Below are 72,089 nucleotides of genomic sequence, written 5' to 3'. Positions count from 1 at the left end.
CATAGGAGAAAGAGATATTCTTGAATAACTTTTTTTGTGAAGGTCGGAGAGACTTGCAAGTAGGCTCTACCCCCACTAAATGGGGTAGCGCGCATCGATCGGTACCATCCTTGAGCTTCTCCGACTTTCGGAAGGGTTAGGGTTAGGGTTAGGGATGAAAGCACATAGGAGAAAGAGATATTCTTGAATAACTTTTTTTGTGAAGGTCGGAGAGACTTGGAAAGTGGTTGCATCTGGACTAATTTGGGTCCTGCGGATCGATTGGTACCATCCCCGAGCTTGTACGACCTTCGGAAGAGGTCGACCGACGAAATTCCCCCAAATCTGAGGAGATATTCTTGAATAACTTTTTTTGTGAAGGTCGGAGAGACTTGCAAGTAGGCTCTACCCCCACTAAATGGGGTAGCGCGCATCGATCGGTACCATCCTTGAGCTTCTCCGACTTTCGGAAGGGTTAGGGTTAGGGTTAGGGATGAAAGCACATAGGAGAAAGAGATATTCTTGAATAACTTTTTTTGTGAAGGTCGGAGAGACTTGGAAAGTGGTTGCATCTGGACTAATTTGGGTCCTGCGGATCGATTGGTACCATCCCCGAGCTTGTACGACCTTCGGAAGAGGTCGACCGACAAAATTCCCCCAAATCTGAGGAGATATTCTTGAATAACTTTTTTTTGAAGGTCGGAGAGACTTGCAAGTAGGCTCTACCCCCACTAAATGGGGTAGCGCGCATCGATCGGTACCATCCTTGAGCTTCTCCGACTTTCGGAAGGGTTAGGGTTAGGGTTAGGGATGAAAGCACATAGGAGAAAGAGATATTCTTGAATAACTTTTTTTGTGAAGGTCGGAGAGACTTGCAAGTAGGCTCTACCCCCACTAAATGGGGTAGCGCGCATCGATTGGTACCATCCTTGAGCTTCTCCGACTTTCGGAAGGGTTAGGGTTAGTGTTAGGGATGAAAGCACATAGGAGAAAGAGATATTCTTGAATAACTTTTTTTGTGAAGGTCGGAGAGACTTGCAAGTAGGCTCTACCCCCACTAAATGGGGTAGCGCACATCGATCTGTACCATCCTTGAGCTTCTCCGACTTTCGGAAGGGTTAGGGTTAGGGTTAGGGATGAAAGCACATAGGAGAAAGAGATATTCTTGAATAACTTTTTTTGTGAAGGTCGGAGAGACTTGGAAAGTGGTTGCATCTGGACTAATTTGGGTCCTGCGGATCGATTGGTACCATCCCCGAGCTTGTACGACCTTCGGAAGAGGTCGACCGACGAAATTCCCCCAAATCTGAGGAGATATTCTTGAATAACTTTTTTTTTGAAGGTCGGAGAGACTTGCAAGTAGGCTCTACCCCCACTAAATGGGGTTGCGCGCATCGATCGGTACCATCCTTGAGCTTCTCCGACTTTCGGAAGGGTTAGGGTTAGGGTTAGGGATGAAAGCACATAGGAGAAAGAGATATTCTTGAATAACTTTTTTTGTGAAGGTCGGAGAGACTTGCAAGTAGGCTCTACCCCCACTAAATGGGGTAGCGCGCATCGATCGGTACCATCCTTGAGCTTCTCCGACTTTCTGAAGGGTTAGGGTTAGGGTTAGGGATGAAAGCACATAGGAGAAAGAGATATTCTTGAATAACTTTTTTTGTGAAGGTCGGAGAGACTTGGAAAGTGGTTGCATCTGGACTAATTTGGGTCCTGCGGATCGATTGGTACCATCCCCGAGCTTGTACGACCTTCGGAAGAGGTCGACCGACGAAATTCCCCCAAATCTGAGGAGATATTCTTGAATAACTTTTTTTGTGAAGGTCGGAGAGACTTGCAAGTAGGCTCTACCCCCACTAAATGGGGTAGCGCGCATCGATCGGTACCATCCTTGAGCTTCTCCGACTTTCGGAAGGGTTAGGGTTAGTGTTAGGGATGAAAGCACATAGGAGAAAGAGATATTCTTGAATAACTTTTTTTGTGAAGGTCGGAGAGACTTGCAAGTAGGCTCTACCCCCACTAAATGGGGTAGCGCACATCGATCGGTACCATCCTTGAGCTTCTCCGACTTTCGGAAGGGTTAGGGTTAGGGTTAGGGATGAAAGCACATAGGAGAAAGAGATATTCTTGAATAACTTTTTTTGTGAAGGTCGGAGAGACTTGGAAAGTGGTTGCATCTGGACTAATTTGGGTCCTGCGGATCGATTGGTACCATCCCCGAGCTTGTACGACCTTCGGAAGAGGTCGACCGACGAAATTCCCCCAAATCTGAGGAGATATTCTTGAATAACTTTTTTTTTGAAGGTCGGAGAGACTTGCAAGTAGGCTCTACCCCCACTAAATGGGGTTGCGCGCATCGATCGGTACCATCCTTGAGCTTCTCCGACTTTCGGAAGGGTTAGGGTTAGGGTTAGGGATGAAAGCACATAGGAGAAAGAGATATTCTTGAATAACTTTTTTTGTGAAGGTCGGAGAGACTTGCAAGTAGGCTCTACCCCCACTAAATGGGGTAGCGCGCATCGATCGGTACCATCCTTGAGCTTCTCCGACTTTCGGAAGGGTTAGGGTTAGGGTTAGGGATGAAAGCACATAGGAGAAAGAGATATTCTTGAATAACTTTTTTTGTGAAGGTCGGAGAGACTTGGAAAGTGGTTGCATCTGGACTAATTTGGGTCCTGCGGATCGATTGGTACCATCCCCGAGCTTGTATGACCTTCGGAAGAGGTCGACCGACGAAATTCCCCCAAATCTGAGGAGATATTCTTGAATAACTTTTTTTGTGAAGGTCGGAGAGACTTGCAAGTAGGCTCTACCCCCACTAAATGGGGTAGCGCGCATCGATCGGTACCATCCTTGAGCTTCTCCGACTTTCGGAAGGGTTAGGGTTAGGGTTAGGGATGAAAGCACATAGGAGAAAGAGATATTCTTGAATAACTTTTTTTGTGAAGGTCGGAGAGACTTGCAAGTAGGCTCTACCCCCACTAAATGGGGTAGCGCGCATCGATCAGTACCATCCTTGAGCTTCTCCGACTTTCGGAAGGGTTAGGGTTAGGGTTAGGGATGAAAGCACATAGGAGAAAGAGATATTCTTGAATAACTTTTTTTGTGAAGGTCGGAGAGACTTGGAAAGTGGTTGCATCTGGACTAATTTGGGTCCTGCGGATCGATTGGTACCATCCCCGAGCTTGTACGACCTTCGGAAGAGGTCAACCGACGAAATTCCCCCAAATCTGAGGAGATATTCTTGAATAACTTTTTTTTGAAGGTCGGAGAGACTTGCAAGTAGGCTCTACCCCCACTAAATGGGGTAGCGCGCATCGATCGGTACCATCCTTGAGCTTCTCCGACTTTCGGAAGGGTTAGGGTTAGGGTTAGGGATGAAAGCACATAGGAGAAAGAGATATTCTTGAATAACTTTTTTTGTGAAGGTCGGAGAGACTTGCAAGTAGGCTCTACCCCCACTAAATGGGGTAGCGCGCATCGATCAGTACCATCCTTGAGCTTCTCCGACTTTCGGAAGGGTTAGGGTTAGGGTTAGGGATGAAAGCACATAGGAGAAAGAGATATTCTTGAATAACTTTTTTTGTGAAGGTCGGAGAGACTTGCAAGTAGGCTCTACCCCCACTAAATGGGGTAGCGCACATCGATCGGTACCATCCTTGAGCTTCTCCGACTTTCGGAAGGGTTAGGGTTAGGGTTAGGGATGAAAGCACATAGGAGAAAGAGATATTCTTGAATAACTTTTTTTGTGAAGGTCGGAGAGACTTGGAAAGTGGTTGCATCTTGACTAATTTGGGTCCTGCGGATCGATTGGTACCATCCCCGAGCTTGTACGACCTTCGGAAGAGGTCGACCGACGAAATTCCCCCAAATCTGAGGAGATATTCTTGAATAACTTTTTTTGTGAAGGTCGGAGAGACTTGCAAGTAGGCTCTACCCCCACTAAACGGGGTAGCGCGCATCGATCGGTACCATCTTTGAGCTTCTCCGACTTTCGGAAGGGTTAGGGTTAGGGTTAGGGATGAAAGCACATAGGAGAAAGAGATATTCTTGAATAACTTTTTTTGTGAAGGTCGGAGAGACTTGGAAAGTGGTTGCATCTGGACTAATTTGGGTCCTGCGGATCGATTGGTACCATCCCCGAGCTTGTACGACCTTCGGAAGAGGTCAACCGACGAAATTCCCCCAAATCTGAGGAGATATTCTTGAATAACTTTTTTTTGAAGGTCGGAGAGACTTGCAAGTAGGCTCTACCCCCACTAAATGGGGTAGCGCGCATCGATCGGTACCATCCTTGAGCTTCTCCGACTTTCGGAAGGGTTAGGGTTAGGGTTAGGGATGAAAGCACATAGGAGAAAGAGATATTCTTGAATAACTTTTTTTGTGAAGGTCGGAGAGACTTGCAAGTAGGCTCTACCCCCACTAAATGGGGTAGCGCGCATCGATCAGTACCATCCTTGAGCTTCTCCGACTTTTGGAAGGGTTAGGGTTAGGGTTAGGGATGAAAGCACATAGGAGAAAGAGATATTCTTGAATAACTTTTTTTGTGAAGGTCGGAGAGACTTGCAAGTAGGCTCTACCCCCACTAAATGGGGTAGCGCACATCGATCGGTACCATCCTTGAGCTTCTCCGACTTTCGGAAGGGTTAGGGTTAGGGTTAGGGATGAAAGCACATAGGAGAAAGAGATATTCTTGAATAACTTTTTTTGTGAAGGTCGGAGAGACTTGGAAAGTGGTTGCATCTTGACTAATTTGGGTCCTGCGGATCGATTGGTACCATCCCCGAGCTTGTACGACCTTCGGAAGAGGTCGACCGACGAAATTCCCCCAAATCTGAGGAGATATTCTTGAATAACTTTTTTTTTGAAGGTCGGAGAGACTTGCAAGTAGGCTCTACCCCCACTAAATGGGGTTGCGCACATCGATCGGTACCATCCTTGAGCTTCTCCGACTTTCGGAAGGGTTAGGGTTAGGGTTAGGGCTGAAAGCACATAGGAGAAAGAGATATTCTTGAATAACTTTTTTTGTGAAGGTCGGAGAGACTTGCAAGTAGGCTCTACCCCCACTAAATGGGGTAGCGCGCATCGATCGGTACAATCCTTGAGCTTCTCCGACTTTTGGAAGGGTTAGGGTTAGGGTTAGGGATGAAAGCACATAGGAGAAAGAGATATTCTTGAATAACTTTTTTTGTGAAGGTCGGAGAGACTTGGAAAGTGGTTGCATCTGGACTAATTTGGGTCCTGCGGATCGATTGGTACCATCCCCGAGCTTGTACGACCTTCGGAAGAGGTCGACCGACGAAATTCCCCCAAATCTGAGGAGATATTCTTGAATAACTTTTTTTGTGAAGGTCGGAGAGACTTGCAAGTAGGCTCTACCCCCACTAAATGGGGTAGCGCGCATCGATCGGTACCATCTTTGAGCTTCTCCGACTTTCGGAAGGGTTAGGGTTAGGGTTAGGGATGAAAGCACATAGGAGAAAGAGATATTCTTGAATAACTTTTTTTGTGAAGGTCGGAGAGACTTGCAAGTAGGCTCTACCCCCACTAAATGGGGTAGCGCGCATCGATCAGTACCATCTTTGAGCTTCTCCGACTTTCGGAAGGGTTAGGGTTAGGGTTAGGGATGAAAGCACATAGGAGGAAGAGATATTCTTGAATAACTTTTTTTGTGAAGGTCGGAGAGACTTGGAAAGTGGTTGCATCTGGACTAATTTGGGTCCTGCGGATCGATTGGTACCATCCCCGAGCTTGTACGACCTTCGGAAGAGGTCGACCGACGAAATTCCCCCAAATCTGAGGAGATATTCTTGAATAACTTTTTTTTGAAGGTCGGAGAGACTTGCAAGTAGGCTCTACCCCCACTAAATGGGGTAGCGCGCATCGATCGGTACCATCCTTGAGCTTCTCCGACTTTCGGAAGGGTTAGGGTTAGGGTTAGGGATGAAAGCACATAGGAGAAAGAGATATTCTTGAATAACTTTTTTTGTGAAGGTCGGAGAGACTTGCAAGTAGGCTCTACCCCCACTAAATGGGGTAGCGCGCATCGATCGGTACCATCCTTGAGCTTCTCCGACTTTCGGAAGGGTTAGGGTTAGGGTTAGGGATGAAAGCACATAGGAGAAAGAGATATTCTTGAATAACTTTTTTTGTGAAGGTCGGAGAGACTTGCAAGTAGGCTCTACCCCCACTAAATGGGGTAGCGCGCATCGATCGGTACCATCCTTGAGCTTCTCCGACTTTCGGAAGGGTTAGGGTTAGGGATGAAAGCACATAGGAGAAAGAGATATTCTTGAATAACTTTTTTTGTGAAGGTCGGAGAGACTTGCAAGTAGGCTCTACCCCCACTAAATGGGGTAGCGCACATCGATCGGTACCATCCTTGAGCTTCTCCGACTTTCGGAAGGGTTAGGGTTAGGGTTAGGGTTAGGGATGAAAGCACATAGGAGAAAGAGATATTCTTGAATAACTTTTTTTGTGAAGGTCGGAGAGACTTGGAAAGTGGTTGCATCTTGACTAATTTGGGTCCTGCGGATCGATTGGTACCATCCCCGAGCTTGTACGACCTTCGGAAGAGGTCGACCGACGAAATTCCCCCAAATCTGAGGAGATATTCTTGAATAACTTTTTTTGTGAAGGTCGGAGAGACTTGCAAGTAGGCTCTACCCCCACTAAATGGGGTAGCGCGCATCGATCGGTACCATCTTTGAGCTTCTCCGACTTTCGGAAGGGTTAGGGTTAGGGTTAGGGATGAAAGCACATAGGAGAAAGAGATATTCTTGAATAACTTTTTTTGTGAAGGTCGGAGAGACTTGCAAGTAGGCTCTACCCCCACTAAATGGGGTAGCGCGCATCGATCAGTACCATCTTTGAGCTTCTCCGACTTTCGGAAGGGTTAGGGTTAGGGTTAGGGATGAAAGCACATAGGAGGAAGAGATATTCTTGAATAACTTTTTTTGTGAAGGTCGGAGAGACTTGGAAAGTGGTTGCATCTGGACTAATTTGGGTCCTGCGGATCGATTGGTACCATCCCCGAGCTTGTACGACCTTCGGAAGAGGTCGACCGACGAAATTCCCCCAAATCTGAGGAGATATTCTTGAATAACTTTTTTTTGAAGGTCGGAGAGACTTGCAAGTAGGCTCTACCCCCACTAAATGGGGTAGCGCGCATCGATCGGTACCATCCTTGAGCTTCTCCGACTTTCGGAAGGGTTAGGGTTAGGGTTAGGGATGAAAGCACATAGGAGAAAGAGATATTCTTGAATAACTTTTTTTGTGAAGGTCGGAGAGACTTGCAAGTAGGCTCTACCCCCACTAAATGGGGTAGCGCGCATCGATCGGTACCATCCTTGAGCTTCTCCGACTTTCGGAAGGGTTAGGGTTAGGGTTAGGGATGAAAGCACATAGGAGAAAGAGATATTCTTGAATAACTTTTTTTGTGAAGGTCGGAGAGACTTGCAAGTAGGCTCTACCCCCACTAAATGGGGTAGCGCGCATCGATCGGTACCATCCTTGAGCTTCTCCGACTTTCGGAAGGGTTAGGGTTAGGGTTAGGGATGAAAGCACATAGGAGAAAGAGATATTCTTGAATAACTTTTTTTGTGAAGGTCGGAGAGACTTGCAAGTAGGCTCTACCCCCACTAAATGGGGTAGCGCACATCGATCGGTACCATCCTTGAGCTTCTCCGACTTTCGGAAGGGTTAGGGTTAGGGTTAGGGTTAGGGATGAAAGCACATAGGAGAAAGAGATATTCTTGAATAACTTTTTTTGTGAAGGTCGGAGAGACTTGGAAAGTGGTTGCATCTTGACTAATTTGGGTCCTGCGGATCGATTGGTACCATCCCCGAGCTTGTACGACCTTCGGAAGAGGTCGACCGACGAAATTCCCCCAAATCTGAGGAGATATTCTTGAATAACTTTTTTTTTGAAGGTCGGAGAGACTTGCAAGTAGGCTCTACCCCCACTAAATGGGGTTGCGCGCATCGATCGGTACCATCCTTGAGCTTCTCCGACTTTCGGAAGGGTTAGGGTTAGGGTTAGGGCTGAAAGCACATAGGAGAAAGAGATATTCTTGAATAACATTTTTTGTGAAGGTCGGAGAGACTTGCAAGTAGGCTCTACCCCCACTAAATGGGGTAGCGCGCATCGATCGGTACCATCCTTGAGCTTCTCTGACTTTCGGAAGGGTTAGGGTTAGGGTTAGGGATGAAAGCACATAGGAGAAAGAGATATTCTTGAATAACTTTTTTTGTGAAGGTCGGAGAGACTTGCAAGTAGGCTCTACCCCCACTAAATGGGGTAGCGCGCATCGATCGGTACCATCCTTGAGCTTCTCCGACTTTTGGAAGGGTTAGGGTTAGGGTTAGGGATGAAAGCACATAGGAGAAAGAGATATTCTTGAATAACTTTTTTTGTGAAGGTCGGAGAGACTTGGAAAGTGGTTGCATCTGGACTAATTTGGGTCCTGCGGATCGATTGGTACCATCCCCGAGCTTGTACGACCTTCGGAAGAGGTCGACCGACGAAATTCCCCCAAATCTGAGGAGATATTCTTGAATAACTTTTTTTGTGAAGGTCGGAGAGACTTGCAAGTAGGCTCTACCCCCACTAAATGGGGTAGCGCGCATCGATCGGTACCATCTTTGAGCTTCTCCGACTTTCGGAAGGGTTAGGGTTAGGGTTAGGGATGAAAGCACATAGGAGAAAGAGATATTCTTGAATAACTTTTTTTGTGAAGGTCGGAGAGACTTGCAAGTAGGCTCTACCCCCACTAAATGGGGTAGCGCACATCGATCGGTACCATCCTTGAGCTTCTCCGACTTTCGGAAGGGTTAGGGTTAGGGTTAGGGTTAGGGATGAAAGCACATAGGAGAAAGAGATATTCTTGAATAACTTTTTTTGTGAAGGTCGGAGAGACTTGGAAAGTGGTTGCATCTTGACTAATTTGGGTCCTGCGGATCGATTGGTACCATCCCCGAGCTTGTACGACCTTCGGAAGAGGTCGACCGACGAAATTCCCCCAAATCTGAGGAGATATTCTTGAATAACTTTTTTTTTGAAGGTCGGAGAGACTTGCAAGTAGGCTCTACCCCCACTAAATGGGGTTGCGCGCATCGATCGGTACCATCCTTGAGCTTCTCCGACTTTCGGAAGGGTTAGGGTTAGGGTTAGGGCTGAAAGCACATAGGAGAAAGAGATATTCTTGAATAACATTTTTTGTGAAGGTCGGAGAGACTTGCAAGTAGGCTCTACCCCCACTAAATGGGGTAGCGCGCATCGATCGGTACCATCCTTGAGCTTCTCTGACTTTCGGAAGGGTTAGGGTTAGGGTTAGGGATGAAAGCACATAGGAGAAAGAGATATTCTTGAATAACTTTTTTTGTGAAGGTTGGAGAGACTTGCAAGTAGGCTCTACCCCCACTAAATGGGGTAGCGCGCATCGATCGGTACCATCCTTGAGCTTCTCCGACTTTTGGAAGGGTTAGGGTTAGGGTTAGGGATGAAAGCACATAGGAGAAAGAGATATTCTTGAATAACTTTTTTTGTGAAGGTCGGAGAGACTTGGAAAGTGGTTGCATCTGGACTAATTTGGGTCCTGCGGATCGATTGGTACCATCCCCGAGCTTGTACGACCTTCGGAAGAGGTCGACCGACGAAATTCCCCCAAATCTGAGGAGATATTCTTGAATAACTTTTTTTTTGAAGGTCGGAGAGACTTGCAAGTAGGCTCTACCCCCACTAAATGGGGTTGCGCGCATCGATCGGTACCATCCTTGAGCTTCTCCGACTTTCGGAAGGGTTAGGGTTAGGGTTAGGGCTGAAAGCACATAGGAGAAAGAGATATTCTTGAATAACATTTTTTGTGAAGGTCGGAGAGACTTGCAAGTAGGCTCTACCCCCACTAAATGGGGTAGCGCGCATCGATCGGTACCATCCTTGAGCTTCTCTGACTTTCGGAAGGGTTAGGGTTAGGGTTAGGGATGAAAGCACATAGGAGAAAGAGATATTCTTGAATAACTTTTTTTGTGAAGGTTGGAGAGACTTGCAAGTAGGCTCTACCCCCACTAAATGGGGTAGCGCGCATCGATCGGTACCATCCTTGAGCTTCTCCGACTTTTGGAAGGGTTAGGGTTAGGGTTAGGGATGAAAGCACATAGGAGAAAGAGATATTCTTGAATAACTTTTTTTGTGAAGGTCGGAGAGACTTGGAAAGTGGTTGCATCTGGACTAATTTGGGTCCTGCGGATCGATTGGTACCATCCCCGAGCTTGTACGACCTTCGGAAGAGGTCGACCGACGAAATTCCCCCAAATCTGAGGAGATATTCTTGAATAACTTTTTTTGTGAAGGTCGGAGAGACTTGCAAGTAGGCTCTACCCCCACTAAATGGGGTAGCGCGCATCGATCGGTACCATCTTTGAGCTTCTCCGACTTTCGGAAGGGTTAGGGTTAGGGTTAGGGATGAAAGCACATAGGAGAAAGAGATATTCTTGAATAACTTTTTTTGTGAAGGTCGGAGAGACTTGCAAGTAGGCTCTACCCCCACTAAATGGGGTAGCGCACATCGATCAGTACCATCCTTGAGCTTCTCCGACTTTCGGAAGGGTTAGGGTTAGGGTTAGGGATGAAAGCACATAGGAGAAAGAGATATTCTTGAATAACTTTTTTTGTGAAGGTCGGAGAGACTTGCAAGTAGGCTCTACCCCCACTAAATGGGGTAGCGCGCATCGATCGGTACCATCCTTGAGCTTCTCCGACTTTTGGAAGGGTTAGGGTTAGGGTTAGGGATGAAAGCACATAGGAGAAAGAGATATTCTTGAATAACTTTTTTTGTGAAGGTCGGAGAGACTTGGAAAGTGGTTGCATCCGGACTAATTTGGGTCCTGCGGATCGATTGGTACCATCCCTGAGCTTGTACGACCTTCGGAAGAGGTCGACCGACGAAATTCCCCCAAATCTGAGGAGATATTCTTGAATAACTTTTTTTGTGAAGGTCGGAGAGACTTGCAAGTAGGCTCTACCCCCACTAAATGGGGTAGCGCGCATCGATCGGTACCATCTTTGAGCTTCTCCGACTTTCGGACGGGTTAGGGTTAGGGTTAGGGATGAAAGCACATAGGAGAAAGAGATATTCTTGAATAACTTTTTTTGTGAAGGTCGGAGAGACTTGCAAGTAGGCTCTACCCCCACTAAATGGGGTAGCGCGCATCGATCGGTACCATCCTTGAGCTTCTCCGACTTTCGGAAGGGTTAGGGTTAGGGTTAGGGATGAAAGCACATAGGAGAAAGAGATATTCTTGAATAACTTTTTTTGTGAAGGTCGGAGAGACTTGCAAGTAGGCTCTACCCCCACTAAATGGGGTAGCGCGCATCGATCGGTACCATCCTTGAGCTTCTCCGACTTTCGGAAGGGTTAGGGTTAGGGTTAGGGATGAAAGCACATAGGAGAAAGAGATATTCTTGAATAACTTTTTTTGTGAAGGTCGGAGAGACTTGCAAGTAGGCTCTACCCCCACTAAATGGGGTAGCGCACATCGATCGGTACCATCCTTGAGCTTCTCCGACTTTCGGAAGGGTTAGGGTTAGGGTTAGGGTTAGGGATGAAAGCACATAGGAGAAAGAGATATTCTTGAATAACTTTTTTTGTGAAGGTCGGAGAGACTTGGAAAGTGGTTGCATCTTGACTAATTTGGGTCCTGCGGATCGATTGGTACCATCCCCGAGCTTGTACGACCTTCGGAAGAGGTCGACCGACGAAATTCCCCCAAATCTGAGGAGATATTCTTGAATAACTTTTTTTTTGAAGGTCGGAGAGACTTGCAAGTAGGCTCTACCCCCACTAAATGGGGTTGCGCGCATCGATCGGTACCATCCTTGAGCTTCTCCGACTTTCGGAAGGGTTAGGGTTAGGGTTAGGGCTGAAAGCACATAGGAGAAAGAGATATTCTTGAATAACATTTTTTGTGAAGGTCGGAGAGACTTGCAAGTAGGCTCTACCCCCACTAAATGGGGTAGCGCGCATCGATCGGTACCATCCTTGAGCTTCTCTGACTTTCGGAAGGGTTAGGGTTAGGGTTAGGGATGAAAGCACATAGGAGAAAGAGATATTCTTGAATAACTTTTTTTGTGAAGGTCGGAGAGACTTGCAAGTAGGCTCTACCCCCACTAAATGGGGTAGCGCGCATCGATCGGTACCATCCTTGAGCTTCTCCGACTTTTGGAAGGGTTAGGGTTAGGGATGAAAGCACATAGGAGAAAGAGATATTCTTGAATAACTTTTTTTGTGAAGGTCGGAGAGACTTGGAAAGTGGTTGCATCTGGACTAATTTGGGTCCTGCGGATCGATTGGTACCATCCCCGAGCTTGTACGACCTTCGGAAGAGGTCGACCGACGAAATTCCTACAAATCTGAGGAGATATTCTTGAATAACTTTTTTTGTGAAGGTCGGAGAGACTTGCAAGTAGGCTCTACCCCCACTAAATGGGGTAGCGCGCATCGATCGGTACCATCTTTGAGCTTCTCCGACTTTCGGAAGGGTTAGGGTTAGGGTTAGGGATGAAAGCACATAGGAGAAAGAGATATTCTTGAATAACTTTTTTTGTGAAGGTCGGAGAGACTTGCAAGTAGGCTCTACCCCCACTAAATGGGGTAGCGCACATCGATCGGTACCATCCTTGAGCTTCTCCGACTTTCGGAAGGGTTAGGGTTAGGGTTAGGGTTAGGGATGAAAGCACATAGGAGAAAGAGATATTCTTGAATAACTTTTTTTGTGAAGGTCGGAGAGACTTGGAAAGTGGTTGCATCTTGACTAATTTGGGTCCTGCGGATCGATTGGTACCATCCCCGAGCTTGTACGACCTTCGGAAGAGGTCGACCGACGAAATTCCCCCAAATCTGAGGAGATATTCTTGAATAACTTTTTTTTTGAAGGTCGGAGAGACTTGCAAGTAGGCTCTACCCCCACTAAATGGGGTTGCGCGCATCGATCGGTACCATCCTTGAGCTTCTCCGACTTTCGGAAGGGTTAGGGTTAGGGTTAGGGCTGAAAGCACATAGGAGAAAGAGATATTCTTGAATAACATTTTTTGTGAAGGTCGGAGAGACTTGCAAGTAGGCTCTACCCCCACTAAATGGGGTAGCGCGCATCGATCGGTACCATCCTTGAGCTTCTCTGACTTTCGGAAGGGTTAGGGTTAGGGTTAGGGATGAAAGCACATAGGAGAAAGAGATATTCTTGAATAACTTTTTTTGTGAAGGTTGGAGAGACTTGCAAGTAGGCTCTACCCCCACTAAATGGGGTAGCGCGCATCGATCGGTACCATCCTTGAGCTTCTCCGACTTTTGGAAGGGTTAGGGTTAGGGTTAGGGATGAAAGCACATAGGAGAAAGAGATATTCTTGAATAACTTTTTTTGTGAAGGTCGGAGAGACTTGGAAAGTGGTTGCATCTGGACTAATTTGGGTCCTGCGGATCGATTGGTACCATCCCCGAGCTTGTACGACCTTCGGAAGAGGTCGACCGACGAAATTCCCCCAAATCTGAGGAGATATTCTTGAATAACTTTTTTTGTGAAGGTCGGAGAGACTTGCAAGTAGGCTCTACCCCCACTAAATGGGGTAGCGCGCATCGATCGGTACCATCTTTGAGCTTCTCCGACTTTCGGAAGGGTTAGGGTTAGGGTTAGGGATGAAAGCACATAGGAGAAAGAGATATTCTTGAATAACTTTTTTTGTGAAGGTCGGAGAGACTTGCAAGTAGGCTCTACCCCCACTAAATGGGGTAGCGCGCATCGATCGGTACCATCCTTGAGCTTCTCCGACTTTCGGAAGGGTTAGGGTTAGGGTTAGGGATGAAAGCACATAGGAGAAAGAGATATTCTTGAATAACTTTTTTTGTGAAGGTCGGAGAGACTTGCAAGTAGGCTCTACCCCCACTAAATGGGGTAGCGCACATCGATCGGTACCATCCTTGAGCTTCTCCGACTTTCGGAAGGGTTAGGGTTAGGGTTAGGGATGAAAGCACATAGGAGAAAGAGATATTCTTGAATAACTTTTTTTGTGAAGGTCGGAGAGACTTGCAAGTAGGCTCTACCCCCACTAAATGGGGTAGCGCGCATCGATCGGTACCATCCTTGAGCTTCTCCGACTTTTGGAAGGGTTAGGGTTAGGGTTAGGGATGAAAGCACATAGGAGAAAGAGATATTCTTGAATAACTTTTTTTGTGAAGGTCGGAGAGACTTGGAAAGTGGTTGCATCCGGACTAATTTGGGTCCTGCGGATCGATTGGTACCATCCCTGAGCTTGTACGACCTTCGGAAGAGGTCGACCGACGAAATTCCCCCAAATCTGAGGAGATATTCTTGAATAACTTTTTTTGTGAAGGTCGGAGAGACTTGCAAGTAGGCTCTACCCCCACTAAATGGGGTAGCGCGCATCGATCGGTACCATCTTTGAGCTTCTCCGACTTTCGGACGGGTTAGGGTTAGGGTTAGGGATGAAAGCACATAGGAGAAAGAGATATTCTTGAATAACTTTTTTTGTGAAGGTCGGAGAGACTTGCAAGTAGGCTCTACCCCCACTAAATGGGGTAGCGCGCATCGATCGGTACCATCCTTGAGCTTCTCCGACTTTCGGAAGGGTTAGGGTTAGGGTTAGGGATGAAAGCACATAGGAGAAAGAGATATTCTTGAATAACTTTTTTTGTGAAGGTCGGAGAGACTTGCAAGTAGGCTCTACCCCCACTAAATGGGGTAGCGCACATCGATCGGTACCATCCTTGAGCTTCTCCGACTTTCGGAAGGGTTAGGGTTAGGGTTAGGGATGAAAGCACATAGGAGAAAGAGATATTCTTGAATAACTTTTTTTGTGAAGGTCGGAGAGACTTGGAAAGTGGTTGCATCTGGACTAATTTGGGTCCTGCGGATCGATTGGTACCATCCCCGAGCTTGTACGACCTTCGGAAGAGGTCGACCGACGAAATTCCCCCAAATCTGAGGAGATATTCTTGAATAACTTTTTTTGTGAAGGTCGGAGAGACTTGCAAGTAGGCTCTACCCCCACTAAATGGGGTAGCGCGCATCGATCGGTACCATCCTTGAGCTTTTCCGACTTTCGGAAGGGTTAGGGTTAGGGTTAGGGATGAAAGCACATAGGAGAAAGAGATATTCTTGAATAACTTTTTTTGTGAAGGTCGGAGAGACTTGCAAGTAGGCTCTACCCCCACTAAATGGGGTAGCGCGCATCGATCAGTACCATCCTTGAGCTTCTCCGACTTTCGGAAGGGTTAGGGTTAGGGTTAGGGATGAAAGCACATAGGAGAAAGAGATATTCTTGAATAACTTTTTTTGTGAAGGTCGGAGAGACTTGGAAAGTGGTTGCATCTGGACTAATTTGGGTCCTGCGGATCGATTGGTACCATCCCCGAGCTTGTACGACCTTCGGAAGAGGTCAACCGACGAAATTCCCCCAAATCTGAGGAGATATTCTTGAATAACTTTTTTTTGAAGGTCGGAGAGACTTGCAAGTAGGCTCTACCCCCACTAAATGGGGTAGCGCGCATCGATCGGTACCATCCTTGAGCTTCTCCGACTTTCGGAAGGGTTAGGGTTAGGGTTAGGGATGAAAGCACATAGGAGAAAGAGATATTCTTGAATAACTTTTTTTGTGAAGGTCGGAGAGACTTGCAAGTAGGCTCTACCCCCACTAAATGGGGTAGCGCGCATCGATCAGTACCATCCTTGAGCTTCTCCGACTTTCGGAAGGGTTAGGGTTAGGGTTAGGGATGAAAGCACATAGGAGAAAGAGATATTCTTGAATAACTTTTTTTGTGAAGGTCGGAGAGACTTGCAAGTAGGCTCTACCCCCACTAAATGGGGTAGCGCACATCGATCGGTACCATCCTTGAGCTTCTCCGACTTTCGGAAGGGTTAGGGTTAGGGTTAGGGATGAAAGCACATAGGAGAAAGAGATATTCTTGAATAACTTTTTTTGTGAAGGTCGGAGAGACTTGGAAAGTGGTTGCATCTTGACTAATTTGGGTCCTGCGGATCGATTGGTACCATCCCCGAGCTTGTACGACCTTCGGAAGAGGTCGACCGACGAAATTCCCCCAAATCTGAGGAGATATTCTTGAATAACTTTTTTTTTGAAGGTCGGAGAGACTTGCAAGTAGGCTCTACCCCCACTAAATGGGGTTGCGCACATCGATCGGTACCATCCTTGAGCTTCTCCGACTTTCGGAAGGGTTAGGGTTAGGGTTAGGGCTGAAAGCACATAGGAGAAAGAGATATTCTTGAATAACTTTTTTTGTGAAGGTCGGAGAGACTTGCAAGTAGGCTCTACCCCCACTAAATGGGGTAGCGCGCATCGATCGGTACCATCCTTGAGCTTCTCCGACTTTTGGAAGGGTTAGGGTTAGGGTTAGGGATGAAAGCACATAGGAGAAAGAGATATTCTTGAATAACTTTTTTTGTGAAGGTCGGAGAGACTTGGAAAGTGGTTGCATCTGGACTAATTTGGGTCCTGCGGATCGATTGGTACCATCCCCGAGCTTGTACGACCTTCGGAAGAGGTCGACCGACGAAATTCCCCCAAATCTGAGGAGATATTCTTGAATAACTTTTTTTGTGAAGGTCGGAGAGACTTGCAAGTAGGCTCTACCCCCACTAAATGGGGTAGCGCGCATCGATCGGTACCATCTTTGAGCTTCTCCGACTTTCGGAAGGGTTAGGGTTAGGGATGAAAGCACATAGGAGAAAGAGATATTCTTGAATAACTTTTTTTGTGAAGGTCGGAGAGACTTGCAAGTAGGCTATACCCCCACTAAATGGGGTAGCGCGCATCGATCAGTACCATCTTTGAGCTTCTCCGACTTTCGGAAGGGTTAGGGTTAGGGTTAGGGATGAAAGCACATAGGAGGAAGAGATATTCTTGAATAACTTTTTTTGTGAAGGTCGGAGAGACTTGGAAAGTGGTTGCATCTGGACTAATTTGGGTCCTGCGGATCGATTGGTACCATCCCCGAGCTTGTACGACCTTCGGAAGAGGTCGACCGACGAAATTCCCCCAAATCTGAGGAGATATTCTTGAATAACTTTTTTTTGAAGGTCGGAGAGACTTGCAAGTAGGCTCTACCCCCACTAAATGGGGTAGCGCGCATCGATCGGTACCATCCTTGAGCTTCTCCGACTTTCGGAAGGGTTAGGGTTAGGGTTAGGGATGAAAGCACATAGGAGAAAGAGATATTCTTGAATAACTTTTTTTGTGAAGGTCGGAGAGACTTGCAAGTAGGCTCTACCCCCACTAAATGGGGTAGCGCGCATCGATCGGTACCATCCTTGAGCTTCTCCGACTTTCGGAAGGGTTAGGGTTAGGGTTAGGGATGAAAGCACATAGGAGAAAGAGATATTCTTGAATAACTTTTTTTGTGAAGGTCGGAGAGACTTGCAAGTAGGCTCTACCCCCACTAAATGGGGTAGCGCACATCGATCGGTACCATCCTTGAGCTTCTCCGACTTTCGGAAGGGTTAGGGTTAGGGTTAGGGTTAGGGATGAAAGCACATAGGAGAAAGAGATATTCTTGAATAACTTTTTTTGTGAAGGTCGGAGAGACTTGGAAAGTGGTTGCATCTTGACTAATTTGGGTCCTGCGGATCGATTGGTACCATCCCCGAGCTTGTACGACCTTCGGAAGAGGTCGACCGACGAAATTCCCCCAAATCTGAGGAGATATTCTTGAATAACTTTTTTTTTGAAGGTCGGAGAGACTTGCAAGTAGGCTCTACCCCCACTAAATGGGGTTGCGCGCATCGATCGGTACCATCCTTGAGCTTCTCCGACTTTCGGAAGGGTTAGGGTTAGGGTTAGGGCTGAAAGCACATAGGAGAAAGAGATATTCTTGAATAACATTTTTTGTGAAGGTCGGAGAGACTTGCAAGTAGGCTCTACCCCCACTAAATGGGGTAGCGCGCATCGATCAGTACCATCCTTGAGCTTCTCTGACTTTCGGAAGGGTTAGGGTTAGGGTTAGGGATGAAAGCACATAGGAGGAAGAGATATTCTTGAATAACTTTTTTTGTGAAGGTCGGAGAGACTTGGAAAGTGGTTGCATCTGGACTAATTTGGGTCCTGCGGATCGATTGGTACCATCCCCGAGCTTGTACGACCTTCGGAAGAGGTCGACCGACGAAATTCCCCCAAATCTGAGGAGATATTCTTGAATAACTTTTTTTTGAAGGTCGGAGAGACTTGCAAGTAGGCTCTACCCCCACTAAATGGGGTAGCGCGCATCGATCGGTACCATCCTTGAGCTTCTCCGACTTTCGGAAGGGTTAGGGTTAGGGTTAGGGATGAAAGCACATAGGAGAAAGAGATATTCTTGAATAACTTTTTTTGTGAAGGTCGGAGAGACTTGCAAGTAGGCTCTACCCCCACTAAATGGGGTAGCGCGCATCGATCGGTACCATCCTTGAGCTTCTCCGACTTTCGGAAGGGTTAGGGTTAGGGTTAGGGATGAAAGCACATAGGAGAAAGAGATATTCTTGAATAACTTTTTTTGTGAAGGTCGGAGAGACTTGCAAGTAGGCTCTACCCCCACTAAATGGGGTAGCGCACATCGATCGGTACCATCCTTGAGCTTCTCCGACTTTCGGAAGGGTTAGGGTTAGGGTTAGGGTTAGGGATGAAAGCACATAGGAGAAAGAGATATTCTTGAATAACTTTTTTTGTGAAGGTCGGAGAGACTTGGAAAGTGGTTGCATCTTGACTAATTTGGGTCCTGCGGATCGATTGGTACCATCCCCGAGCTTGTACGACCTTCGGAAGAGGTCGACCGACGAAATTCCCCCAAATCTGAGGAGATATTCTTGAATAACTTTTTTTTTGAAGGTCGGAGAGACTTGCAAGTAGGCTCTACCCCCACTAAATGGGGTTGCGCGCATCGATCGGTACCATCCTTGAGCTTCTCCGACTTTCGGAAGGGTTAGGGTTAGGGTTAGGGCTGAAAGCACATAGGAGAAAGAGATATTCTTGAATAACATTTTTTGTGAAGGTCGGAGAGACTTGCAAGTAGGCTCTACCCCCACTAAATGGGGTAGCGCGCATCGATCGGTACCATCCTTGAGCTTCTCTGACTTTCGGAAGGGTTAGGGTTAGGGTTAGGGATGAAAGCACATAGGAGAAAGAGATATTCTTGAATAACTTTTTTTGTGAAGGTCGGAGAGACTTGCAAGTAGGCTCTACCCCCACTAAATGGGGTAGCGCGCATCGATCGGTACCATCCTTGAGCTTCTCCGACTTTTGGAAGGGTTAGGGTTAGGGTTAGGGATGAAAGCACATAGGAGAAAGAGATATTCTTGAATAACTTTTTTTGTGAAGGTCGGAGAGACTTGGAAAGTGGTTGCATCTGGACTAATTTGGGTCCTGCGGATCGATTGGTACCATCCCCGAGCTTGTACGACCTTCGGAAGAGGTCGACCGACGAAATTCCCCCAAATCTGAGGAGATATTCTTGAATAACTTTTTTTGTGAAGGTCGGAGAGACTTGCAAGTAGGCTCTACCCCCACTAAATGGGGTAGCGCGCATCGATCGGTACCATCTTTGAGCTTCTCCGACTTTCGGAAGGGTTAGGGTTAGGGTTAGGGATGAAAGCACATAGGAGAAAGAGATATTCTTGAATAACTTTTTTTGTGAAGGTCGGAAAGACTTGCAAGTAGGCTCTACCCCCACTAAATGGGGTAGCGCGCATCGATCGGTACCATCCTTGAGCTTCTCCGACTTTCGGAAGGGTTAGGGTTAGGGTTAGGGATGAAAGCACATAGGAGAAAGAGATATTCTTGAATAACTTTTTTTGTGAAGGTCGGAGAGACTTGCAAGTAGGCTCTACCCCCACTAAATGGGGTAGCGCACATCGATCGGTACCATCCTTGAGCTTCTCCGACTTTCGGAAGGGTTAGGGTTAGGGTTAGGGATGAAAGCACATAGGAGAAAGAGATATTCTTGAATAACTTTTTTTGTGAAGGTCGGAGAGACTTGCAAGTAGGCTCTACCCCCACTAAATGGGGTAGCGCGCATCGATCGGTACCATCCTTGAGCTTCTCCGACTTTTGGAAGGGTTAGGGTTAGGGTTAGGGATGAAAGCACATAGGAGAAAGAGATATTCTTGAATAACTTTTTTTGTGAAGGTCGGAGAGACTTGGAAAGTGGTTGCATCCGGACTAATTTGGGTCCTGCGGATCGATTGGTACCATCCCTGAGCTTGTACGACCTTCGGAAGAGGTCGACCGACGAAATTCCCCCAAATCTGAGGAGATATTCTTGAATAACTTTTTTTGTGAAGGTCGGAGAGACTTGCAAGTAGGCTCTACCCCCACTAAATGGGGTAGCGCGCATCGATCGGTACCATCTTTGAGCTTCTCCGACTTTCGGACGGGTTAGGGTTAGGGTTAGGGATGAAAGCACATAGGAGAAAGAGATATTCTTGAATAACTTTTTTTGTGAAGGTCGGAGAGACTTGCAAGTAGGCTCTACCCCCACTAAATGGGGTAGCGCGCATCGATCGGTACCATCCTTGAGCTTCTCCGACTTTCGGAAGGGTTAGGGTTAGGGTTAGGGATGAAAGCACATAGGAGAAAGAGATATTCTTGAATAACTTTTTTTGTGAAGGTCGGAGAGACTTGCAAGTAGGCTCTACCCCCACTAAATGGGGTAGCGCACATCGATCGGTACCATCCTTGAGCTTCTCCGACTTTCGGAAGGGTTAGGGTTAGGGTTAGGGATGAAAGCACATAGGAGAAAGAGATATTCTTGAATAACTTTTTTTGTGAAGGTCGGAGAGACTTGGAAAGTGGTTGCATCTGGACTAATTTGGGTCCTGCGGATCGATTGGTACCATCCCCGAGCTTGTACGACCTTCGGAAGAGGTCGACCGACGAAATTCCCCCAAATCTGAGGAGATATTCTTGAATAACTTTTTTTGTGAAGGTCGGAGAGACTTGCAAGTAGGCTCTACCCCCACTAAATGGGGTAGCGCGCATCGATCGGTACCATCCTTGAGCTTCTCCGACTTTCGGAAGGGTTAGGGTTAGGGTTAGGGATGAAAGCACATAGGAGAAAGAGATATTCTTGAATAACTTTTTTTGTGAAGGTCGGAGAGACTTGCAAGTAGGCTCTACCCCCACTAAATGGGGTAGCGCGCATCGATCAGTACCATCCTTGAGCTTCTCCGACTTTCGGAAGGGTTAGGGTTAGGGTTAGGGATGAAAGCACATAGGAGAAAGAGATATTCTTGAATAACTTTTTTTGTGAAGGTCGGAGAGACTTGGAAAGTGGTTGCATCTGGACTAATTTGGGTCCTGCGGATCGATTGGTACCATCCCCGAGCTTGTACGACCTTCGGAAGAGGTCAACCGACGAAATTCCCCCAAATCTGAGGAGATATTCTTGAATAACTTTTTTTTGAAGGTCGGAGAGACTTGCAAGTAGGCTCTACCCCCACTAAATGGGGTAGCGCGCATCGATCGGTACCATCCTTGAGCTTCTCCGACTTTCGGAAGGGTTAGGGTTAGGGTTAGGGATGAAAGCACATAGGAGAAAGAGATATTCTTGAATAACTTTTTTTGTGAAGGTCGGAGAGACTTGCAAGTAGGCTCTACCCCCACTAAATGGGGTAGCGCGCATCGATCAGTACCATCCTTGAGCTTCTCCGACTTTCGGAAGGGTTAGGGTTAGGGTTAGGGATGAAAGCACATAGGAGAAAGAGATATTCTTGAATAACTTTTTTTGTGAAGGTCGGAGAGACTTGCAAGTAGGCTCTACCCCCACTAAATGGGGTAGCGCACATCGATCGGTACCATCCTTGAGCTTCTCCGACTTTTGGAAGGGTTAGGGTTAGGGTTAGGGATGAAAGCACATAGGAGAAAGAGATATTCTTGAATAACTTTTTTTGTGAAGGTCGGAGAGACTTGGAAAGTGGTTGCATCTTGACTAATTTGGGTCCTGCGGATCGATTGGTACCATCCCCGAGCTTGTACGACCTTCGGAAGAGGTCGACCGACGAAATTCCCCCAAATCTGAGGAGATATTCTTGAATAACTTTTTTTTTGAAGGTCGGAGAGACTTGCAAGTAGGCTCTACCCCCACTAAATGGGGTTGCGCACATCGATCGGTACCATCCTTGAGCTTCTCCGACTTTCGGAAGGGTTAGGGTTAGGGTTAGGGCTGAAAGCACATAGGAGAAAGAGATATTCTTGAATAACTTTTTTTGTGAAGGTCGGAGAGACTTGCAAGTAGGCTCTACCCCCACTAAATGGGGTAGCGCACATCGATCGGTACCATCCTTGAGCTTCTCCGACTTTTGGAAGGGTTAGGGTTAGGGTTAGGGATGAAAGCACATAGGAGAAAGAGATATTCTTGAATAACTTTTTTTGTGAAGGTCGGAGAGACTTGGAAAGTGGTTGCATCTGGACTAATTTGGGTCCTGCGGATCGATTGGTACCATCTCCGAGCTTGTACGACCTTCGGAAGAGGTCGACCGACGAAATTCCCCCAAATCTGAGGAGATATTCTTGAATAACTTTTTTTGTGAAGGTCGGAGAGACTTGCAAGTAGGCTCTACCCCCACTAAATGGGGTAGCGCGCATCGATCGGTACCATCTTTGAGCTTCTCCGACTTTCGGAAGGGTTAGGGTTAGGGTTAGGGATGAAAGCACATAGGAGAAAGAGATATTCTTGAATAACTTTTTTTGTGAAGGTCGGAGAGACTTGCAAGTAGGCTCTACCCCCACTAAATGGGGTAGCGCGCATCGATCAGTACCATCTTTGAGCTTCTCCGACTTTCGGAAGGGTTAGGGTTAGGGTTAGGGATGAAAGCACATAGGAGGAAGAGATATTCTTGAATAACTTTTTTTGTGAAGGTCGGAGAGACTTGGAAAGTGGTTGCATCTGGACTAATTTGGGTCCTGCGGATCGATTGGTACCATCCCCGAGCTTGTACGACCTTCGGAAGAGGTCGACCGACGAAATTCCCCCAAATCTGAGGAGATATTCTTGAATAACTTTTTTTTGAAGGTCGGAGAGACTTGCAAGTAGGCTCTACCCCCACTAAATGGGGTAGCGCGCATCGATCGGTACCATCCTTGAGCTTCTCCGACTTTCGGAAGGGTTAGGGTTAGGGTTAGGGATGAAAGCACATAGGAGAAAGAGATATTCTTGAATAACTTTTTTTGTGAAGGTCGGAGAGACTTGCAAGTAGGCTCTACCCCCACTAAATGGGGTAGCGCGCATCGATCGGTACCATCCTTGAGCTTCTCCGACTTTCGGAAGGGTTAGGGTTAGGGTTAGGGATGAAAGCACATAGGAGAAAGAGATATTCTTGAATAACTTTTTTTGTGAAGGTCGGAGAGACTTGCAAGTAGGCTCTACCCCCACTAAATGGGGTAGCGCACATCGATCGGTACCATCCTTGAGCTTCTCCGACTTTCGGAAGGGTTAGGGTTAGGGTTAGGGTTAGGGATGAAAGCACATAGGAGAAAGAGATATTCTTGAATAACTTTTTTTGTGAAGGTCGGAGAGACTTGGAAAGTGGTTGCATCTTGACTAATTTGGGTCCTGCGGATCGATTGGTACCATCCCCGAGCTTGTACGACCTTCGGAAGAGGTCGACCGACGAAATTCCCCCAAATCTGAGGAGATATTCTTGAATAACTTTTTTTTTGAAGGTCGGAGAGACTTGCAAGTAGGCTCTACCCCCACTAAATGGGGTTGCGCGCATCGATCGGTACCATCCTTGAGCTTCTCCGACTTTCGGAAGGGTTAGGGTTAGGGTTAGGGCTGAAAGCACATAGGAGAAAGAGATATTCTTGAATAACATTTTTTGTGAAGGTCGGAGAGACTTGCAAGTAGGCTCTACCCCCACTAAATGGGGTAGCGCGCATCGATCGGTACCATCCTTGAGCTTCTCTGACTTTCGGAAGGGTTAGGGTTAGGGTTAGGGATGAAAGCACATAGGAGAAAGAGATATTCTTGAATAACTTTTTTTGTGAAGGTCGGAGAGACTTGCAAGTAGGCTCTACCCCCACTAAATGGGGTAGCTCGCATCGATCGGTACCATCCTTGAGCTTCTCCGACTTTTGGAAGGGTTAGGGTTAGGGTTAGGGATGAAAGCACATAGGAGAAAGAGATATTCTTGAATAACTTTTTTTGTGAAGGTCAGAGAGACTTGGAAAGTGGTTGCATCTGGACTAATTTGGGTCCTGCGGATCGATTGGTACCATCCCCGAGCTTGTACGACCTTCGGAAGAGGTCGACCGACGAAATTCCCCCAAATCTGAGGAGATATTCTTGAATAACTTTTTTTGTGAAGGTCGGAGAGACTTGCAAGTAGGCTCTACCCCCACTAAATGGGGTAGCGCGCATCGATCGGTACCATCTTTGAGCTTCTCCGACTTTCGGAAGGGTTAGGGTTAGGGTTAGGGATGAAAGCACATAGGAGAAAGAGATATTCTTGAATAACTTTTTTTGTGAAGGTCGGAGAGACTTGCAAGTAGGCTCTACCCCCACTAAATGGGGTAGCGCACATCGATCGGTACCATCCTTGAGCTTCTCCGACTTTCGGAAGGGTTAGGGTTAGGGTTAGGGATGAAAGCACATAGGAGAAAGAGATATTCTTGAATAACTTTTTTTGTGAAGGTCGGAGAGACTTGCAAGTAGGCTCTACCCCCACTAAATGGGGTAGCGCACATCGATCGGTACCATCCTTGAGCTTCTCCGACTTTCGGAAGGGTTAGGGTTAGGGTTAGGGATGAAAGCACATAGGAGAAAGAGATATTCTTGAATAACTTTTTTTGTGAAGGTCGGAGAGACTTGCAAGTAGGCTCTACCCCCACTAAATGGGGTAGCGCGCATCGATCGGTACCATCCTTGAGCTTCTCCGACTTTTGGAAGGGTTAGGGTTAGGGTTAGGGATGAAAGCACATAGGAGAAAGAGATATTCTTGAATAACTTTTTTTGTGAAGGTCGGAGAGACTTGGAAAGTGGTTGCATCCGGACTAATTTGGGTCCTGCGGATCGATTGGTACCATCCCTGAGCTTGTACGACCTTCGGAAGAGGTCGACCGACGAAATTCCCCCAAATCTGAGGAGATATTCTTGAATAACTTTTTTTGTGAAGGTCGGAGAGACTTGCAAGTAGGCTCTACCCCCACTAAATGGGGTAGCGCGCATCGATCGGTACCATCTTTGAGCTTCTCCGACTTTCGGACGGGTTAGGGTTAGGGTTAGGGATGAAAGCACATAGGAGAAAGAGATATTCTTGAATAACTTTTTTTGTGAAGGTCGGAGAGACTTGCAAGTAGGCTCTACCCCCACTAAATGGGGTAGCGCGCATCGATCGGTACCATCCTTGAGCTTCTCCGACTTTCGGAAGGGTTAGGGTTAGGGTTAGGGATGAAAGCACATAGGAGAAAGAGATATTCTTGAATAACTTTTTTTGTGAAGGTCGGAGAGACTTGCAAGTAGGCTCTACCCCCACTAAATGGGGTAGCGCACATCGATCGGTACCATCCTTGAGCTTCTCCGACTTTCGGAAGGGTTAGGGTTAGGGTTAGGGATGAAAGCACATAGGAGAAAGAGATATTCTTGAATAACTTTTTTTGTGAAGGTCGGAGAGACTTGGAAAGTGGTTGCATCTGGACTAATTTGGGTCCTGCGGATCGATTGGTACCATCCCCGAGCTTGTACGACCTTCGGAAGAGGTCGACCGACGAAATTCCCCCAAATCTGAGGAGATATTCTTGAATAACTTTTTTTGTGAAGGTCGGAGAGACTTGCAAGTAGGCTCTACCCCCACTAAATGGGGTAGCGCGCATCGATCGGTACCATCTTTGAGCTTCTCCGACTTTCGGACGGGTTAGGGTTAGGGTTAGGGATGAAAGCACATAGGAGAAAGAGATATTCTTGAATAACTTTTTTTGTGAAGGTCGGAGAGACTTGCAAGTAGGCTCTACCCCCACTAAATGGGGTAGCGCGCATCGATCGGTACCATCCTTGAGCTTCTCCGACTTTCGGAAGGGTTAGGGTTAGGGTTAGGGATGAAAGCACATAGGAGAAAGAGATATTCTTGAATAACTTTTTTTGTGAAGGTCGGAGAGACTTGCAAGTAGGCTCTACCCCCACTAAATGGGGTAGCGCACATCGATCGGTACCATCCTTGAGCTTCTCCGACTTTCGGAAGGGTTAGGGTTAGGGTTAGGGATGAAAGCACATAGGAGAAAGAGATATTCTTGAATAACTTTTTTTGTGAAGGTCGGAGAGACTTGGAAAGTGGTTGCATCTGGACTAATTTGGGTCCTGCGGATCGATTGGTACCATCCCCGAGCTTGTACGACCTTCGGAAGAGGTCGACCGACGAAATTCCCCCAAATCTGAGGAGATATTCTTGAATAACTTTTTTTGTGAAGGTCGGAGAGACTTGCAAGTAGGCTCTACCCCCACTAAATGGGGTAGCGCGCATCGATCGGTACCATCCTTGAGCTTCTCCGACTTTCGGAAGGGTTAGGGTTAGGGTTAGGGATGAAAGCACATAGGAGAAAGAGATATTCTTGAATAACTTTTTTTGTGAAGGTCGGAGAGACTTGCAAGTAGGCTCTACCCCCACTAAATGGGGTAGCGCGCATCGATCAGTACCATCCTTGAGCTTCTCCGACTTTCGGAAGGGTTAGGGTTAGGGTTAGGGATGAAAGCACATAGGAGAAAGAGATATTCTTGAATAACTTTTTTTGTGAAGGTCGGAGAGACTTGGAAAGTGGTTGCATCTGGACTAATTTGGGTCCTGCGGATCGATTGGTACCATCCCCGAGCTTGTACGACCTTCGGAAGAGGTCAACCGACGAAATTCCCCCAAATCTGAGGAGATATTCTTGAATAACTTTTTTTTGAAGGTCGGAGAGACTTGCAAGTAGGCTCTACCCCCACTAAATGGGGTAGCGCGCATCGATCGGTACCATCCTTGAGCTTCTCCGACTTTCGGAAGGGTTAGGGTTAGGGTTAGGGATGAAAGCACATAGGAGAAAGAGATATTCTTGAATAACTTTTTTTGTGAAGGTCGGAGAGACTTGCAAGTAGGCTCTACCCCCACTAAATGGGGTAGCGCACATCGATCGGTACCATCCTTGAGCTTCTCCGACTTTCGGAAGGGTTAGGGTTAGGGTTAGGGATGAAAGCACATAGGAGAAAGAGATATTCTTGAATAACTTTTTTTGTGAAGGTCGGAGAGACTTGGAAAGTGGTTGCATCCGGACTAATTTGGGTCCTGCGGATCGATTGGTACCATCCCTGAGCTTGTACGACCTTCGGAAGAGGTCGACCGACGAAATTCCCCCAAATCTGAGGAGATATTCTTGAATAACTTTTTTTGTGAAGGTCGGAGAGACTTGCAAGTAGGCTCTACCCCCACTAAATGGGGTAGCGCGCATCGATCGGTACCATCTTTGAGCTTCTCCGACTTTCGGACGGGTTAGGGTTAGGGATGAAAGCACATAGGAGAAAGAGATATTCTTGAATAACTTTTTTTGTGAAGGTCGGAGAGACTTGCAAGTAGGCTCTACCCCCACTAAATGGGGTAGCGCGCATCGATCGGTACCATCCTTGAGCTTCTCCGACTTTCGGAAGGGTTAGGGTTAGGGTTAGGGATGAAAGCACATAGGAGAAAGAGATATTCTTGAATAACTTTTTTTGTGAAGGTCGGAGAGACTTGCAAGTAGGCTCTACCCCCACTAAATGGGGTAGCGCACATCGATCGGTACCATCCTTGAGCTTCTCCGACTTTCGGAAGGGTTAGGGTTAGGGTTAGGGATGAAAGCACATAGGAGAAAGAGATATTCTTGAATAACTTTTTTTGTGAAGGTCGGAGAGACTTGGAAAGTGGTTGCATCTGGACTAATTTGGGTCCTGCGGATCGATTGGTACCATCCCCGAGCTTGTACGACCTTCGGAAGAGGTCGACCGACGAAATTCCCCCAAATCTGAGGAGATATTCTTGAATAACTTTTTTTGTGAAGGTCGGAGAGACTTGCAAGTAGGCTCTACCCCCACTAAATGGGGTAGCGCGCATCGATCGGTACCATCTTTGAGCTTCTCCGACTTTCGGACGGGTTAGGGTTAGGGTTAGGGATGAAAGCACATAGGAGAAAGAGATATTCTTGAATAACTTTTTTTGTGAAGGTCGGAGAGACTTGCAAGTAGGCTCTACCCCCACTAAATGGGGTAGCGCGCATCGATCGGTACCATCCTTGAGCTTCTCCGACTTTCGGAAGGGTTAGGGTTAGGGTTAGGGATGAAAGCACATAGGAGAAAGAGATATTCTTGAATAACTTTTTTTGTGAAGGTCGGAGAGACTTGCAAGTAGGCTCTACCCCCACTAAATGGGGTAGCGCACATCGATCGGTACCATCCTTGAGCTTCTCCGACTTTCGGAAGGGTTAGGGTTAGGGTTAGGGATGAAAGCACATAGGAGAAAGAGATATTCTTGAATAACTTTTTTTGTGAAGGTCGGAGAGACTTGGAAAGTGGTTGCATCTGGACTAATTTGGGTCCTGCGGATCGATTGGTACCATCCCCGAGCTTGTACGACCTTCGGAAGAGGTCGACCGACGAAATTCCCCCAAATCTGAGGAGATATTCTTGAATAACTTTTTTTGTGAAGGTCGGAGAGACTTGCAAGTAGGCTCTACCCCCACTAAATGGGGTAGCGCGCATCGATCGGTACCATCCTTGAGCTTCTCCGACTTTCGGAAGGGTTAGGGTTAGGGTTAGGGATGAAAGCACATAGGAGAAAGAGATATTCTTGAATAACTTTTTTTGTGAAGGTCGGAGAGACTTGCAAGTAGGCTCTACCCCCACTAAATGGGGTAGCGCGCATCGATCAGTACCATCCTTGAGCTTCTCCGACTTTCGGAAGGGTTAGGGTTAGGGTTAGGGATGAAAGCACATAGGAGAAAGAGATATTCTTGAATAACTTTTTTTGTGAAGGTCGGAGAGACTTGGAAAGTGGTTGCATCTGGACTAATTTGGGTCCTGCGGATCGATTGGTACCATCCCCGAGCTTGTACGACCTTCGGAAGAGGTCAACCGACGAAATTCCCCCAAATCTGAGGAGATATTCTTGAATAACTTTTTTTTGAAGGTCGGAGAGACTTGCAAGTAGGCTCTACCCCCACTAAATGGGGTAGCGCGCATCGATCGGTACCATCCTTGAGCTTCTCCGACTTTCGGAAGGGTTAGGGTTAGGGTTAGGGATGAAAGCACATAGGAGAAAGAGATATTCTTGAATAACTTTTTTTGTGAAGGTCGGAGAGACTTGCAAGTAGGCTCTACCCCCACTAAATGGGGTAGCGCGCATCGATCAGTACCATCCTTGAGCTTCTCCGACTTTCGGAAGGGTTAGGGTTAGGGTTAGGGATGAAAGCACATAGGAGAAAGAGATATTCTTGAATAACTTTTTTTGTGAAGGTCGGAGAGACTTGCAAGTAGGCTCTACCCCCACTAAATGGGGTAGCGCACATCGATCGGTACCATCCTTGAGCTTCTCCGACTTTTGGAAGGGTTAGGGTTAGGGTTAGGGATGAAAGCACATAGGAGAAAGAGATATTCTTGAATAACTTTTTTTGTGAAGGTCGGAGAGACTTGGAAAGTGGTTGCATCTTGACTAATTTGGGTCCTGCGGATCGATTGGTACCATCCCCGAGCTTGTACGACCTTCGGAAGAGGTCGACCGACGAAATTCCCCCAAATCTGAGGAGATATTCTTGAATAACTTTTTTTTTGAAGGTCGGAGAGACTTGCAAGTAGGCTCTACCCCCACTAAATGGGGTTGCGCACATCGATCGGTACCATCCTTGAGCTTCTCCGACTTTCGGAAGGGTTAGGGTTAGGGTTAGGGCTGAAAGCACATAGGAGAAAGAGATATTCTTGAATAACTTTTTTTGTGAAGGTCGGAGAGACTTGCAAGTAGGCTCTACCCCCACTAAATGGGGTAGCGCACATCGATCGGTACCATCCTTGAGCTTCTCCGACTTTTGGAAGGGTTAGGGTTAGGGTTAGGGATGAAAGCACATAGGAGAAAGAGATATTCTTGAATAACTTTTTTTGTGAAGGTCGGAGAGACTTGGAAAGTGGTTGCATCTGGACTAATTTGGGTCCTGCGGATCGATTGGTACCATCTCCGAGCTTGTACGACCTTCGGAAGAGGTCGACCGACGAAATTCCCCCAAATCTGAGGAGATATTCTTGAATAACTTTTTTTGTGAAGGTCGGAGAGACTTGCAAGTAGGCTCTACCCCCACTAAATGGGGTAGCGCGCATCGATCGGTACCATCTTTGAGCTTCTCCGACTTTCGGAAGGGTTAGGGTTAGGGTTAGGGATGAAAGCACATAGGAGAAAGAGATATTCTTGAATAACTTTTTTTGTGAAGGTCGGAGAGACTTGCAAGTAGGCTCTACCCCCACTAAATGGGGTAGCGCGCATCGATCAGTACCATCTTTGAGCTTCTCCGACTTTCGGAAGGGTTAGGGTTAGGGTTAGGGATGAAAGCACATAGGAGGAAGAGATATTCTTGAATAACTTTTTTTGTGAAGGTCGGAGAGACTTGGAAAGTGGTTGCATCTGGACTAATTTGGGTCCTGCGGATCGATTGGTACCATCCCCGAGCTTGTACGACCTTCGGAAGAGGTCGACCGACGAAATTCCCCCAAATCTGAGGAGATATTCTTGAATAACTTTTTTTTGAAGGTCGGAGAGACTTGCAAGTAGGCTCTACCCCCACTAAATGGGGTAGCGCGCATCGATCGGTACCATCCTTGAGCTTCTCCGACTTTCGGAAGGGTTAGGGTTAGGGTTAGGGATGAAAGCACATAGGAGAAAGAGATATTCTTGAATAACTTTTTTTGTGAAGGTCGGAGAGACTTGCAAGTAGGCTCTACCCCCACTAAATGGGGTAGCGCGCATCGATCGGTACCATCCTTGAGCTTCTCCGACTTTCGGAAGGGTTAGGGTTAGGGTTAGGGATGAAAGCACATAGGAGAAAGAGATATTCTTGAATAACTTTTTTTGTGAAGGTCGGAGAGACTTGCAAGTAGGCTCTACCCCCACTAAATGGGGTAGCGCACATCGATCGGTACCATCCTTGAGCTTCTCCGACTTTCGGAAGGGTTAGGGTTAGGGTTAGGGTTAGGGATGAAAGCACATAGGAGAAAGAGATATTCTTGAATAACTTTTTTTGTGAAGGTCGGAGAGACTTGGAAAGTGGTTGCATCTTGACTAATTTGGGTCCTGCGGATCGATTGGTACCATCCCCGAGCTTGTACGACCTTCGGAAGAGGTCGACCGACGAAATTCCCCCAAATCTGAGGAGATATTCTTGAATAACTTTTTTTTTGAAGGTCGGAGAGACTTGCAAGTAGGCTCTACCCCCACTAAATGGGGTTGCGCGCATCGATCGGTACAATCCTTGAGCTTCTCCGACTTTCGGAAGGGTTAGGGTTAGGGTTAGGGCTGAAAGCACATAGGAGAAAGAGATATTCTTGAATAACATTTTTTGTGAAGGTCGGAGAGACTTGCAAGTAGGCTCTACCCCCACTAAATGGGGTAGCGCGCATCGATCGGTACCATCCTTGAGCTTCTCTGACTTTCGGAAGGGTTAGGGTTAGGGTTAGGGATGAAAGCACATAGGAGAAAGAGATATTCTTGAATAACTTTTTTTGTGAAGGTCGGAGAGACTTGCAAGTAGGCTCTACCCCCACTAAATGGGGTAGCTCGCATCGATCGGTACCATCCTTGAGCTTCTCCGACTTTTGGAAGGGTTAGGGTTAGGGTTAGGGATGAAAGCACATAGGAGAAAGAGATATTCTTGAATAACTTTTTTTGTGAAGGTCAGAGAGACTTGGAAAGTGGTTGCATCTGGACTAATTTGGGTCCTGCGGATCGATTGGTACCATCCCCGAGCTTGTACGACCTTCGGAAGAGGTCGACCGACGAAATTCCCCCAAATCTGAGGAGATATTCTTGAATAACTTTTTTTGTGAAGGTCGGAGAGACTTGCAAGTAGGCTCTACCCCCACTAAATGGGGTAGCGCGCATCGATCGGTACCATCTTTGAGCTTCTCCGACTTTCGGAAGGGTTAGGGTTAGGGTTAGGGATGAAAGCACATAGGAGAAAGAGATATTCTTGAATAACTTTTTTTGTGAAGGTCGGAGAGACTTGCAAGTAGGCTCTACCCCCACTAAATGGGGTAGCGCACATCGATCGGTACCATCCTTGAGCTTCTCCGACTTTCGGAAGGGTTAGGGTTAGGGTTAGGGATGAAAGCACATAGGAGAAAGAGATATTCTTGAATAACTTTTTTTGTGAAGGTCGGAGAGACTTGCAAGTAGGCTCTACCCCCACTAAATGGGGTAGCGCACATCGATCGGTACCATCCTTGAGCTTCTCCGACTTTCGGAAGGGTTAGGGTTAGGGTTAGGGATGAAAGCACATAGGAGAAAGAGATATTCTTGAATAACTTTTTTTGTGAAGGTCGGAGAGACTTGCAAGTAGGCTCTACCCCCACTAAATGGGGTAGCGCGCATCGATCGGTACCATCCTTGAGCTTCTCCGACTTTTGGAAGGGTTAGGGTTAGGGTTAGGGATGAAAGCACATAGGAGAAAGAGATATTCTTGAATAACTTTTTTTGTGAAGGTCGGAGAGACTTGGAAAGTGGTTGCATCCGGACTAATTTGGGTCCTGCGGATCGATTGGTACCATCCCTGAGCTTGTACGACCTTCGGAAGAGGTCGACCGACGAAATTCCCCCAAATCTGAGGAGATATTCTTGAATAACTTTTTTTGTGAAGGTCGGAGAGACTTGCAAGTAGGCTCTACCCCCACTAAATGGGGTAGCGCGCATCGATCGGTACCATCTTTGAGCTTCTCCGACTTTCGGACGGGTTAGGGTTAGGGTTAGGGATGAAAGCACATAGGAGAAAGAGATATTCTTGAATAACTTTTTTTGTGAAGGTCGGAGAGACTTGCAAGTAGGCTCTACCCCCACTAAATGGGGTAGCGCGCATCGATCGGCACCATCCTTGAGCTTCTCCGACTTTCGGAAGGGTTAGGGTTAGGGTTAGGGATGAAAGCACATAGGAGAAAGAGATATTCTTGAATAACTTTTTTTGTGAAGGTCGGAGAGACTTGCAAGTAGGCTCTACCCCCACTAAATGGGGTAGCGCACATCGATCGGTACCATCCTTGAGCTTCTCCGACTTTCGGAAGGGTTAGGGTTAGGGTTAGGGATGAAAGCACATAGGAGAAAGAGATATTCTTGAATAACTTTTTTTGTGAAGGTCGGAGAGACTTGGAAAGTGGTTGCATCTGGACTAATTTGGGTCCTGCGGATCGATTGGTACCATCCCCGAGCTTGTACGACCTTCGGAAGAGGTCGACCGACGAAATTCCCCCAAATCTGAGGAGATATTCTTGAATAACTTTTTTTGTGAAGGTCGGAGAGACTTGCAAGTAGGCTCTACCCCCACTAAATGGGGTAGCGCGCATCGATCGGTACCATCCTTGAGCTTCTCCGACTTTCGGAAGGGTTAGGGTTAGGGTTAGGGATGAAAGCACATAGGAGAAAGAGATATTCTTGAATAACTTTTTTTGTGAAGGTCGGAGAGACTTGCAAGTAGGCTCTACCCCCACTAAATGGGGTAGCGCGCATCGATCAGTACCATCCTTGAGCTTCTCCGACTTTCGGAAGGGTTAGGGTTAGGGTTAGGGATGAAAGCACATAGGAGAAAGAGATATTCTTGAATAACTTTTTTTGTGAAGGTCGGAGAGACTTGGAAAGTGGTTGCATCTGGACTAATTTGGGTCCTGCGGATCGATTGGTACCATCCCCGAGCTTGTACGACCTTCGGAAGAGGTCAACCGACGAAATTCCCCCAAATCTGAGGAGATATTCTTGAATAACTTTTTTTTGAAGGTCGGAGAGACTTGCAAGTAGGCTCTACCCCCACTAAATGGGGTAGCGCGCATCGATCGGTACCATCCTTGAGCTTCTCCGACTTTCGGAAGGGTTAGGGTTAGGGTTAGGGATGAAAGCACATAGGAGAAAGAGATATTCTTGAATAACTTTTTTTGTGAAGGTCGGAGAGACTTGCAAGTAGGCTCTACCCCCACTAAATGGGGTAGCGCGCATCGATCAGTACCATCCTTGAGCTTCTCCGACTTTCGGAAGGGTTAGGGTTAGGGTTAGGGATGAAAGCACATAGGAGAAAGAGATATTCTTGAATAACTTTTTTTGTGAAGGTCGGAGAGACTTGCAAGTAGGCTCTACCCCCACTAAATGGGGTAGCGCACATCGATCGGTACCATCCTTGAGCTTCTCCGACTTTTGGAAGGGTTAGGGTTAGGGTTAGGGATGAAAGCACATAGGAGAAAGAGATATTCTTGAATAACTTTTTTTGTGAAGGTCGGAGAGACTTGGAAAGTGGTTGCATCTTGACTAATTTGGGTCCTGCGGATCGATTGGTACCATCCCCGAGCTTGTACGACCTTCGGAAGAGGTCGACCGACGAAATTCCCCCAAATCTGAGGAGATATTCTTGAATAACTTTTTTTTTGAAGGTCGGAGAGACTTGCAAGTAGGCTCTACCCCCACTAAATGGGGTTGCGCACATCGATCGGTACCATCCTTGAGCTTCTCCGACTTTCGGAAGGGTTAGGGTTAGGGTTAGGGCTGAAAGCACATAGGAGAAAGAGATATTCTTGAATAACTTTTTTTGTGAAGGTCGGAGAGACTTGCAAGTAGGCTCTACCCCCACTAAATGGGGTAGCGCACATCGATCGGTACCATCCTTGAGCTTCTCCGACTTTTGGAAGGGTTAGGGTTAGGGTTAGGGATGAAAGCACATAGGAGAAAGAGATATTCTTGAATAACTTTTTTTGTGAAGGTCGGAGAGACTTGGAAAGTGGTTGCATCTGGACTAATTTGGGTCCTGCGGATCGATTGGTACCATCTCCGAGCTTGTACGACCTTCGGAAGAGGTCGACCGACGAAATTCCCCCAAATCTGAGGAGATATTCTTGAATAACTTTTTTTGTGAAGGTCGGAGAGACTTGCAAGTAGGCTCTACCCCCACTAAATGGGGTAGCGCGCATCGATCGGTACCATCTTTGAGCTTCTCCGACTTTCGGAAGGGTTAGGGTTAGGGTTAGGGATGAAAGCACATAGGAGAAAGAGATATTCTTGAATAACTTTTTTTGTGAAGGTCGGAGAGACTTGCAAGTAGGCTCTACCCCCACTAAATGGGGTAGCGCGCATCGATCAGTACCATCTTTGAGCTTCTCCGACTTTCGGAAGGGTTAGGGTTAGGGTTAGGGATGAAAGCACATAGGAGGAAGAGATATTCTTGAATAACTTTTTTTGTGAAGGTCGGAGAGACTTGGAAAGTGGTTGCATCTGGACTAATTTGGGTCCTGCGGATCGATTGGTACCATCCCCGAGCTTGTACGACCTTCGGAAGAGGTCGACCGACGAAATTCCCCCAAATCTGAGGAGATATTCTTGAATAACTTTTTTTTGAAGGTCGGAGAGACTTGCAAGTAGGCTCTACCCCCACTAAATGGGGTAGCGCGCATCGATCGGTACCATCCTTGAGCTTCTCCGACTTTCGGAAGGGTTAGGGTTAGGGTTAGGGATGAAAGCACATAGGAGAAAGAGATATTCTTGAATAACTTTTTTTGTGAAGGTCGGAGAGACTTGCAAGTAGGCTCTACCCCCACTAAATGGGGTAGCGCGCATCGATCGGTACCATCCTTGAGCTTCTCCGACTTTCGGAAGGGTTAGGGTTAGGGTTAGGGATGAAAGCACATAGGAGAAAGAGATATTCTTGAATAACTTTTTTTGTGAAGGTCGGAGAGACTTGCAAGTAGGCTCTACCCCCACTAAATGGGGTAGCGCACATCGATCGGTACCATCCTTGAGCTTCTCCGACTTTCGGAAGGGTTAGGGTTAGGGTTAGGGTTAGGGATGAAAGCACATAGGAGAAAGAGATATTCTTGAATAACTTTTTTTGTGAAGGTCGGAGAGACTTGGAAAGTGGTTGCATCTTGACTAATTTGGGTCCTGCGGATCGATTGGTACCATCCCCGAGCTTGTACGACCTTCGGAAGAGGTCGACCGACGAAATTCCCCCAAATCTGAGGAGATATTCTTGAATAACTTTTTTTTTGAAGGTCGGAGAGACTTGCAAGTAGGCTCTACCCCCACTAAATGGGGTTGCGCGCATCGATCGGTACCATCCTTGAGCTTCTCAGACTTTCGGAAGGGTTAGGGTTAGGGTTAGGGCTGAAAGCACATAGGAGAAAGAGATATTCTTGAATAACATTTTTTATGAAGGTCGGAGAGACTTGCAAGTAGGCTCTACCCCCACTAAATGGGGTAGCGCGCATCGATCGGTACCATCCTTGAGCTTCTCTGACTTTCGGAAGGGTTAGGGTTAGGGTTAGGGATGAAAGCACATAGGAGAAAGAGATATTCTTGAATAACTTTTTTTGTGAAGGTCGGAGAGACTTGCAAGTAGGCTCTACCCCCACTAAATGGGGTAGCTCGCATCGATCGGTACCATCCTTGAGCTTCTCCGACTTTTGGAAGGGTTAGGGTTAGGGTTAGGGATGAAAGCACATAGGAGAAAGAGATATTCTTGAATAACTTTTTTTGTGAAGGTCAGAGAGACTTGGAAAGTGGTTGCATCTGGACTAATTTGGGTCCTGCGGATCGATTGGTACCATCCCCGAGCTTGTACGACCTTCGGAAGAGGTCGACCGACGAAATTCCCCCAAATCTGAGGAGATATTCTTGAATAACTTTTTTTGTGAAGGTCGGAGAGACTTGCAAGTAGGCTCTACCCCCACTAAATGGGGTAGCGCGCATCGATCGGTACCATCTTTGAGCTTCTCCGACTTTCGGAAGGGTTAGGGTTAGGGTTAGGGATGAAAGCACATAGGAGAAAGAGATATTCTTGAATAACTTTTTTTGTGAAGGTCGGAGAGACTTGCAAGTAGGCTCTACCCCCACTAAATGGGGTAGCGCGCATCGATCGGTACCATCCTTGAGCTTCTCCGACTTTCGGAAGGGTTAGGGTTAGGGTTAGGGATGAAAGCACATAGGAGAAAGAGATATTCTTGAATAACTTTTTTTGTGAAGGTCGGAGAGACTTGCAAGTAGGCTCTACCCCCACTAAATGGGGTAGCGCACATCGATCGGTACCATCCTTGAGCTTCTCCGACTTTCGGAAGGGTTAGGGTTAGGGTTAGGGATGAAAGCACATAGGAGAAAGAGATATTCTTGAATAACTTTTTTTGTGAAGGTCGGAGAGACTTGCAAGTAGGCTCTACCCCCACTAAATGGGGTAGCGCGCATCGATCAGTACCATCCTTGAGCTTCTCCGACTTTTGGAAGGGTTAGGGTTAGGGTTAGGGATGAAAGCACATAGGAGAAAGAGATATTCTTGAATAACTTTTTTTGTGAAGGTCGGAGAGACTTGGAAAGTGGTTGCATCCGGACTAATTTGGGTCCTGCGGATCGATTGGTACCATCCCTGAGCTTGTACGACCTTCGGAAGAGGTCGACCGACGAAATTCCCCCAAATCTGAGGAGATATTCTTGAATAACTTTTTTTGTGAAGGTCGGAGAGACTTGCAAGTAGGCTCTACCCCCACTAAATGGGGTAGCGCGCATCGATCGGTACCATCTTTGAGCTTCTCCGACTTTCGGACGGGTTAGGGTTAGGGTTAGGGATGAAAGCACATAGGAGAAAGAGATATTCTTGAATAACTTTTTTTGTGAAGGTCGGAGAGACTTGCAAGTAGGCTCTACCCCCACTAAATGGGGTAGCGCGCATCGATCGGTACCATCCTTGAGCTTCTCCGACTTTCGGAAGGGTTAGGGTTAGGGTTAGGGATGAAAGCACATAGGAGAAAGAGATATTCTTGAATAACTTTTTTTGTGAAGGTCGGAGAGACTTGCAAGTAGGCTCTACCCCCACTAAATGGGGTAGCGCACATCGATCGGTACCATCCTTGAGCTTCTCCGACTTTCGGAAGGGTTAGGGTTAGGGTTAGGGATGAAAGCACATAGGAGAAAGAGATATTCTTGAATAACTTTTTTTGTGAAGGTCGGAGAGACTTGGAAAGTGGTTGCATCTGGACTAATTTGGGTCCTGCGGATCGATTGGTACCATCCCCGAGCTTGTACGACCTTCGGAAGAGGTCGACCGACGAAATTCCCCCAAATCTGAGGAGATATTCTTGAATAACTTTTTTTGTGAAGGTCGGAGAGACTTGCAAGTAGGCTTTACCCCCACTAAATGGGGTAGCGCGCATCGATCGGTACCATCCTTGAGCTTCTCCGACTTTCGGAAGGGTTAGGGTTAGGGTTAGGGATGAAAGCACATAGGAGAAAGAGATATTCTTGAATAACTTTTTTTGTGAAGGTCGGAGAGACTTGCAAGTAGGCTCTACCCCCACTAAATGGGGTAGCGCGCATCGATCGGTACCATCTTTGAGCTTCTCCGACTTTCGGAAGGGTTAGGGTTAGGGTTAGGGATGAAAGCACATAGGAGAAAGAGATATTCTTGAATAACTTTTTTTGTGAAGGTCGGAGAGACTTGCAAGTAGGCTCTACCCCCACTAAATGGGGTAGCGCGCATCGATCGGTACCATCCTTGAGCTTCTCCGACTTTCGGAAGGGTTAGGGTTAGGGTTAGGGATGAAAGCACATAGGAGAAAGAGATATTCTTGAATAACTTTTTTTGTGAAGGTCGGAGAGACTTGCAAGTAGGCTCTACCCCCACTAAATGGGGTAGCGCACATCGATCGGTACCATCCTTGAGCTTCTCCGACTTTCGGAAGGGTTAGGGTTAGGGTTAGGGATGAAAGCACATAGGAGAAAGAGATATTCTTGAATAACTTTTTTTGTGAAGGTCGGAGAGACTTGCAAGTAGGCTCTACCCCCACTAAATGGGGTAGCGCGCATCGATCGGTACCATCCTTGAGCTTCTCCGACTTTTGGAAGGGTTAGGGTTAGGGTTAGGGATGAAAGCACATAGGAGAAAGAGATATTCTTGAATAACTTTTTTTGTGAAGGTCGGAGAGACTTGGAAAGTGGTTGCATCTGGACTAATTTGGGTCCTGCGGATCGATTGGTACCATCCCTGAGCTTGTACGACCTTCGGAAGAGGTCGACCGACGAAATTCCCCCAAATCTGAGGAGATATTCTTGAATAACTTTTTTTGTGAAGGTCGGAGAGACTTGCAAGTAGGCTCTACCCCCACTAAATGGGGTAGCGCGCATCGATCGGTACCATCTTTGAGCTTCTCCGACTTTCGGAAGGGTTAGGGTTAGGGTTAGGGATGAAAGCACATAGGAGAAAGAGATATTCTTGAATAACTTTTTTTGTGAAGGTCGGAGAGACTTGCAAGTAGGCTCTACCCCCACTAAATGGGGTAGCGCGCATCGATCGGTACCATCCTTGAGCTTCTCCGACTTTCGGAAGGGTTAGGGTTAGGGTTAGGGATGAAAGCACATAGGAGAAAGAGATATTCTTGAATAACTTTTTTTGTGAAGGTCGGAGAGACTTGCAAGTAGGCTCTACCCCCACTAAATGGGGTAGCGCACATCGATCGGTACCATCCTTGAGCTTCTCCGACTTTCGGAAGGGTTAGGGTTAGGGTTAGGGATGAAAGCACATAGGAGAAAGAGATATTCTTGAATAACTTTTTTTGTGAAGGTCGGAGAGACTTGGAAAGTGGTTGCATCTGGACTAATTTGGGTCCTGCGGATCGATTGGTACCATCCCCGAGCTTGTACGACCTTCGGAAGAGGTCGACCGACGAAATTCCCCCAAATCTGAGGAGATATTCTTGAATAACTTTTTTTGTGAAGGTCGGAGAGACTTGCAAGTAGGCTCTGCCCCCAATAAATGGGGTAGCGCGCATCGATCGGTACCATCCTTGAGCTTCTCCGACTTTCGGAAGGGTTAGGGTTAGGGTTAGGGATGAAAGCACATAGGAGAAAGAGATATTCTTGAATAACTTTTTTTGTGAAGGTTGGAGAGACTTGCAAGTAGGCTCTACCCCCACTAAATGGGGTAGCGCGCATCGATCAGTACCATCCTTGAGCTTCTCCGACTTTTGGAAGGGTTAGGGTTAGGGTTAGGGATGAAAGCACATAGGAGAAAGAGATATTCTTGAATAACTTTTTTTGTGAAGGTCGGAGAGACTTGGAAAGTGGTTGCATCTGGACTAATTTGGGTCCTGCGGATCGATTGGTACCATCCCTGAGCTTGTACGACCTTCGGAAGAGGTCGACCGACGAAATTCCCCCAAATCTGAGGAGATATTCTTGAATAACTTTTTTTGTGAAGGTCGGAGAGACTTGCAAGTAGGCTCTACCCCCACTAAATGGGGTAGCGCGCATCGATCGGTACCATCTTTGAGCTTCTCCGACTTTCGGAAGGGTTAGGGTTAGGGTTAGGGATGAAAGCACATAGGAGAAAGAGATATTCTTGAATAACTTTTTTTGTGAAGGTCGGAGAGACTTGCAAGTAGGCTCTACCCCCACTAAATGGGGTAGCGCACATCGATCGGTACCATCCTTGAGCTTCTCCGACTTTCGGAAGGGTTAGGGTTAGGGTTAGGGATGAAAGCACATAGGAGAAAGAGATATTCTTGAATAACTTTTTTTGTGAAGGTCGGAGAGACTTGCAAGTAGGCTCTACCCCCACTAAATGGGGTAGCGCACATCGATCGGTACCATCCTTGAGCTTCTCCGACTTTCGGAAGGGTTAGGGTTAGGGTTAGGGATGAAAGCACATAGGAGAAAGAGATATTCTTGAATAACTTTTTTTGTGAAGGTCGGAGAGACTTGGAAAGTGGTTGCATCTGGACTAATTTGGGTCCTGCGGATCGATTGGTACCATCCCCGAGCTTGTACGACCTTCGGAAGAGGTCGACCGACGAAATTCCCCCAAATCTGAGGAGATATTCTTGAATAACTTTTTTTGTGAAGGTCGGAGAGACTTGCAAGTAGGCTCTACCCCCAATAAATGGGGTAGCGCGCATCGATCGGTACCATCCTTGAGCTTCTCCGACTTTCGGAAGGGTTAGGGTTAGGGTTAGGGATGAAAGCACATAGGAGAAAGAGATATTCTTGAATAACTTTTTTTGTGAAGGTCGGAGAGACTTGCAAGTAGGCTCTACCCCCACTAAATGGGGTAGCGCGCATCGATCAGTACCATCCTTGAGCTTCTCCGACTTTCGGAAGGGTTAGGGTTAGGGTTAGGGATGAAAGCACATAGGAGAAAGAGATATTCTTGAATAACTTTTTTTGTGAAGGTCGGAGAGACTTGGAAAGTGGTTGCATCTGGACTAATTTGGGTCCTGCGGATCGATTGGTACCATCCCCGAGCTTGTACGACCTTCGGAAGAGGTCGACCGACGAAATTCCCCCAAATCTGAGGAGATATTCTTGAATAACTTTTTTTTGAAGGTCGGAGAGACTTGCAAGTAGGCTCTACCCCCACTAAATGGGGTAGCGCGCATCGATCGGTACCATCCTTGAGCTTCTCCGACTTTCGGAAGGGTTAGGGTTAGGGTTAGGGATGAAAGCACATAGGAGAAAGAGATATTCTTGAATAACTTTTTTTGTGAAGGTCGGAGAGACTTGCAAGTAGGCTCTACCCCCACTAAATGGGGTAGCGCGCATCGATCGGTACCATCCTTGAGCTTCTCCGACTTTCGGAAGGGTTAGGGTTAGGGTTAGGGATGAAAGCACATAGGAGAAAGAGATATTCTTGAATAACTTTTTTTGTGAAGGTCGGAGAGACTTGGAAAGTGGTTGCATCTGGACTAATTTGGGTCCTGCGGATCGATTGGTACCATCCCCGAGCTTGTACGACCTTCGGAAGAGGTCGACCGACGAAATTCCCCCAAATCTGAGGAGATATTCTTGAATAACTTTTTTTGTGAAGGTCGGAGAGACTTGCAAGTAGGCTCTACCCCCACTAAATGGGGTAGCGCGCATCGATCGGTACCATCTTTGAGCTTCTCCGACTTTCGGAAGGGTTAGGGTTAGGGTTAGGGATGAAAGCACATAGGAGAAAGAGATATTCTTGAATAACTTTTTTTGTGAAGGTCGGAGAGACTTGCAAGTAGGCTCTACCCCCACTAAATGGGGTAGCGCGCATCGATCAGTACCATCTTTGAGCTTCTCCGACTTTCGGAAGGGTTAGGGTTAGGGTTAGGGATGAAAGCACATAGGAGAAAGAGATATTCTTGAATAACCTTTTTTGTGAAGGTCGGAGAGACTTGGAAAGTGGTTGCATCTGGACTAATTTGGGTCCTGCGGATCGATTGGTACCATCCCCGAGCTTGTACGACCTTCGGAAGAGGTCGACCGACGAAATTCCCCCAAATCTGAGGAGATATTCTTGAATAACTTTTTTTTGAACGTCGGAGAGACTTGCAAGTAGGCTCTACCCCCACTAAATGGGGTAGCGCGCATCGATCGGTACCATCCTTGAGCTTCTCCGACTTTCGGAAGGGTTAGGGTTAGGGTTAGGGATGAAAGCACATAGGAGAAAGAGATATTCTTGAATAACTTTTTTTGTGAAGGTCGGAGAGACTTGCAAGTAGGCTCTACCCCCACTAAATGGGGTAGCGCGCATCTATCGGTACCATCCTTGAGCTTCTCCGACTTTCGGAAGGGTTAGGGTTAGGGTTAGGGATGAAAGCACATAGGAGAAAGAGATATTCTTGAATAACTTTTTTTGTGAAGGTCGGAGAGACTTGCAAGTAGGCTCTACCCCCACTAAATGGGGTAGCGCACATCGATCGGTACCATTCTTGAGCTTCTCCGACTTTCGGAAGGGTTAGGGTTAGGGTTAGGGATGAAAGCACATAGGAGAAAGAGATATTCTTGAATAACTTTTTTTGTGAAGGTCGGAGAGACTTGGAAAGTGGTTGCATCTTGACTAATTTGGGTCCTGCGGATCGATTGGTACCATCCCCGAGCTTGTACGACCTTCGGAAGAGGTCGACCGACGAAATTCCCCCAAATCTGAGGAGATATTCTTGAATAACTTTTTTTTTGAAGGTCGGAGAGACTTGCAAGTAGGCTCTACCCCCACTAAATGGGGTTGCGCGCATCGATCGGTACCATCCTTGAGCTTCTCCGACTTTCGGAAGGGTTAGGGTTAGGGTTAGGGCTGAAAGCACATAGGAGAAAGAGATATTCTTGAATAACTTTTTTTGTGAAGGTCGGAGAGACTTGCAAGTAGGCTCTACCCCCACTAAATGGGGTAGCGCGCATCGATCGGTACCATCCTTGAGCTTCTCCGACTTTTGGAAGGGTTAGGGTTAGGGTTAGGGATGAAAGCACATAGGAGAAAGAGATATTCTTGAATAACTTTTTTTGTGAAGGTCGGAGAGACTTGGAAAGTGGTTGCATCTGGACTAATTTGGGTCCTGCGGATCGATTGGTACCATCCCCGAGCTTGTACGACCTTCGGAAGAGGTCGACCGACGAAATTCCCCCAAATCTGAGGAGATATTCTTGAATAACTTTTTTTGTGAAGGTCGGAGAGACTTGCAAGTAGGCTTTACCCCCACTAAATGGGGTAGCGCGCATCGATCGGTACCATCCTTGAGCTTCTCCGACTTTCGGAAGGGTTAGGGTTAGGGTTAGGGATGAAAGCACATAGGAGAAAGAGATATTCTTGAATAACTTTTTTTGTGAAGGTCGGAGAGACTTGCAAGTAGGCTCTACCCCCACTAAATGGGGTAGCGCGCATCGATCAGTACCATCCTTGAGCTTCTCCGACTTTCGGAAGGGTTAGGGTTAGGGTTAGGGATGAAAGCACATAGGAGAAAGAGATATTCTTGAATAACTTTTTTTGTGAAGGTCGGAGAGACTTGCAAGTAGGCTCTACCCCCACTAAATGGGGTAGCGCACATCGATCGGTACCATCCTTGAGCTTCTCCGACTTTCGGAAGGGTTAGGGTTAGGGTTAGGGATGAAAGCACATAGGAGAAAGAGATATTCTTGAATAACTTTTTTTGTGAAGGTCGGAGAGACTTGGAAAGTGGTTGCATCTTGACTAATTTGGGTCCTGCGGATCGATTGGTACCATCCCCGAGCTTGTACGACCTTCGGAAGAGGTCGACCGACGAAATTCCCCCAAATCTGAGGAGATATTCTTGAATAACTTTTTTTTTGAAGGTCGGAGAGACTTGCAAGTAGGCTCTACCCCCACTAAATGGGGTTGCGCGCATCGATCGGTACCATCCTTGAGCTTCTCCGACTTTCGGAAGGGTTAGGGTTAGGGTTAGGGCTGAAAGCACATAGGAGAAAGAGATATTCTTGAATAACTTTTTTTGTGAAGGTCGGAGAGACTTGCAAGTAGGCTCTACCCCCACTAAATGGGGTAGCGCGCATCGATCGGTACCATCCTTGAGCTTCTCTGACTTTCGGAAGGGTTAGGGTTAGGGTTAGGGATGAAAGCACATAGGAGAAAGAGATATTCTTGAATAACTTTTTTTGTGAAGGTCGGAGAGACTTGCAAGTAGGCTCTACCCCCACTAAATGGGGTAGCGCGCATCGATCGGTACCATCCTTGAGCTTCTCCGACTTTTGGAAGGGTTAGGGTTAGGGTTAGGGATGAAAGCACATAGGAGAAAGAGATATTCTTGAATAACTTTTTTTGTGAAGGTCGGAGAGACTTGGAAAGTGGTTGCATCTGGACTAATTTGGGTCCTGCGGATCGATTGGTACCATCCCCGAGCTTGTACGACCTTCGGAAGAGGTCGACCGACGAAATTCCCCCAAATCTGAGGAGATATTCTTGAATAACTTTTTTTGTGAAGGTCGGAGAGACTTGCAAGTAGGCTCTACCCCCACTAAATGGGGTAGCGCGCATCGATCGGTACCATCTTTGAGCTTCTCCGACTTTCGGAAGGGTTAGGGTTAGGGTTAGGGATGAAAGCACATAGGAGAAAGAGATATTCTTGAATAACTTTTTTTGTGAAGGTCGGAGAGACTTGCAAGTAGGCTCTACCCCCACTAAATGGGGTAGCGCGCATCGATCGGTACCATCCTTGAGCTTCTCCGACTTTCGGAAGGGTTAGGGTTAGGGTTAGGGATGAAAGCACATAGGAGAAAGAGATATTCTTGAATAACTTTTTTTGTGAAGGTCGGAGAGACTTGCAAGTAGGCTCTACCCCCACTAAATGGGGTAGCGCACATCGATCGGTACCATCCTTGAGCTTCTCCGACTTTCGGAAGGGTTAGGGTTAGGGTTAGGGATGAAAGCACATAGGAGAAAGAGATATTCTTGAATAACTTTTTTTGTGAAGGTCGGAGAGACTTGCAAGTAGGCTCTACCCCCACTAAATGGGGTAGCGCGCATCGATCGGTACCATCCTTGAGCTTCTCCGACTTTTGGAAGGGTTAGGGTTAGGGTTAGGGATGAAAGCACATAGGAGAAAGAGATATTCTTGAATAACTTTTTTTGTGAAGGTCGGAGAGACTTGGAAAGTGGTTGCATCTGGACTAATTTGGGTCCTGCGGATCGATTGGTACCATCCCTGAGCTTGTACGACCTTCGGAAGAGGTCGACCGACGAAATTCCCCCAAATCTGAGGAGATATTCTTGAATAACTTTTTTTGTGAAGGTCGGAGAGACTTGCAAGTAGGCTCTACCCCCACTAAATGGGGTAGCGCGCATCGATCGGTACCATCTTTGAGCTTCTCCGACTTTCGGAAGGGTTAGGGTTAGGGTTAGGGATGAAAGCACATAGGAGAAAGAGATATTCTTGAATAACTTTTTTTGTGAAGGTCGGAGAGACTTGCAAGTAGGCTCTACCCCCACTAAATGGGGTAGCGCGCATCGATCGGTACCATCCTTGAGCTTCTCCGACTTTCGGAAGGGTTAGGGTTAGGGTTAGGGATGAAAGCACATAGGAGAAAGAGATATTCTTGAATAACTTTTTTTGTGAAGGTCGGAGAGACTTGCAAGTAGGCTCTACCCCCACTAAATGGGGTAGCGCACATCGATCGGTACCATCCTTGAGCTTCTCCGACTTTCGGAAGGGTTAGGGTTAGGGTTAGGGATGAAAGCACATAGGAGAAAGAGATATTCTTGAATAACTTTTTTTGTGAAGGTCGGAGAGACTTGGAAAGTGGTTGCATCTGGACTAATTTGGGTCCTGCGGATCGATTGGTACCATCCCCGAGCTTGTACGACCTTCGGAAGAGGTCGACCGACGAAATTCCCCCAAATCTGAGGAGATATTCTTGAATAACTTTTTTTGTGAAGGTCGGAGAGACTTGCAAGTAGGCTCTACCCCCAATAAATGGGGTAGCGCGCATCGATCGGTACCATCCTTGAGCTTCTCCGACTTTCGGAAGGGTTAGGGTTAGGGTTAGGGATGAAAGCACATAGGAGAAAGAGATATTCTTGAATAACTTTTTTTGTGAAGGTCGGAGAGACTTGCAAGTAGGCTCTACCCCCACTAAATGGGGTAGCGCGCATCGATCAGTACCATCCTTGAGCTTCTCCGACTTTCGGAAGGGTTAGGGTTAGGGTTAGGGATGAAAGCACATAGGAGAAAGAGATATTCTTGAATAACTTTTTTTGTGAAGGTCGGAGAGACGTGGAAAGTGGTTGCATATGGACTAATTTGGGTCCTGCGGATCGATTGGTACCATCCCTGAGCTTGTACGACCTTCGGAAGAGGTCGACCGACGAAATTCCCCCAAATCTGAGGAGATATTCTTGAATAACTTTTTTTGTGAAGGTCGGAGAGACTTGCAAGTAGGCTCTACCCCCACTAAATGGGGTAGCGCGCATCGATCGGTACCATCTTTGAGCTTCTCCGACTTTCGGAAGGGTTAGGGTTAGGGTTAGGGATGAAAGCACATAGGAGAAAGAGATATTCTTGAATAACTTTTTTTGTGAAGGTCGGAGAGACTTGCAAGTAGGCTCTACCCCCACTAAATGGGGTAGCGCGCATCGATCGGTACCATCCTTGAGCTTCTCCGACTTTCGGAAGGGTTAGGGTTAGGGTTAGGGATGAAAGCACATAGGAGAAAGAGATATTCTTGAATAACTTTTTTTGTGAAGGTCGGAGAGACTTGCAAGTAGGCTCTACCCCCACTAAATGGGGTAGCGCACATCGATCGGTACCATCCTTGAGCTTCTCCGACTTTCGGAAGGGTTAGGGTTAGGGTTAGGGATGAAAGCACATAGGAGAAAGAGATATTCTTGAATAACTTTTTTTGTGAAGGTCGGAGAGACTTGGAAAGTGGTTGCATCTGGACTAATTTGGGTCCTGCGGATCGATTGGTACCATCCCCGAGCTTGTACGACCTTCGGAAGAGGTCGACCGACGAAATTCCCCCAAATCTGAGGAGATATTCTTGAATAACTTTTTTTGTGAAGGTCGGAGAGACTTGCAAGTAGGCTCTACCCCCAATAAATGGGGTAGCGCGCATCGATCGGTACCATCCTTGAGCTTCTCCGACTTTCGGAAGGGTTAGGGTTAGGGTTAGGGATGAAAGCACATAGGAGAAAGAGATATTCTTGAATAACTTTTTTTGTGAAGGTCGGAGAGACTTGCAAGTAGGCTCTACCCCCACTAAATGGGGTAGCGCGCATCGATCAGTACCATCCTTGAGCTTCTCCGACTTTCGGAAGGGTTAGGGTTAGGGTTAGGGATGAAAGCACATAGGAGAAAGAGATATTCTTGAATAACTTTTTTTGTGAAGGTCGGAGAGACTTGGAAAGTGGTTGCATCTGGACTAATTTGGGTCCTGCGGATCGATTGGTACCATCCCCGAGCTTGTACGACCTTCGGAAGAGGTCGACCGACGAAATTCCCCCAAATCTGAGGAGATATTCTTGAATAACTTTTTTTTGAAGGTCGGAGAGACTTGCAAGTAGGCTCTACCCCCACTAAATGGGGTAGCGCGCATCGATCAGTACCATCTTTGAGCTTCTCCGACTTTCGGAAGGGTTAGGGTTAGGGTTAGGGATGAAAGCACATAGGAGAAAGAGATATTCTTGAATAACTTTTTTTGTGAAGGTCGGAGAGACTTGCAAGTAGGCTCTACCCCCACTAAATGGGGTAGCGCGCATCGATCAGTACCATCCTTGAGCTTCTCCGACTTTCGGAAGGGTTAGGGTTAGGGTTAGGGATGAAAGCACATAGGAGAAAGAGATATTCTTGAATAACTTTTTTTGTGAAGGTCGGAGAGACTTGGAAAGTGGTTGCATCTGGACTAATTTGGGTCCTGCGGATCGATTGGTACCATCCCCGAGCTTGTACGACCTTCGGAAGAGGTCGACTGACGAAATTCCCCCAAATCTGAGGAGATATTCTTGAATAACTTTTTTTGTGAAGGTCGGAGAGACTTGCAAGTAGGCTCTACCCCCACTAAATGGGGTAGCGCGCATCGATCGGTACCATCTTTGAGCTTCTCCGACTTTCGGAAGGGTTAGGGTTAGGGTTAGGGATGAAAGCACATAGGAGAAAGAGATATTCTTGAATAACTTTTTTTGTGAAGGTCGGAGAGACTTGCAAGTAGGCTCTACCCCCACTAAATGGGGTAGCGCGCATCGATCCGTACCATCCTTGAAATTCTCCGACTTTCGGAAGGGTTAGGGTTAGGGTTAGGGATGAAAGCACATAGGAGAAAGAGATATTCTTGAATAACTTTTTTTGTGAAGGTCGGAGAGACTTGGAAAGTGGTTGCATCTGGACTAATTTGGGTCCTGCGGATCGATTGGTACCATCACCGAGCTTGTACGACCTTCGGAAGAGGTCGACCGACGAAATTCCCCCAAATCTGAGGAGATATTCTTGAATAACTTTTTTTGTGAAGGTCGGAGAGACTTGCAAGTAGGCTCTACCCCCACTAAATGGGGTAGCGCGCATCGATCGGTACCATCTTTGAGCTTCTCCGACTTTCGGAAGGGTTAGGGTTAGGGTTAGGGATGAAAGCACATAGGAGAAAGAGATATTCTTGAATAACTTTTTTTGTGAAGGTCGGAGAGACTTGCAAGTAGGCTCTACCCCCACTAAATGGGGTAGCGCGCATCGATCAGTACCATCTTTGAGCTTCTCCGACTTTCGGAAGGGTTAGGGTTAGGGTTAGGGATGAAAGCACATAGGAGAAAGAGATATTCTTGAATAACCTTTTTTGTGAAGGTCGGAGAGACTTGGAAAGTGGTTGCATCTGGACTAATTTGGGTCCTGCGGATCGATTGGTACCATCCCCGAGCTTGTACGACCTTCGGAAGAGGTCGACCGACGAAATTCCCCCAAATCTGAGGAGATATTCTTGAATAACTTTTTTTTGAACGTCGGAGAGACTTGCAAGTAGGCTCTACCCCCACTAAATGGGGTAGCGCGCATCGATCGGTACCATCCTTGAGCTTCTCCGACTTTCGGAAGGGTTAGGGTTAGGGTTAGGGATGAAAGCACATAGGAGAAAGAGATATTCTTGAATAACTTTTTTTGTGAAGGTCGGAGAGACTTGCAAGTAGGCTCTACCCCCACTAAATGGGGTAGCGCGCATCTATCGGTACCATCCTTGAGCTTCTCCGACTTTCGGAAGGGTTAGGGTTAGGGTTAGGGTTAGGGATGAAAGCACATAGGAGAAAGAGATATTCTTGAATAACTTTTTTTGTGAAGGTCGGAGAGACTTGCAAGTAGGCTCTACCCCCACTAAATGGGGTAGCGCACATCGATCGGTACCATTCTTGAGCTTCTCCGACTTTCGGAAGGGTTAGGGTTAGGGTTAGGGATGAAAGCACATAGGAGAAAGAGATATTCTTGAATAACTTTTTTTGTGAAGGTCGGAGAGACTTGGAAAGTGGTTGCATCTTGACTAATTTGGGTCCTGCGGATCGATTGGTACCATCCCCGAGCTTGTACGACCTTCGGAAGAGGTCGACCGACGAAATTCCCCCAAATCTGAGGAGATATTCTTGAATAACTTTTTTTTTGAAGGTCGGAGAGACTTGCAAGTAGGCTCTACCCCCACTAAATGGGGTTGCGCGCATCGATCGGTACCATCCTTGAGCTTCTCCGACTTTCGGAAGGGTTAGGGTTAGGGTTAGGGCTGAAAGCACATAGGAGAAAGAGATATTCTTGAATAACTTTTTTTGTGAAGGTCGGAGAGACTTGCAAGTAGGCTCTACCCCCACTAAATGGGGTAGCGCGCATCGATCGGTACCATCCTTGAGCTTCTCCGACTTTTGGAAGGGTTAGGGTTAGGGTTAGGGATGAAAGCACATAGGAGAAAGAGATATTCTTGAATAACTTTTTTTGTGAAGGTCGGAGAGACTTGGAAAGTGGTTGCATCTGGACTAATTTGGGTCCTGCGGATCGATTGGTACCATCCCCGAGCTTGTACGACCTTCGGAAGAGGTCGACCGACGAAATTCCCCCAAATCTGAGGAGATATTCTTGAATAACTTTTTTTGTGAAGGTCGGAGAGACTTGCAAGTAGGCTCTACCCCCACTAAATGGGGTAGCGCGCATCGATCGGTACCATCTTTGAGCTTCTCCGACTTTCGGAAGGGTTAGGGTTAGGGTTAGGGATGAAAGCACATAGGAGAAAGAGATATTCTTGAATAACTTTTTTTGTGAAGGTCGGAGAGACTTGCAAGTAGGCTCTACCCCCACTAAATGGGGTAGCGCGCATCGATCGGTACCATCCTTGAGCTTCTCCGACTTTCGGAAGGGTTAGGGTTAGGGTTAGGGATGAAAGCACATAGGAGAAAGAGATATTCTTGAATAACTTTTTTTGTGAAGGTCGGAGAGACTTGCAAGTAGGCTCTACCCCCACTAAATGGGGTAGCGCACATCGATCGGTACCATCCTTGAGCTTCTCCGACTTTCGGAAGGGTTAGGGTTAGGGTTAGGGATGAAAGCACATAGGAGAAAGAGATATTCTTGAATAACTTTTTTTGTGAAGGTCGGAGAGACTTGGAAAGTGGTTGCATCTGGACTAATTTGGGTCCTGCGGATCGATTGGTACCATCCCCGAGCTTGTACGACCTTCGGAAGAGGTCGACCGACGAAATTCCCCCAAATCTGAGGAGATATTCTTGAATAACTTTTTTTTTGAAGGTCGGAGAGACTTGCAAGTAGGCTCTACCCCCACTAAATGGGGTTGCGCGCATCGATCGGTACCATCCTTGAGCTTCTCCGACTTTCGGAAGGGTTAGGGTTAGGGTTAGGGCTGAAAGCACATAGGAGAAAGAGATATTCTTGAATAACTTTTTTTGTGAAGGTCGGAGAGACTTGCAAGTAGGCTCTACCCCCACTAAATGGGGTAGCGCGCATCGATCGGTACCATCCTTGAGCTTCTCCGACTTTCGGAAGGGTTAGGGTTAGGGTTAGGGATGAAAGCACATAGGAGAAAGAGATATTCTTGAATAACTTTTTTTGTGAAGGTCGGAGAGACTTGGAAAGTGGTTGCATCTGGACTAATTTGGGTCCTGCGGATCGATTGGTACCATCCCCGAGCTTGTACGACCTTCGGAAGAGGTCGACCGACGAAATTCCCCCAAATCTGAGGAGATATTCTTGAATAACTTTTTTTTGAAGGTCGGAGAGACTTGCAAGTAGGCTCTACCCCCACTAAATGGGGTAGCGCGCATCGATCGGTACCATCCTTGAGCTTCTCCGACTTTCGGAAGGGTTAGGGTTAGGGTTAGGGATGAAAGCACATAGGAGAAAGAGATATTCTTGAATAACTTTTTTTGTGAAGGTCGGAGAGACTTGCAAGTAGGCTCTACCCCCACTAAATGGGGTAGCGCGCATCGATCGGTACCATCCTTGAGCTTCTCCGACTTTCGGAAGGGTTAGGGTTAGGGTTAGGGATGAAAGCACATAGGAGAAAGAGATATTCTTGAATAACTTTTTTTGTGAAGGTCGGAGAGACTTGCAAGTAGGCTCTACCCCCACTAAATGGGGTAGCGCACATCGATCGGTACCATCCTTGAGCTTCTCCGACTTTCGGAAGGGTTAGGGTTAGGGTTAGGGATGAAAGCACATAGGAGAAAGAGATATTCTTGAATAACTTTTTTTGTGAAGGTCGGAGAGACTTGGAAAGTGGTTGCATCTTGACTAATTTGGGTCCTGCGGATCGATTGGTACCATCCCCGAGCTTGTACGACCTTCGGAAGAGGTCGACCGACGAAATTCCCCCAAATCTGAGGAGATATTCTTGAATAACTTTTTTTTTGAAGGTCGGAGAGACTTGCAAGTAGGCTCTACCCCCACTAAATGGGGTTGCGCACATCGATCGGTACCATCCTTGAGCTTCTCCGACTTTCGGAAGGGTTAGGGTTAGGGTTAGGGCTGAAAGCACATAGGAGAAAGAGATATTCTTGAATAACTTTTTTTGTGAAGGTCGGAGAGACTTGCAAGTAGGCTCTACCCCCACTAAATGGGGTAGCGCGCATCGATCGGTACCATCCTTGAGCTTCTCTGACTTTCGGAAGGGTTAGGGTTAGGGTTAGGGATGAAAGCACATAGGAGAAAGAGATATTCTTGAATAACTTTTTTTGTGAAGGTCGGAGAGACTTGCAAGTAGGCTCTACCCCCACTAAATGGGGTAGCGCGCATCGATCGGTACCATCCTTGAGCTTCTCCGACTTTTGGAAGGGTTAGGGTTAGGGATGAAAGCACATAGGAGAAAGAGATATTCTTGAATAACTTTTTTTGTGAAGGTCGGAGAGACTTGGAAAGTGGTTGCATCTGGACTAATTTGGGTCCTGCAGATCGATTGGTACCATCCCCGAGCTTGTACGACCTTCGGAAGAGGTCGACCGACGAAATTCCCCCAAATCTGAGGAGATATTCTTGAATAACTTTTTTTGTGAAGGTCGGAGAGACTTGCAAGTAGGCTCTACCCCCACTAAATGGGGTAGCGCGCATCGATCAGTACCATCTTTGAGCTTCTCCGACTTTCGGAAGGGTTAGGGTTAGGGTTAGGGATGAAAGCACATAGGAGAAAGAGATATTCTTGAATAACTTTTTTTGTGAAGGTCGGAGAGACTTGCAAGTAGGCTCTACCCCCACTAAATGGGGTAGCGCGCATCGATCAGTACCATCCTTGAGCTTCTCCGACTTTCGGAAGGGTTAGGGTTAGGGTTAGGGATGAAAGCACATAGGAGAAAGAGATATTCTTGAATAACTTTTTTTGTGAAGGTCGGAGAGACTTGGAAAGTGGTTGCATCTGGACTAATTTGGGTCCTGCGGATCGATTGGTACCATCCCCGAGCTTGTACGACCTTCGGAAGAGGTCGACTGACGAAATTCCCCCAAATCTGAGGAGATATTCTTGAATAACTTTTTTTTGAAGGTCGGAGAGACTTGCAAGTAGGCTCTACCCCCACTAAATGGGGTAGCGCGCATCGATCGGTACCATCCTTGAGCTTCTCTGACTTTCGGAAGGGTTAGGGTTAGGGTTAGGGATGAAAGCACATAGGAGAAAGAGATATTCTTGAATAACTTTTTTTGTGAAGGTCGGAGAGACTTGCAAGTAGGCTCTACCCCCACTAAATGGGGTAGCGCGCATCGATCGGTACCATCTTTGAGCTTCTCCGACTTTTGGAAGGGTTAGGGTTAGGGTTAGGGATGAAAGCACATAGGAGAAAGAGATATTCTTGAATAACTTTTTTTGTGAAGGTCGGAGAGACTTGGAAAGTGGTTGCATCTTGACTAATTTGGGTCCTGCGGATCGATTGGTACCATCCCCGAGCTTGTACGACCTTCGGAAGAGGTCGACCGACGAAATTCCCCCAAATCTGAGGAGATATTCTTGAATAACTTTTTTTTTGAAGGTCGGAGAGACTTGCAAGTAGGCTCTACCCCCACTAAATGGGGTTGCGCGCATCGATCGGTACCATCCTTGAGCTTCTCCGACTTTCGGAAGGGTTAGGGTTAGGGTTAGGGCTGAAAGCACATAGGAGAAAGAGATATTCTTGAATAACTTTTTTTGTGAAGGTCGGAGAGACTTGCAAGTAGGCTCTACCCCCACTAAATGGGGTAGCGCGCATCGATCGGTACCATCCTTGAGCTTCTCTGACTTTCGGAAGGGTTAGGGTTAGGGTTAGGGATGAAAGCACATAGGAGAAAGAGATATTCTTGAATAACTTTTTTTGTGAAGGTCGGAGAGACTTGCAAGTAGGCTCTACCCCCACTAAATGGGGTAGCGCGCATCGATCGGTACCATCCTTGAGCTTCTCCGACTTTTGGAAGGGTTAGGGTTAGGGTTAGGGATGAAAGCACATAGGAGAAAGAGATATTCTTGAATAACTTTTTTTGTGAAGGTCGGAGAGACTTGGAAAGTGGTTGCATCTGGACTAATTTGGGTCCTGCGGATCGATTGGTACCATCCCCGAGCTTGTACGACCTTCGGAAGAGGTCGACCGACGAAATTCCCCCAAATCTGAGGAGATATTCTTGAATAACTTTTTTTTTGAAGGTCGGAGAGACTTGCAAGTAGGCTCTACCCCCACTAAATGGGGTTGCGCGCATCGATCGGTACCATCCTTGAGCTTCTCCGACTTTCGGAAGGGTTAGGGTTAGGGTTAGGGCTGAAAGCACATAGGAGAAAGAGATATTCTTGAATAACTTTTTTTGTGAAGGTCGGAGAGACTTGCAAGTAGGCTCTACCCCCACTAAATGGGGTAGCGCGCATCGATCGGTACCATCCTTGAGCTTCTCCGACTTTTGGAAGGGTTAGGGTTAGGGATGAAAGCACATAGGAGAAAGAGATATTCTTGAATAACTTTTTTTGTGAAGGTCGGAGAGACTTGGAAAGTGGTTGCATCTGGACTAATTTGGGTCCTGCGGATCGATTGGTACCATCCCCGAGCTTGTACGACCTTCGGAAGAGGTCGACCGACGAAATTCCCCCAAATCTGAGGAGATATTCTTGAATAACTTTTTTTGTGAAGGTCGGAGAGACTTGCAAGTAGGCTCTACCCCCACTAAATGGGGTAGCGCGCATCGATCGGTACCATCTTTGAGCTTCTCCGACTTTCGGAAGGGTTAGGGTTAGGGTTAGGGATGAAAGCACATAGGAGAAAGAGATATTCTTGAATAACTTTTTTTGTGAAGGTCGGAGAGACTTGCAAGTAGGCTCTACCCCCACTAAATGGGGTAACGCGCATCGATCAGTACCATCCTTGAGCTTCTCCGACTTTCGGAAGGGTTAGGGTTAGGGTTAGGGATGAAAGCACATAGGAGAAAGAGATATTCTTGAATAACTTTTTTTGTGAAGGTCGGAGAGACTTGGAAAGTGGTTGCATCTGGACTAATTTGGGTCCTGCGGATCGATTGGTACCATCCCCGAGCTTGTACGACCTTCGGAAGAGGTCGACTGACGAAATTCCCCCAAATCTGAGGAGATATTCTTGAATAACTTTTTTTTGAAGGTCGGAGAGACTTGCAAGTAGGCTCTACCCCCACTAAATGGGGTAGCGCGCATCGATCGGTACCATCCTTGAGCTTCTCTGACTTTCGGAAGGGTTAGGGTTAGGGTTAGGGATGAAAGCACATAGGAGAAAGAGATATTCTTGAATAACTTTTTTTGTGAAGGTCGGAGAGACTTGCAAGTAGGCTCTACCCCCACTAAATGGGGTAGCGCGCATCGATCGGTACCATCTTTGAGCTTCTCCGACTTTTGGAAGGGTTAGGGTTAGGGTTAGGGATGAAAGCACATAGGAGAAAGAGATATTCTTGAATAACTTTTTTTGTGAAGGTCGGAGAGACTTGGAAAGTGGTTGCATCTTGACTAATTTGGGTCCTGCGGATCGATTGGTACCATCCCCGAGCTTGTACGACCTTCGGAAGAGGTCGACCGACGAAATTCCCCCAAATCTGAGGAGATATTCTTGAATAACTTTTTTTTTGAAGGTCGGAGAGACTTGCAAGTAGGCTCTACCCCCACTAAATGGGGTTGCGCGCATCGATCGGTACCATCCTTGAGCTTCTCCGACTTTCGGAAGGGTTAGGGTTAGGGTTAGGGCTGAAAGCACATAGGAGAAAGAGATATTCTTGAATAACTTTTTTTGTGAAGGTCGGAGAGACTTGCAAGTAGGCTCTACCCCCACTAAATGGGGTAGCGCGCATCGATCGGTACCATCCTTGAGCTTCTCTGACTTTCGGAAGGGTTAGGGTTAGGGTTAGGGATGAAAGCACATAGGAGAAAGAGATATTCTTGAATAACTTTTTTTGTGAAGGTCGGAGAGACTTGCAAGTAGGCTCTACCCCCACTAAATGGGGTAGCGCGCATCGATCGGTACCATCCTTGAGCTTCTCCGACTTTTGGAAGGGTTAGGGTTAGGGTTAGGGATGAAAGCACATAGGAGAAAGAGATATTCTTGAATAACTTTTTTTGTGAAGGTCGGAGAGACTTGGAAAGTGGTTGCATCTGGACTAATTTGGGTCCTGCGGATCGATTGGTACCATCCCCGAGCTTGTACGACCTTCGGAAGAGGTCGACCGACGAAATTCCCCCAAATCTGAGGAGATATTCTTGAATAACTTTTTTTTTGAAGGTCGGAGAGACTTGCAAGTAGGCTCTACCCCCACTAAATGGGGTTGCGCGCATCGATCGGTACCATCCTTGAGCTTCTCCGACTTTCGGAAGGGTTAGGGTTAGGGTTAGGGCTGAAAGCACATAGGAGAAAGAGATATTCTTGAATAACTTTTTTTGTGAAGGTCGGAGAGACTTGCAAGTAGGCTCTACCCCCACTAAATGGGGTAGCGCGCATCGATCGGTACCATCTTTGAGCTTCTCCGACTTTTGGAAGGGTTAGGGTTAGGGTTAGGGATGAAAGCACATAGGAGAAAGAGATATTCTTGAATAACTTTTTTTGTGAAGGTCGGAGAGACTTGGAAAGTGGTTGCATCTTGACTAATTTGGGTCCTGCGGATCGATTGGTACCATCCCCGAGCTTGTACGACCTTCGGAAGAGGTCGACCGACGAAATTCCCCCAAATCTGAGGAGATATTCTTGAATAACTTTTTTTTTGAAGGTCGGAGAGACTTGCAAGTAGGCTCTACCCCCACTAAATGGGGTTGCGCGCATCGATCGGTACCATCCTTGAGCTTCTCCGACTTTCGGAAGGGTTAGGGTTAGGGTTAGGGCTGAAAGCACATAGGAGAAAGAGATATTCTTGAATAACTTTTTTTGTGAAGGTCGGAGAGACTTGCAAGTAGGCTCTACCCCCACTAAATGGGGTAGCGCGCATCGATCGGTACCATCCTTGAGCTTCTCTGACTTTCGGAAGGGTTAGGGTTAGGGTTAGGGATGAAAGCACATAGGAGAAAGAGATATTCTTGAATAACTTTTTTTGTGAAGGTCGGAGAGACTTGCAAGTAGGCTCTACCCCCACTAAATGGGGTAGCGCGCATCGATCGGTACCATCCTTGAGCTTCTCCGACTTTTGGAAGGGTTAGGGTTAGGGTTAGGGATGAAAGCACATAGGAGAAAGAGATATTCTTGAATAACTTTTTTTGTGAAGGTCGGAGAGACTTGGAAAGTGGTTGCATCTGGACTAATTTGGGTCCTGCAGATCGATTGGTACCATCCCCGAGCTTGTACGACCTTCGGAAGAGGTCGACCGACGAAATTCCCCCAAATCTGAGGAGATATTCTTGAATAACTTTTTTTGTGAAGGTCGGAGAGACTTGCAAGTAGGCTCTACCCCCACTAAATGGGGTAGCGCGCATCGATCGGTACCATCTTTGAGCTTCTCCGACTTTCGGAAGGGTTAGGGTTAGGGTTAGGGATGAAAGCACATAGGAGAAAGAGATATTCTTGAATAACTTTTTTTGTGAAGGTCGGAGAGACTTGCAAGTAGGCTCTACCCCCACTAAATGGGGTAGCGCGCATCGATCGGTACCATCCGTGAGCTTCTCCGACTTTCGGAAGGGTTAGGGTTAGGGTTAGGGATGAAAGCACATAGGAGAAAGAGATATTCTTGAATAACTTTTTTTGTGAAGGTCGGAGAGACTTGCAAGTAGGCTCTACCCCCACTAAATGGGGTAGCGCACATCGATCGGTACCATCCTTGAGCTTCTCCGACTTTCGGAAGGGTTAGGGTTAGGGTTAGGGATGAAAGCACATAGGAGAAAGAGATATTCTTGAATAACTTTTTTTTTGAAGGTCGGAGAGACTTGCAAGTAGGCTCTACCCCCACTAAATGGGGTAGCGCGCATCGATCGGTACCATCCTTGAGCTTCTCCGACTTTTGGAAGGGTTAGGGTTAGGGTTAGGGATGAAAGCACATAGGAGAAAGAGATATTCTTGAATAACTTTTTTTTGAAGGTCGGAGAGACTTGGAAAGTGGTTGCATCTGGACTAATTTGGGTCCTGCGGATCGATTGGTACCATCCCCGAGCTTGTACGACCTTCGGAAGAGGTCGACCGACGAAATTCCCCCAAATCTGAGGAGATATTCTTGAATAACTTTTTTTGTGAAGGTCGGAGAGACTTGCAAGTAGGCTCTACCCCCACTAAATGGGGTAGCGCGCATCGATCGGTACCATCTTTGAGCTTCTCCGACTTTCGGAAGGGTTAGGGTTAGGGTTAGGGATGAAAGCACATAGGAGAAAGAGATATTCTTGAATAACTTTTTTTGTGAAGGTCGGAGAGACTTGCAAGTAGGCTCTACCCCCACTAAATGGGGTAGCGCGCATCGATCGGTACCATCTTTGAGCTTCTCCGACTTTCGGAAGGGTTAGGGTTAGGGTTAGGGATGAAAGCACATAGGAGAAAGAGATATTCTTGAATAACTTTTTTTGTGAAGGTCGGAGAGACTTGCAAGTAGGCTCTACCCCCACTAAATGGGGTAGCGCGCATCGATCAGAACCACCCTTGAGCTTCTCCGACTTTCGGAAGGGTTAGGGTTAGGGTTAGGGCTGAAAGCACATAGGAGAAAGAGATATTCTTGAATAACTTTTTTTGTGAAGGTCGGAGAGACTTGGAAAGTGGTTGCATCTGGACTAATTTGGGTCCTGCGGATCGATTGGTACCATCCCCGAGCTTGTACGACCTTCGGAAGAGGTCGACTGACGAAATTCCCCCAAATCTGAGGAGATATTCTTGAATAACTTTTTTTTGAAGGTCGGAGAGACTTGCAAGTAGGCTCTACCCCCACTAAATGGGGTAGCGCGCATCGATCGGTACCATCCTTGAGCTTCTCTGACTTTCGGAAGGGTTAGGGTTAGGGTTAGGGATGAAAGCACATAGGAGAAAGAGATATTCTTGAATAACTTTTTTTGTGAAGGTCGGAGAGACTTGCAAGTAGGCTCTACCCCCACTAAATGGGGTAGCGCGCATCGATCGGTACCATCCTTGAGCTTCTCCGACTTTTGGAAGGGTTAGGGTTAGGGTTAGGGATGAAAGCACATAGGAGAAAGAGATATTCTTGAATAACTTTTTTTGTGAAGGTCGGAGAGACTTGGAAAGTGGTTGCATCTTGACTAATTTGGGTCCTGCGGATCGATTGGTACCATCCCCGAGCTTGTACGACCTTCGGAAGAGGTCGACCGACGAAATTCCCCCAAATCTGAGGAGATATTCTTGAATAACTTTTTTTTTGAAGGTCGGAGAGACTTGCAAGTAGGCTCTACCCCCACTAAATGGGGTTGCGCGCATCGATCGGTACCATCCTTGAGCTTCTCCGACTTTCGGAAGGGTTAGGGTTAGGGTTAGGGCTGAAAGCACATAGGAGAAAGAGATATTCTTGAATAACTTTTTTTGTGAAGGTCGGAGAGACTTGCAAGTAGGCTCTACCCCCACTAAATGGGGTAGCGCGCATCGATCGGTACCATCCTTGAGCTTCTCTGACTTTCGGAAGGGTTAGGGTTAGGGTTAGGGATGAAAGCACATAGGAGAAAGAGATATTCTTGAATAACTTTTTTTGTGAAGGTCGGAGAGACTTGCAAGTAGGCTCTACCCCCACAGAAGGGGTTGCGCGCATCGATCGGTACCATCCTTGAGCTTCTCCGACTTTTGGAAGGGTTAGGGTTAGGGTTAGGGATGAAAGCACATAGGAGAAAGAGATATTCTTGAATAACTTTTTTTGTGAAGGTCGGAGAGACTTGGAAAGTGGTTGCATCTGGACTAATTTGGGTCCTGCGGATCGATTGGTACCATCCCCGAGCTTGTACGACCTTCGGAAGAGGTCGACCGACGAAATTCCCCCAAATCTGAGGAGATATTCTTGAATAACTTTTTTTGTGAAGGTCGGAGAGACTTGCAAGTAGGCTCTACCCCCACTAAATGGGGTAGCGCGCATCGATCGGTACCATCTTTGAGCTTCTCCGACTTTCGGAAGGGTTAGGGTTAGGGTTAGGGATGAAAGCACATAGGAGAAAGAGATATTCTTGAATAACTTTTTTTGTGAAGGTCGGAGAGACTTGCAAGTAGGCTCTACCCCCACTAAATGGGGTAGCGCGCATCGATCGGTACCATCCGTGAGCTTCTCCGACTTTCGGAAGGGTTAGGGTTAGGGTTAGGGATGAAAGCACATAGGAGAAAGAGATATTCTTGAATAACTTTTTTTGTGAAGGTCGGAGAGACTTGCAAGTAGGCTCTACCCCCACTAAATGGGGTAGCGCACATCGATCGGTACCATCCTTGAGCTTCTCCGACTTTCGGAAGGGTTAGGGTTAGGGTTAGGGATGAAAGCACATAGGAGAAAGAGATATTCTTGAATAACTTTTTTTGTGAAGGTCGGAGAGACTTGCAAGTAGGCTCTACCCCCACTAAATGGGGTAGCGCGCATCGATCGGTACCATCCTTGAGCTTCTCCGACTTTTGGAAGGGTTAGGGTTAGGGTTAGGGATGAAAGCACATAGGAGAAAGAGATATTCTTGAATAACTTTTTTTGTGAAGGTCGGAGAGACTTGGAAAGTGGTTGCATCTGGACTAATTTGGGTCCTGCGGATCGATTGGTACCATCCCCGAGCTTGTACGACCTTCGGAAGAGGTCGACCGACGAAATTCCCCCAAATCTGAGGAGATATTCTTGAATAACTTTTTTTGTGAAGGTCGGAGAGACTTGCAAGTAGGCTCTACCCCCACTAAATGGGGTAGCGCGCATCGATCGGTACCATCTTTGAGCTTCTCCGACTTTCGGAAGGGTTAGGGTTAGGGATGAAAGCACATAGGAGAAAGAGATATTCTTGAATAACTTTTTTTGTGAAGGTCGGAGAGACTTGCAAGTAGGCTCTACCCCCACTAAATGGGGTAGCGCGCATCGATCGGTACCATCCTTGAGCTTCTCCGACTTTCGGAAGGGTTAGGGTTAGGGTTAGGGATGAAAGCACATAGGAGAAAGAGATATTCTTGAATAACTTTTTTTGTGAAGGTCGGAGAGACTTGCAAGTAGGCTCTACCCCCACTAAATGGGGTAGCGCACATCGATCGGTACCATCGTTGAGCTTCTCCGACTTTCGGAAGGGTTAGGGTTAGGGTTAGGGATGAAAGCACATAGGAGAAAGAGATATTCTTGAATAACTTTTTTTGTGAAGGTCGGAGAGACTTGGAAAGTGGTTGCATCTGGACTAATTTGGGTCCTGCGGATCGATTGGTACCATCCCCGAGCTTGTACGACCTTCGGAAGAGGTCGACCGACGAAATTCCCCCAAATCTGAGGAGATATTCTTGAATAACTTTTTTTGTGAAGGTCGGAGAGACTTGCAAGTAGGCTCTACCCCCACTAAATGGGGTAGCGCGCATCGATCGGTACCATCCTTGAGCTTCTCCGACTTTCGGAAGGGTTAGGGTTAGGGTTAGGGATGAAAGCACATAGGAGAAAGAGATATTCTTGAATAACTTTTTTTGTGAAGGTCGGAGAGACTTGCAAGTAGGCTCTACCCCCACTAAATGGGGTAGCGCGCATCGATCAGTACCATCCTTGAGCTTCTCCGACTTTCGGAAGGGTTAGGGTTAGGGTTAGGGATGAAAGCACATAGGAGAAAGAGATATTCTTGAATAACTTTTTTTGTGAAGGTCGGAGAGACTTGGAAAGTGGTTGCATCTGGACTAATTTGGGTCCTGCGGATCGATTGGTACCATCCCCGAGCTTGTACGACCTTCGGAAGAGGTCGACCGACGAAATTCCCCCAAATCTGAGGAGATATTCTTGAATAACTTTTTTTTGAAGGTCGGAGAGACTTGCAAGTAGGCTCTACCCCCACTAAATGGGGTAGCGCGCATCGATCGGTACCATCCTTGAGCTTCTCCGACTTTCGGAAGGGTTAGGGTTAGGGTTAGGGATGAAAGCACATAGGAGAAAGAGATATTCTTGAATAACTTTTTTTGTGAAGGTCGGAGAGACTTGCAAGTAGGCTCTACCCCCACTAAATGGGGTAGCGCGCATCGATCGGTACCATCCTTGAGCTTCTCCGACTTTCGGAAGGGTTAGGGTTAGGGTTAGGGATGAAAGCACATAGGAGAAAGAGATATTCTTGAATAACTTTTTTTGTGAAGGTCGGAGAGACTTGCAAGTAGGCTCTACCCCCACTAAATGGGGTAGCGCACATCGATCGGTACCATCCTTGAGCTTCTCCGACTTTCGGAAGGGTTAGGGTTAGGGTTAGGGATGAAAGCACATAGGAGAAAGAGATATTCTTGAATAACTTTTTTTGTGAAGGTCGGAGAGACTTGGAAAGTGGTTGCATCTTGACTAATTTGGGTCCTGCGGATCGATTGGTACCATCCCCGAGCTTGTACGACCTTCGTAAGAGGTCGACCGACGAAATTCCCCCAAATCTGAGGAGATATTCTTGAATAACTTTTTTTTTGAAGGTCGGAGAGACTTGCAAGTAGGCTCTACCCCCACTAAATGGGGTTGCGCACATCGATCGGTACCATCCTTGAGCTTCTCCGACTTTCGGAAGGGTTAGGGTTAGGGTTAGGGCTGAAAGCACATAGGAGAAAGAGATATTCTTGAATAACTTTTTTTGTGAAGGTCGGAGAGACTTGCAAGTAGGCTCTACCCCCACTAAATGGGGTAGCGCGCATCGATCGGTACCATCCTTGAGCTTCTCTGACTTTCGGAAGGGTTAGGGTTAGGGTTAGGGATGAAAGCACATAGGAGAAAGAGATATTCTTGAATAACTTTTTTTGTGAAGGTCGGAGAGACTTGCAAGTATGCTCTACCCCCACTAAATGGGGTAGCGCGCATCGATCGGTACCATCCTTGAGCTTCTCCGACTTTTGGAAGGGTTAGGGTTAGGGTTAGGGATGAAAGCACATAGGAGAAAGAGATATTCTTGAATAACTTTTTTTGTGAAGGTCGGAGAGACTTGGAAAGTGGTTGCATCTGGACTAATTTGGGTCCTGCGGATCGATTGGTACCATCCCCGAGCTTGTACGACCTTCGGAAGAGGTCGACCGACGAAATTCCCCCAAATCTGAGGAGATATTCTTGAATAACTTTTTTTGTGAAGGTCGGAGAGACTTGCAAGTAGGCTCTACCCCCACTAAATGGGGTAGCGCGCATCGATCAGTACCATCTTTGAGCTTCTCCGACTTTCGGAAGGGTTAGGGTTAGGGTTAGGGATGAAAGCACATAGGAGAAAGAGATATTCTTGAATAACTTTTTTTGTGAAGGTCGGAGAGACTTGCAAGTAGGCTCTACCCCCACTAAATGGGGTAGCGCGCATCGATCAGTACCATCCTTGAGCTTCTCCGACTTTCGGAAGGGTTAGGGTTAGGGTTAGGGATGAAAGCACATAGGAGAAAGAGATATTCTTGAATAACTTTTTTTGTGAAGGTCGGAGAGACTTGGAAAGTGGTTGCATCTGGACTAATTTGGGTCCTGCGGATCGATTGGTACCATCCCCGAGCTTGTACGACCTTCGGAAGAGGTCGACTGACGAAATTCCCCCAAATCTGAGGAGATATTCTTGAATAACTTTTTTTTGAAGGTCGGAGAGACTTGCAAGTAGGCTCTACCCCCACTAAATGGGGTAGCGCGCATCGATCGGTACCATCCTTGAGCTTCTCTGACTTTCGGAAGGGTTAGGGTTAGGGTTAGGGATGAAAGCACATAGGAGAAAGAGATATTCTTGAATAACTTTTTTTGTGAAGGTCGGAGAGACTTGCAAGTAGGCTCTACCCCCACTAAATGGGGTAGCGCGCATCGATCGGTACCATCCTTGAGCTTCTCCGACTTTTGGAAGGGTTAGGGTTAGGGATGAAAGCACATAGGAGAAAGAGATATTCTTGAATAACTTTTTTTGTGAAGGTCGGAGAGACTTGGAAAGTGGTTGCATCTTGACTAATTTGGGTCCTGCGGATCGATTGGTACCATCCCCGAGCTTGTACGACCTTCGGAAGAGGTCGACCGACGAAATTCCCCCAAATCTGAGGAGATATTCTTGAATAACTTTTTTTTTGAAGGTCGGAGAGACTTGCAAGTAGGCTCTACCCCCACTAAATGGGGTTGCGCGCATCGATCGGTACCATCCTTGAGCTTCTCCGACTTTCGGAAGGGTTAGGGTTAGGGTTAGGGCTGAAAGCACATAGGAGAAAGAGATATTCTTGAATAACTTTTTTTGTGAAGGTCGGAGAGACTTGCAAGTAGGCTCTACCCCCACTAAATGGGGTAGCGCGCATCGATCGGTACCATCCTTGAGCTTCTCTGACTTTCGGAAGGGTTAGGGTTAGGGTTAGGGATGAAAGCACATAGGAGAAAGAGATATTCTTGAATAACTTTTTTTGTGAAGGTCGGAGAGACTTGCAAGTAGGCTCTACCCCCACTAAATGGGGTAGCGCGCATCGATCGGTACCATCCTTGAGCTTCTCCGACTTTTGGAAGGGTTAGGGTTAGGGTTAGGGATGAAAGCACATAGGAGAAAGAGATATTCTTGAATAACTTTTTTTGTGAAGGTCGGAGAGACTTGGAAAGTGGTTGCATCTGGACTAATTTGGGTCCTGCGGATCGATTGGTACCATCCCCGAGCTTGTACGACCTTCGGAAGAGGTCGACCGACGAAATTCCCCCAAATCTGAGGAGATATTCTTGAATAACTTTTTTTGTGAAGGTCGGAGAGACTTGCAAGTAGGCTCTACCCCCACTAAATGGGGTAGCGCGCATCGATCGGTACCATCTTTGAGCTTCTCCGACTTTCGGAAGGGTTAGGGTTAGGGTTAGGGATGAAAGCACATAGGAGAAAGAGATATTCTTGAATAACTTTTTTTGTGAAGGTCGGAGAGACTTGCAAGTAGGCTCTACCCCCACTAAATGGGGTAGCGCACATCGATCGGTACCATCCTTGAGCTTCTCCGACTTTCGGAAGGGTTAGGGTTAGGGTTAGGGATGAAAGCACATAGGAGAAAGAGATATTCTTGAATAACTTTTTTTGTGAAGGTCGGAGAGACTTGCAAGTAGGCTCTACCCCCACTAAATGGGGTAGCGCGCATCGATCGGTACCATCCTTGAGCTTCTCCGACTTTTGGAAGGGTTAGGGTTAGGGTTAGGGATGAAAGCACATAGGAGAAAGAGATATTCTTGAATAACTTTTTTTGTGAAGGTCGGAGAGACTTGGAAAGTGGTTGCATCTGGACTAATTTGGGTCCTGCGGATCGATTGGTACCATCCCCGAGCTTGTACGACCTTCGGAAGAGGTCGACCGACGAAATTCCCCCAAATCTGAGGAGATATTCTTGAATAACTTTTTTTGTGAAGGTCGGAGAGACTTGCAAGTAGGCTCTACCCCCACTAAATGGGGTAGCGCGCATCGATCGGTACCATCTTTGAGCTTCTCCGTCTTTCGGAAGGGTTAGGGTTAGGGTTAGGGATGAAAGCACATAGGAGAAAGAGATATTCTTGAATAACTTTTTTTGTGAAGGTCGGAGAGACTTGCAAGTAGGCTCTACCCCCACTAAATGGGGTAGCGCGCATCGATCGGTACCATCCTTGAGCTTCTCCGACTTTCGGAAGGGTTAGGGTTAGGGTTAGGGATGAAAGCACATAGGAGAAAGAGATATTCTTGAATAACTTTTTTTGTGAAGGTCGGAGAGACTTGCAAGTAGGCTCTACCCCCACTAAATGGGGTAGCGCACATCGATCGGTACCATCCTTGAGCTTCTCCGACTTTCGGAAGGGTTAGGGTTAGGGTTAGGGATGAAAGCACATAGGAGAAAGAGATATTCTTGAATAACTTTTTTTGTGAAGGTCGGAGAGACTTGGAAAGTGGTTGCATCTGGACTAATTTGGGTCCTGCGGATCGATTGGTACCATCCCCGAGCTTGTACGACCTTCGGAAGAGGTCGACCGACGAAATTCCCCCAAATCTGAGGAGATATTCTTGAATAACTTTTTTTGTGAAGGTCGGAGAGACTTGCAAGTAGGCTCTACCCCCACTAAATGGGGTAGCGCGCATCGATCGGTACCATCCTTGAGCTTCTCCGACTTTCGGAAGGGTTAGGGTTAGGGTTAGGGATGAAAGCACATAGGAGAAAGAGATATTCTTGAATAACTTTTTTTGTGAAGGTCGGAGAGACTTGCAAGTAGGCTCTACCCCCACTAAATGGGGTAGCGCGCATCGATCAGTACCATCCTTGAGCTTCTCCGACTTTCGGAAGGGTTAGGGTTAGGGTTAGGGATGAAAGCACATAGGAGAAAGAGATATTCTTGAATAACTTTTTTTGTGAAGGTCGGAGAGACTTGGAAAGTGGTTGCATCTGGACTAATTTGGGTCCTGCGGATCGATTGGTACCATCCCCGAGCTTGTACGACCTTCGGAAGAGGTCGACCGACGAAATTCCCCCAAATCTGAGGAGATATTCTTGAATAACTTTTTTTTGAAGGTCGGAGAGACTTGCAAGTAGGCTCTACCCCCACTAAATGGGGTAGCGCGCATCGATCGGTACCATCCTTGAGCTTCTCCGACTTTCGGAAGGGTTAGGGTTAGGGTTAGGGATGAAAGCACATAGGAGAAAGAGATATTCTTGAATAACTTTTTTTGTGAAGGTCGGAGAGACTTGCAAGTAGGCTCTACCCCCACTAAATGGGGTAGCGCGCATCGATCGGTACCATCCTTGAGCTTCTCCGACTTTCGGAAGGGTTAGGGTTAGGGTTAGGGATGAAAGCACATAGGAGAAAGAGATATTCTTGAATAACTTTTTTTGTGAAGGTCGGAGAGACTTGCAAGTAGGCTCTACCCCCACTAAATGGGGTAGCGCACATCGATCGGTACCATCCTTGAGCTTCTCCGACTTTCGGAAGGGTTAGGGTTAGGGTTAGGGATGAAAGCACATAGGAGAAAGAGATATTCTTGAATAACTTTTTTTGTGAAGGTCGGAGAGACTTGGAAAGTGGTTGCATCTTGACTAATTTGGGTCCTGCGGATCGATTGGTACCATCCCCGAGCTTGTACGACCTTCGTAAGAGGTCGACCGACGAAATTCCCCCAAATCTGAGGAGATATTCTTGAATAACTTTTTTTTTGAAGGTCGGAGAGACTTGCAAGTAGGCTCTACCCCCACTAAATGGGGTTGCGCACATCGATCGGTACCATCCTTGAGCTTCTCCGACTTTCGGAAGGGTTAGGGTTAGGGTTAGGGCTGAAAGCACATAGGAGAAAGAGATATTCTTGAATAACTTTTTTTGTGAAGGTCGGAGAGACTTGCAAGTAGGCTCTACCCCCACTAAATGGGGTAGCGCGCATCGATCGGTACCATCCTTGAGCTTCTCCGACTTTTGGAAGGGTTAGGGTTAGGGTTAGGGATGAAAGCACATAGGAGAAAGAGATATTCTTGAATAACTTTTTTTGTGAAGGTCGGAGAGACTTGGAAAGTGGTTGCATCTGGACTAATTTGGGTCCTGCGGATCGATTGGTACCATCCCCGAGCTTGTACGACCTTCGGAAGAGGTCGACCGACGAAATTCCCCCAAATCTGAGGAGATATTCTTGAATAACTTTTTTTGTGAAGGTCGGAGAGACTTGCAAGTAGGCTCTACCCCCACTAAATGGGGTAGCGCGCATCGATCAGTACCATCTTTGAGCTTCTCCGACTTTCGGAAGGGTTAGGGTTAGGGTTAGGGATGAAAGCACATAGGAGAAAGAGATATTCTTGAATAACTTTTTTTGTGAAGGTCGGAGAGACTTGCAAGTAGGCTCTACCCCCACTAAATGGAGTAGCGCGCATCGATCAGTACCATCCTTGAGCTTCTCCGACTTTCGGAAGGGTTAGGGTTAGGGTTAGGGATGAAAGCACATAGGAGAAAGAGATATTCTTGAATAACTTTTTTTGTGAAGGTCGGAGAGACTTGGAAAGTGGTTGCATCTGGACTAATTTGGGTCCTGCGGATCGATTGGTACCATCCCCGAGCTTGTACGACCTTCGGAAGAGGTCGACTGACGAAATTCCCCCAAATCTGAGGAGATATTCTTGAATAACTTTTTTTTGAAGGTCGGAGAGACTTGCAAGTAGGCTCTACCCCCACTAAATGGGGTAGCGCGCATCGATCGGTACCATCCTTGAGCTTCTCTGACTTTCGGAAGGGTTAGGGTTAGGGTTAGGGATGAAAGCACATAGGAGAAAGAGATATTCTTGAATAACTTTTTTTGTGAAGGTCGGAGAGACTTGCAAGTAGGCTCTACCCCCACTAAATGGGGTAGCGCGCATCGATCGGTAGCATCCTTGAGCTTCTCCGACTTTTGGAAGGGTTAGGGTTAGGGATGAAAGCACATAGGAGAAAGAGATATTCTTGAATAACTTTTTTTGTGAAGGTCGGAGAGACTTGGAAAGTGGTTGCATCTTGACTAATTTGGGTCCTGCGGATCGATTGGTACCATCCCCGAGCTTGTACGACCTTCGGAAGAGGTCGACCGACGAAATTCCCCCAAATCTGAGGAGATATTCTTGAATAACTTTTTTTTTGAAGGTCGGAGAGACTTGCAAGTAGGCTCTACCCCCACTAAATGGGGTTGCGCGCATCGATCGGTACCATCCTTGAGCTTCTCCGACTTTCGGAAGGGTTAGGGTTAGGGTTAGGGCTGAAAGCACATAGGAGAAAGAGATATTCTTGAATAACTTTTTTTGTGAAGGTCGGAGAGACTTGCAAGTAGGCTCTACCCCCACTAAATGGGGTAGCGCGCATCGATCGGTACCATCCTTGAGCTTCTCTGACTTTCGGAAGGGTTAGGGTTAGGGTTAGGGATGAAAGCACATAGGAGAAAGAGATATTCTTGAATAACTTTTTTTGTGAAGGTCGGAGAGACTTGCAAGTAGGCTCTACCCCCACTAAATGGGGTAGCGCGCATCGATCGGTACCATCCTTGAGCTTCTCCGACTTTTGGAAGGGTTAGGGTTAGGGTTAGGGATGAAAGCACATAGGAGAAAGAGATATTCTTGAATAACTTTTTTTGTGAAGGTCGGAGAGACTTGGAAAGTGGTTGCATCTGGACTAATTTGGGTCCTGCGGATCGATTGGTACCATCCCCGAGCTTGTACGACCTTCGGAAGAGGTCGACCGACGAAATTCCCCCAAATCTGAGGAGATATTCTTGAATAACTTTTTTTGTGAAGGTCGGAGAGACTTGCAAGTAGGCTCTACCCCCACTAAATGGGGTAGCGCGCATCGATCGGTACCATCTTTGAGCTTCTCCGACTTTCGGAAGGGTTAGGGTTAGGGTTAGGGATGAAAGCACATAGGAGAAAGAGATATTCTTGAATAACTTTTTTTGTGAAGGTCGGAGAGACTTGCAAGTAGGCTCTACCCCCACTAAATGGGGTAGCGCACATCGATCGGTACCATCCTTGAGCTTCTCCGACTTTCGGAAGGGTTAGGGTTAGGGTTAGGGATGAAAGCACATAGGAGAAAGAGATATTCTTGAATAACTTTTTTTGTGAAGGTCGGAGAGACTTGCAAGTAGGCTCTACCCCCACTAAATGGGGTAGCGCGCATCGATCGGTACCATCCTTGAGCTTCTCCGACTTTTGGAAGGGTTAGGGTTAGGGTTAGGGATGAAAGCACATAGGAGAAAGAGATATTCTTGAATAACTTTTTTTGTGAAGGTCGGAGAGACTTGGAAAGTGGTTGCATCTGGACTAATTTGGGTCCTGCGGATCGATTGGTACCATCCCCGAGCTTGTACGACCTTCGGAAGAGGTCGACCGACGAAATTCCCCCAAATCTGAGGAGATATTCTTGAATAACTTTTTTTGTGAAGGTCGGAGAGACTTGCAAGTAGGCTCTACCCCCACTAAATGGGGTAGCGCGCATCGATCGGTACCATCTTTGAGCTTCTCCGTCTTTCGGAAGGGTTAGGGTTAGGGTTAGGGATGAAAGCACATAGGAGAAAGAGATATTCTTGAATAACTTTTTTTGTGAAGGTCGGAGAGACTTGCAAGTAGGCTCTACCCCCACTAAATGGGGTAGCGCGCATCGATCGGTACCATCCTTGAGCTTCTCCGACTTTCGGAAGGGTTAGGGTTAGGGTTAGGGATGAAAGCACATAGGAGAAAGAGATATTCTTGAATAACTTTTTTTGTGAAGGTCGGAGAGACTTGCAAGTAGGCTCTACCCCCACTAAATGGGGTAGCGCACATCGATCGGTACCATCCTTGAGCTTCTCCGACTTTCGGAAGGGTTAGGGTTAGGGTTAGGGATGAAAGCACATAGGAGAAAGAGATATTCTTGAATAACTTTTTTTGTGAAGGTCGGAGAGACTTGGAAAGTGGTTGCATCTGGACTAATTTGGGTCCTGCGGATCGATTGGTACCATCCCCGAGCTTGTACGACCTTCGGAAGAGGTCGACCGACGAAATTCCCCCAAATCTGAGGAGATATTCTTGAATAACTTTTTTTGTGAAGGTCGGAGAGACTTGCAAGTAGGCTCTACCCCCACTAAATGGGGTAGCGCGCATCGATCGGTACCATCCTTGAGCTTCTCCGACTTTCGGAAGGGTTAGGGTTAGGGTTAGGGATGAAAGCACATAGGAGAAAGAGATATTCTTGAATAACTTTTTTTGTGAAGGTCGGAGAGACTTGCAAGTAGGCTCTACCCCCACTAAATGGGGTAGCGCGCATCGATCAGTACCATTCTTGAGCTTCTCCGACTTTCGGAAGGGTTAGGGTTAGGGTTAGGGATGAAAGCACATAGGAGAAAGAGATATTCTTGAATAACTTTTTTTGTGAAGGTCGGAGAGACTTGGAAAGTGGTTGCATCTGGACTAATTTGGGTCCTGCGGATCGATTGGTACCATCCCCGAGCTTGTACGACCTTCGGAAGAGGTCGACCGACGAAATTCCCCCAAATCTGAGGAGATATTCTTGAATAACTTTTTTTTGAAGGTCGGAGAGACTTGCAAGTAGGCTCTACCCCCACTAAATGGGGTAGCGCGCATCGATCGGTACCATCCTTGAGCTTCTCCGACTTTCGGAAGGGTTAGGGTTAGGGTTAGGGATGAAAGCACATAGGAGAAAGAGATATTCTTGAATAACTTTTTTTGTGAAGGTCGGAGAGACTTGCAAGTAGGCTCTACCCCCACTAAATGGGGTAGCGCGCATCGATCGGTACCATCCTTGAGCTTCTCCGACTTTCGGAAGGGTTAGGGTTAGGGTTAGGGATGAAAGCACATAGGAGAAAGAGATATTCTTGAATAACTTTTTTTGTGAAGGTCGGAGAGACTTGCAAGTAGGCTCTACCCCCACTAAATGGGGTAGCGCACATCGATCGGTACCATCCTTGAGCTTCTCCGACTTTCGGAAGGGTTAGGGTTAGGGTTAGGGATGAAAGCACATAGGAGAAAGAGATATTCTTGAATAACTTTTTTTGTGAAGGTCGGAGAGACTTGGAAAGTGGTTGCATCTTGACTAATTTGGGTCCTGCGGATCGATTGGTACCATCCCCGAGCTTGTACGACCTTCGTAAGAGGTCGACCGACGAAATTCCCCCAAATCTGAGGAGATATTCTTGAATAACTTTTTTTTTGAAGGTCGGAGAGACTTGCAAGTAGGCTC

Source organism: Limanda limanda, unplaced genomic scaffold, assembly GCF_963576545.1.
Source record: "Limanda limanda unplaced genomic scaffold, fLimLim1.1 SCAFFOLD_31, whole genome shotgun sequence".
Taxonomy (NCBI): Eukaryota; Metazoa; Chordata; class Actinopteri; order Pleuronectiformes; family Pleuronectidae; genus Limanda; species Limanda limanda.
Note: the sequence above shows the minus strand (reverse complement) of the source record.